At 37.8% G+C, this 72089-nt stretch overlaps 1 protein-coding gene across 4 annotated transcripts; it reads left to right on the forward strand.

The window, feature by feature from the left end:
• Window positions 1–7229: 7229 nt before the first annotated feature.
• Window positions 7230–54921, forward strand: LOC112631549 (cytochrome P450 2C9-like). 4 transcript variants are annotated; one of them, XM_025396864.1, is made up of 9 exons: window positions 7230–7489; window positions 9597–9759; window positions 9933–10082; window positions 14504–14664; window positions 15829–16005; window positions 35985–36126; window positions 46413–46621; window positions 51301–51442; window positions 54116–54921. In XM_025396864.1, exons 1-9 carry the CDS (start codon window positions 7322–7324, stop codon window positions 54295–54297), a joined length of 1494 nt encoding a protein of 497 aa, XP_025252649.1. In that variant the 5' UTR covers window positions 7230–7321; the 3' UTR covers window positions 54298–54921. The 4 variants fall into 4 exon arrangements, with proteins under 4 accessions (XP_025252649.1, XP_025252650.1, XP_025252651.1 ...); XM_025396865.1 differs by having other exon boundaries at window positions 46434–46621; window positions 54116–54663; XM_025396866.1 differs by lacking the exon at window positions 15829–16005 and having other exon boundaries at window positions 46434–46621.
• The last annotated feature ends 17168 nt before the right edge of the window (window positions 54922–72089 follow it).

Here is a 72089-nt window from a genome sequence, read left to right on the forward strand (position 1 = left end):
AGAGTGGAAGAATTGATAACTAGAATAATTAATGCAGAGAAGACCATGAACGAACTGACAGAGATGAAAACCATGACACGAGAAATACGAGACAGATGCACAAGCCTCAGTAACCAACTTGATCAACTGGAAGAAAGAGTATCAGCAATTGAGGATCAAATGAATGAAATGAAGCAAGAAGAGAAATCTAAAGAAAAAAGAAGAAAAAGAAATGAACAAAGCCTGCAAGAAGTATGGGATTATGTAAAAAGACCAAATCTATGTCTGATTGGCGTGCCTGAAAATGAGGGGGTAAATGGAACCAAGTTGGAAAACACTCTTCAGGATATCATCCAGGAGAACTTCCCCAACCTAGTAGGGCAGGCCAACATTCAAATCCAGGAAATACAGAGAACACCACAAAGATACTCCTTCAGAAGAGCAACTCCAAGATACATAATTGCCAGATTCACCAAAGTTGAAATGAAGGAAAAAATCTTAAGGGCAGCCAGAGAGAAAGGTCGGGTTACCCACAAAGGGAAGCCCATCAGACTAACAGCAGATCTCTCGGCAGAAACTCTACAAGACAGAAGAGAGTGGGGGCCAATATTCGACATTCTTAAAGAAAAGAATTTTAAACCCAGAATTTCATATCCAGCCAAACTAAGTTTCATAAGTGAAGGAGAAATAAAATCCTTTATAGATAAACAAATGCTTAGAGATTTTGTCACCACTAGGCCTGCCTTACAAGCAACCCTGAAGGAAGCACTAAACATGGAAAGGAACAACCGGTACCAGCCATTGCAAAAACATGCCAAGATGTAAAGATCATCGAGGCTAGGAAGAAACCGCATCAACTAATGAGCAAAATAACCAGTTAATATCATAATGGCAGGATCAAGTTCACACATAACAATATTAACCTTAAATGTAAATGGACTAAATGCTCCAATTAAAAGACACAGACTGGTAAACTGGATAAAGAGTCAAGACCCATCAGTCTGCTGTATTCAGGAGACCCATCTCACATGAAGAGACATACATAGGCTCAAAATAAAGGGATGGAGGAAGATTTACCAAGCAAATGGAGAACAAAAAAAAGCAGGGGTTGCAATACTAGTCTCTGATAAAACAGACTTTAAACCATCAAAGATCAAAAGAGACAAAGAAGGCCATTACATAATGGCAAAGGGATCAATTCAACAGGAAGAGCTAACTATCCTAAATATATATGCACCCAATACAGGAGCACCCAGATTCATAAAGCAAGTCCTTAGAGACTTACAAAGAGACTTAGACTCCCATACAATAATAATGGGAGACTTCAACACTCCACTGTCAACATTAGACAGATCAGTGAGACAGAAAGTTAACAAGGATATCCAGGAATTCAACTCATCTCTGCAGCAGCAGACCTAATAGACATCTATAGAACTCTCCACCCGAAATCAACAGAATATACATTCTTCTCAGCACCACATCACACTTATTCCAAAATTGACCACATAATTGGAAGTAAAGCACTCCTCAGCAAATGTACAAGAACAGAAATTATAACAAACTGTCTCTCAGACCACAGTGCAATCAAACTAGAACTCAGGACTAAGAAACTCAATCAAAACCGCTCAACTACATGGAAACTGAATAACCTGCTCCTGAATAACTACTGGGTACATAATGAAATGAAGGCAGAAATAAAGATGTTCTTTGAAACCAATGAGAACAAAGATACAGCATACCAGAATCTCTGGGACACATTTAAAGCAGTGTGTAGAGGGAAATTTATAGCACTAAATGCCCACGAGAGAAAGCAGGAGTGATCTAAATTTGAATCCCTAACATCACAATTAAAAGAACTACAGAAGCAACATCAAACAAATTCAAAAGCTAGCAGAAGGCAAAATAACTAAGATGAGAGGAGAACTGAAGGAGATAGAGACACAAAAATCCCTTCAAAAAATCAATGAATCCAGGAACTGATTTTTTGAAAAGATCAACAAAATTGATAGACTGCTATCAAGAGTAATATAGAAGAAAAGATAGAAGAAGCAAATAGATGCAATAAAAAATGATAAAGGGATATCACCACTGACCCCAAAGAAATACAAACTACCAAAGGAGAATACTATAAACACCTCTATGCAAATAAACTAGAAAACCTAGAAGAAATGGATAAATTCCTGGACACATACACTCTCCCAAGACTAAACCAGGAAGAATGTGAATCCCTGAATAGACCAATAACAGGCTCTGAAACTGAGGCAATAATTAATAGCCTACCAACCAAAAAATGTCTAGGACCAGATGGATTCACAGTCAAATGCTACCAGAGGTACAAGGAGGAGCTGGTACCACTCCTTCCAAAGTTATTCCAATCAATAGAAAAAGAAGGAATCCTCCCTAACTCATTTTATGAGGCCAACATCATCCTGATACCAAAGCCTGGCAGAGACACAACAAGAAAAGATAATTTTAGACCAACATCCCTGATGAAAATCGATGAAAAAAATCCTCAACAAAATACTGGCAAACCAAATTCAGCAGCACGTCAAAAAGCTTATCCACCATGATCAAGTGGGCTTCATCCCTGGGATGCAAGGCTGGTTCAACATACACAAATCAATAAACGTAATCCAGCATATAAACAGAACCAAAGACAAAAACCACATGATTATCTCAATAGATGCAGAAAAGGCCTTCAAAAAATTCAACAGCCTTTCATGCTAAAAACTCTCAATAATTTCGGTATTGATGGAACGTATCTCAAAATCATAAGAGCTGTTTATGTCAAACCCACAACCAATATCATACTGAGTGGGCAAAAACTGGAAGCATTCCCCTTGAAAACTGGTACAAGACAGGGATACCCTCTCTCACAATTCCTATACAACATAGTGTTGGAAATTCTAGCCAAGGCAATGGGGCAAGAGAAAGAAATAAAGGGTATTCAATTAGGAAAAGAGGAAGTCAAATTGTCCCTGTTTTCAGATGACCTGATTGCATATTTAGTAAATCCCATCATCTCAGCCCAAAATCTCCTTAAGCTGCTAAGCAGTTTCAGCAAAGTTTCAGGATACAAAATCAATGTGCAAAAATCACAAGCATTCCTATACACCAATAACACACAAACAGAGAGCCAAATCATGAGTGAACTCCCATTCACAATTGCTTCAAATAGGATAAAATACCTAGGAATCCAACTTACAAAGGATGTGAAGGACCTCCTCAAGGAGAACTACAAACCACTGCTCAATGAAATAAAAGAGGACACAAACAAATGGAAGAACATTCCATGCTCATGGATAGGAAGAATCAATATCGTGAAAATGGCCATACTGCCCAAGGTAATTTATAAATTCAATGCCATCCCCATTAAGCTGCCAATGACTTTCTTCACAGAATTGGAAAAAAACTACTTTAAAGTTCATATGGAACCAAAAAAGAGCCTGCATTGCCAAGACAATCCTAAGCCAAAAGAACAAAGCTGGAGGCATCACGTTACCTGACTTCAAACTATACTACAAGGCTACAGTAACCAAAATACCATGCTACTGGTACCAAAACAGAGATATAGACCAATTGAACAGAACAGAGCCCTCAGAAATAACACCACACATTTACAACTAGCTGATTTTTGACAAACCTGACAAAAAGAAGAAACGGGGAAAGGATTCCCTATTTAATAAATGCTGCTGGGAAACCTGGCTAGCCATAAGCAGAAAGCTGAAACTGGATCGCTTCCTTACACTTTATACAAAAATTAATTCAAGATGGATTAGAGACTTAAATGTTAGACCTAAAACCATAAAAACCCTCAAAGAAAACCTAGGCAACACCATTCAGGACATAGGCATGGGCAAGGACTTCATGTCTAAAACACCAAAAGCAACGGCAACAAAAGCCAAAATTGACAAATGGGATCTAATTAAACTAAAGAGCTTCTGCACAGCAAAAGAAACCACCATCGGAGTGAACAGGCAGCCTACAGAATGGGAGAAAATTTTTGCAATCTATTCATCTGACAAAGGGCTAATATCCAGAACTTACGAAGAACTCAAACAAAATTACAACAAAAAAACAAAAAACCCCATCAAAATGTGTGCAAAGAATATGAACAGACACTTCTCAAAAGAAGACATTTATGCAGCCCACAGACACCTGAAAAAATACTCATCATCACTAGCCATCAGAGAAATGCAAATCAAAACCACAATGAGATACCATCTCACACCAGTTAGAATGGCGATCATTAAAAAGTCAGGAAACAACAGGTGCTGGAGAGGTGTGGAGAAATAGGAACACTTTTACACTGTTGCTGGGACTGTAAACTAGTTCAACCATTGTGGAAGACAGTGTGGCGATTCCTCAAGGATCTAGAACTAGAAATACCTTTTGACCCAGCCATCCCATTACTGGGTATATACCCAAAGCACTATAAATCATGCTGCTATAAAGACACATGCGCACGTATGTTTATTGCGGCACTATTCACAATAGCAAAGACTTGGAACCAACCCAAATGTCCATCAATGACAGACTGGATTAAGAAAATGTGGCACCTATACGCCATGGAATACTATGCAGCCATAAAAAAGGATGAGTTTGTGTCCTTTGTAGGGACATGGATTCAGCTGGAAATCATCATTCTCAGGAAACTATGGCAAGAACAGAAAACCAAACACTGTATGTTCTCACTCAAAGGTGGGAACTGAACAATTAGAACACTTGGACACAGGAAGCAGAACATCACACACTGGGGCCTGTTGTGGGGTGGAGGGAGGGGTGAGGGATAGCATTAGGAGATATACCTAATGTAAGATGCATTAATGGGCGCCGCACACCAACATGGCACATGTATACATATGTAACCAACCTGCACATTGTACACATGTACTCTAGAATATGAAGTATAATAATAATAAAAAAAATTAGACCAGCGTCGTGGTGGGCGCCTGTAGTCCCTGCTACTCGGGAGGCTGAGGCAGGAGAATGGTTAGAACCCGGGAGGCAGAGTTTGCAGTGCGCCGAGATTGTGCCACTGCACGCCAGCCTGGGCGACAGAGCGAGACTCCGCCTTAAAATAAATAAATAAATAAAAAGTCTTATACTGAGGCATTGTGATACTTTGTCTCACTGAGTCAACAATTGCTCGTTTCTAAAATAAAAAAAGCAACAAAGCAAAGTTTAGTTGATCTCAGAGATCCCTTCTGTCTACAAATTATCTATAATTCTTTCTTTCTATAAACTGAAAGTTCTAGGCAGCAGCTTCAACTCAGTAGGAGAGAGAAGGAGCCGAGCTGGGACACCTAGCTCTGAAGGAATGAAACGATTATTCTAAAGAGGGCAACTGAGCTTATTTTACCCAAAATAAAGTGGTATATTTCTGTTAGAGTTTAGGGTTACATGAGTCAGGGACAAAATTATTGCTTTTCCTTTCCCTGTATAAAGGGATCTCCAAGGCCTTTGACTTACCCAAGAACTAAAGGTTATAAAACCAAACTCTTCTGACCTCTCAACCTAGTCAACTGGGGCTGCAATTGTTGATGAAATTAATGTTTATTTTGAAAATCATTTACTAGACTGAATCACAAAATACTGAATCATTGTACACAATCAGTAAATATTGGTGGACTCAATTGAACTCAATGTTTTGCTTGAAATGAAACCTTCAAGATGCAGGGCTTATGGGTTCTAGTCCCATAAGACATGGAACATGGTGCTGGCTAAGGTAGACACCATGTTCCTGGCTAAGGTACTGAATCTTCAAGGCTCAGCTTCCTCATTCCTGAAATGGGTCAATTTTATTGTAAGCAAAGGTAATTGAGAGATTCCAAAGGGACATGAGGCATAACAATTCTCTGTAAATTGTTAGAATCCATGTTAAAAATGACCAGTAAAGCATGGTGCAACTGTGTCTTAACGTAACTTTATTTTTCTTAATAAAAGAAATGGAAATAACCCCACTAGGGAATTTAGCGCAAATATGATGATATAGTTAAAGAAAATGGCTTTGCACAAGTATTGTCATTAGTGATCTAGTAAAGTGTATCTTTCTAGTTGTATTTAGACCCTCAACTCAATATGTCAGCTCCTGTTAAGGTCTATACATTGTGGTGATTCTGTACTGTGGATCCATTCAGTGATTTTCCTACCTCTCATCCTCTGTTGCATCCACAGCTGTGGTTCTGTCCATAATTTCCTTTGCTTGCTGTGCATTATTACATTATTTCTGAAAATGAGAGACCAAAAACAATAGACAGCAGCCAGGTCTGGAGGTGACTGGGGGATAGAAAAGCCCAAGTTTCTCAAACCCTTAGCACCAATTTCTTTCCTCAGTTACACTGAGCTTTTCACCTCTGCAGTGATGGAGAAGGGAGAACTCTTATTTCTTTTCATGAGCATCTCTGGTGCTGTGTTCCTTAGAGACAAATAAGGAGTTCTATTTAATGTGAAGCCTGTTTTATGAGCAGAATCAATGTGGTGTATATTCAGAATAACTAATGTTTAGAAGTTTGTTTTGCTGTAATTGTTCTCAAGGCAGCTCTGGTGTAAGAGATAATACACTATGATGGGCATCAGAAGACCTCAGCTCAGATCCCAGTTCTGCCAGCTATGAGCTGTGTGGCACTGACAGATGTCCTGTTCTCCCAGGGTCTCCCTTTTCCCATTTGAAAAATAAAAAGTAACAATTCCTCCCTTCACATATTTTTTTTAGAAGGTTTAATTGTAAAGGTGTTTATATCTGCTAAACTAATTTATTTGATATATGTTTGGTTATTTAAGATATACAAGTTATGCTAGCTATTTCATGTTTAAGCTGCTGTATTTTTAGTAGGCTATATTAAATATTTGAAAGGATTTCATTTTAAAGAAAAAAGTCTCCTAATCTTTGTATAGCATTGACATACTTTTTAAATATACAAGGCATGGAATACATTACTTTCCCTCAAAATCATAAGTTCCCAACTGGTTATTAATCTAAGAATGCAGAATTTTGAGTAATTGTTTTTGCATCAGATTATTTACTTTAGTGCTCTCAATCGTGATGGTGCATTGGAACCATCTGGGTTAACATTTGTTTTTTATTACCAATACCTAGGCTCCAACCTAGTACAATGAAACAGGAATGTACAGAGTGGGCACTGAAATGAAGGAGAACAAGATCAAAGGACATTTTATTTTTATCTCTATCAGTGGGTCAAAGTCCTTTCAGAAGGAGCCTGTAGTGGACCTAGGTGATTGGTCACTTTATTCGTCAAAGAGGCACACACTGAATTAGCATGGAGTGTTATAAAAGGCTTGGAGTGCAAGCTCATGGTTGTCTTAAGAAGAGAAGGCTTCAATGGATTCTCTTGTGGTCCTGGTGCTCTGTCTCTCCTGTTTGCTTCTCCTTTCACTCTGGAGACAGAGATCTGGGAGAGGAAAACTCCCTCCTGGCCCCACTCCTCTCCCAGTGATTGGAAATATCCTAAAGATAGGTATTAAGGACGTCAGCAAATCCTTAACCAATGTAAGTATGCTCCTTCAGTGGCTTGCAAAAGGTAAGTAAATTCACCTGTAGTTTTTGAATAAAGTATATCCCTTGAGGTACATTGTTACAAGAGATCATTGCAAAGTAAATTACTTTGAAAGGCTTTTGTTGCCTTTTCCAGTCTGTCAGTGTCAGAAATAGTGGAATGAGATCATGTATTTTGTGAGTAGAGAAAGATTTAGGTCTTTGCATGTTAGATTCAAAATAACAAGTCAATAGTTTGAAATGCTGTGTTTCTTCTTCATGTCATAGCCATTTGCTATAAATTTTGGCTGAAGGTAAATGGTAAGGGATGTGTTTGTTGTTAGAGATTTTATTAAGTCCTCTACTATACTAGCCATGTGTTTTATTCAGAATAGCCATGAAAACTGAACTTCTCTGAAGAATTAATTTATGCCTGTTGTAAAGGAAATAGCTGTGGATTCAGGACCAGCAAAAGCAGATAAATGGTAGATAAGAAGTTACAGGCTTCCATTATTAGATCCACAAACTAATGTTTTAATTAAACTGTAGCTACAATATATAAACCCCGAAATGACCTTAGGGTTTAGTAATGGTAGGAAGAGAGTCAGAAGATGTATAAGTATTAGGGTTTTTTCTCGAGTGAAAGATGGTTTAACAGTGTTAATATGATATGTGAATACCCCTTGTTGTGTAATAATTAGCATATACAGGGAGTAAAGGACTGTGATTAGTGTATTAAACCTTATGAGCATGATGGTATGATTAGACCAAGAGAATGAGGCTATAGTTATGAAGACTACTCCTACTAGATTGATGGTAGGAGACAGGGCATGGTTGGCAACACTAGTTAGGAGTCATCACATGGCTATCAGGCAGAGAAGTGTTTGAAGGTCCGGTGTTAGTGTATGGTTTGGCTGTGAACTCATTTGTAGTTTGAGTTTGAAAGACAGAATAATAGGGATGAGGTTAGTCTGTGGACAATTATTAGGACAGTTGCACTGCTGAAACTTCAGGAGGTTTGAATGAGAAAAGTTATGATAACAAGTTCCATGTGGCTTATGGAAGAGTAAGTAAAGAGTGATTTTAGATCAGTTTGGCACAGACAAATGGAGCTTGTTATGATTATAACTTATAAGGATAGCATGAGGGAGGAATAAGCTATAAGCTCTGTTGGGGGTGAGGGATTAAAATGATTCGTATAAACCTATAGCCACCTAATTTTAGGAGTACTGCTGTGAGGACTATTGACCTGGCAATGGGTGACTCTATGTGGGCTTTTGGGAGTCCTAAGTGGAGTCCATAGAGAGATATTTTTAGTATAAATGCTATGATGCACGCTATTCATAAAAAACTATTAAACCAGGAAACTGCTAGTTCTTGAAGCTGGGTATTGGTCTTAAGGTGGTCTCAAGAGTGCTGATAAATATATCAAGCATTAGCGTTTGAATAAATGGAGTTTCAAATTTGGGTCTTCTGTATATTAGCTTTAGGACACTGAAAATGAATTTGTCATTCTCTGAGCTAAGTTTTTATTTATTTATTTATTTATTTATTTATTTTTGAGACAGAGTCTTGCTCTGTAGCTCTGGCTGGAGTGCAGTGGTGTGATCTCAGCTCGCTGCAACCTCCATCTCCCGGGTTCCCGTTCAAGCAATTCTCCTGCCTCAGGCCCCCAAGTAGCTGGCATTACAGGCATGTGCCACCATACCCAGCTAATTTTTGTATTTTCAGTAGAGAAGAGGTTTCACCACATTGGCCAGGCTGGTCTTGAACTCCTGACCTTGTGATCCACCTGCCTCAGCCTCCCAAAGTGTTGAAATTACAGGTGTGAGCCACCACACATGGCTGTTTGTTAATAGAGTAAATAGACCTGCTGAATATGTTGATGTGAGGATTAATTGTAATCTGTGCAGCAATTGTCTGACTATTGCCTTGAACATCACAGATCATCTGAGTGGCGAATATAATCATCATCATGTTTATATGTAAAATTCAGACATATCTGAAGCCTGTGTGGCTGAATAAAAGCAGACAAATACAATGAAAATATCATTCTAAGTGAGGCTTAGTAAATGGACGAAATAGTTGCTGCATTTGCTATTATCTATATCTACTTTCCTAGCTCTCAAAAGTCTATGGCCCTGTGTTCACTCTGTATTTTGGCCTGGAACGCATGGTGGTGCTGCATGGATATGAAGCAGTGAAGGAAGCCCTGATTGATCTTGGAGAGGAGTTTTCTGGAAGAGGCCATTTCCCACTGTTTGAAAGAGCTAACAGAAGATTTGGTAGGTGTGCATGTGTCTGTTTCAGTGTCCATCTTGGGGATGGGGAGGATAAGAAAACAGAGACTTGCAGAGCTTCTCAGGCAGAGCTTGGCCCATCCACGTGGCTGCCCAGTGTTAGCTTCCTCTTTCTTGCCTGGGATCTCCCTCCTAGTTTCTGTTTCTCTTCTTGTTAGGAATTGTTTTCAGCAATGGAAAGAGATGGAAGGAGATCCGGCGTTTCTCCCTCATGACGCTGCGGAATTTTGGCATGGGGAAGAGGAGCATTGAGGATCGTGTTCAAGAGGAAGCTTGCTGCCTTGTGGAGGAGTTGAGAAAAACCAAGGGTGGGTGAACCTACTCTGTATCACTGACCTTACTGGACTACTATTTTCTCTACTGACACTCTTGGAAACATTTCAGGGGTGGCCAGATCTTTCATTATGAGTCCTAGTTGTTAGCTCATGTGAAGTGGGGGTTTGAGGCTGAGAGCCAAGGGAATTTGCACATATTTGTGCTGTGTGTGTACAGGCATGATTGTGCATACACTGTGGGTATAAAAGGCTCATTTAATCCTGTGTTCTCCTGAATTTTGCTTCTTTGCTTTCAAATAAGAAATCATGAATATAAATTTTGAGTTCATTTTTTGAAAGAGTTAAAGAGCAGTTTTCCCCATTACCTATTCCGGAACAAGTCACCAGAGAATGGACATGGTGGGAATGGCCCTATCACATGCCTAGGGAGCATGAACCAAATGGCATGTGCTTTTATTTAATTGGACTGTATTTGTATGGTCAGCCTCACTGACTTGTCTGGGGTTTCTTTTAGGCCCATGCTTGCTTAGGCATATCTTACAGCAGTTCTCATCAATTATTATTTCTCTGTAAACATGGTATTATTTAAAAAATAGTATTAATTATTTCTTGTTACTCTTGATTTATATATTTTCAGTAAATATGTGCTGTAGCATAATTCTGTGAAATATACAAATGTCAATTTACAAAACGATTTATTTAACTAGATTTTAATTATTAGTAGTAACTCTGTAATCTGTTTTCCCTAAGTATAATTTGGCTCTGTTTCAGTTATGCTTATCTTTTTCCCACCATATTTATGAAATTTTGGCTTAGAAATTTATGGTAATTATTTTTTCCACTGCCATCTCTACTCATCTATGAAGTTTTACAATGTATCTGTTTGTCAGCCTCAATACCAAATTACTTTGTTTTTAAATTCTGTTTTCCAAATGAAGTGAAAGACTGAAAATCAGATTTATCTGTGAATGACACAACAAACTAAGAGATTTCCAGCTGTTCGATGCCCAACCATTCAGAGTACTATTGAATAAAGTCACTATTTAGGGCCCATAGATGTGAATTTGGGAGCTCTTTAAATATAAAGTTTAATATCTCAAAATAAGAGCTATTTATGACAAACCCACAGCCAATATCATTTTGAATGGGCAAAAGTGGAAGCATTCCCTTTGAAAACTAGCACAAGACAAGGATGCCCTCTCTTATCACGCCTATTCAACATAGTATTGGAAGTTCTGAACAGAGCAATCAGGCAAGAGGGTGTTCAAATGGGAAGAGAAGAAGTCAAATTGTCTCTGTTTGCAGGTGACATGATTGTATATTTAGAAACCCCATCATATCAGCCCCAAAACTCTTTAAGCTGATAAGCAACTTCAGCAAAGTCTCAGGATACAAAATCAATGTGCAAAAATCACAAGCATTTCTACACACCAATAATAGACAAGCAGAGAGCCAAATCATGAGTGAACTCCCATTCACAATTGCTACAAAGAGAATGAAATGCCTAGGAATACAATTTACAAGGGATGTGAAGGACCTCTTCAAGGAGAACTACAAACCACGGCTCAAGGAAATAAAGAGATGATGCAAATGGAAAAAAAATTCTGTGCTCATGAATAGGAAGAATTAATATTGTGAAAATGGCCATACTGCCCAAAGTAATTCATAGATTCAATGATATACCTATCAAGTTATCATTGACTTTCTTCACAGAACTAGAAAAGACTTTTAATTTAATATGAAGCCAAAAAAGAGCCCGTATAGCTAAGACAATTGTAAGCAAAAAGAACAAAGCTGGAGGCATCATTCTACCTGACTTCAAACAATACTACAAGGCTACAGGAACCAAAACAGCATAGTACTGATACCAAAACAGATATGTAGTCCAATGGAACAGAACAGAGGCCTCATAAATACTACCACGCATCCACAATCATCTGATCTTTGACAAACCTGACAAAAACAAGCAATGGGGAAAAGATTCCCTATTTAATAAATGGTGTTGGGAAAACTGGCTAGCCATATGCAGAAAACAGAAGCTGGACCCCTTCCTTACACCTTATACAAAAACTAACTCAAGATGGATTAAAAACTTAAACATAAAACCTAAAACCATAAAAACCCCAGAAGAAAACCTAGGCAATACCTTTCAGGACATAAGCAGGGGCAAAGAGTTTGTGACTAAAATACCGAAAGCAATGGCAGCAAAAGCCAAAATTGACAAATGGGATCTAATTAAGTAAAGAGCTTCTGCACAGCAAAAGAAACTATCATCAGAGTGAACAGGCAACCTACAGAATGGGAGAAATTATTTGCAATCTATCCATCTGACAAAGGGCTAATATCCAGCATCCACAAGGAACTTAAACAAACTTACAAGAAAAAAAGAAATATCCCCATCAAAAAGTGGACAATGGATATGAACAGATAGTTATCAAAAGAAGACATTTATGGAGCCAACAAATGTACGAAAAAAAGCTTATCATCACTGGTCGTTACAGAATGCAAATCAAAACTACAATGAGATACCATCTTATGCAGGTTAGAATGGTGATCCTTAGTAAGTCAGGAAACAACAGATGTTGGTGATAATGTTGAGAAACAAACCCTTTTACACTGTTGGTAGGAATGTAAATTAGTTCAATCATTGTGGAAGACAGTGTGGTGATTCCTCAAGGATCTAGAACTAGAAATTCCATTTGACTCAGAATTCCCATTACTGGGTATATGCCCAAGGGGTTATAAACCTTTCTACTCTAATGACACATGCCCATGTATGTTTATTGTGGCACCGTTCACAATAGTAAAGACTTGGAACTAATCCAAATGCCCATCAATGATGGACTGGATAAAGAAAACGTGGCACATATACACCATGGAATACTATGTGGCCATAAGAAAGGATGAGTTCATGTCTTTTGCAGGGACATGGATGAAGCTGGAAATCATCATCCTCAGCAAACTAACACAGGAACAGAAAACCAAACACCACAAGTTCACACTCATAAATGGGAGCTGAACAATGAGAACACATGGACACAGGGAGGGGTACATCACACACTGGGGCCTGTCAGGGGATGGGAGGCCAGGAAGGGAGAGCATTAGGACAAATACCTAATGCATGAGATGCTTAAAACCTCGATGACAGGTTCATAGGTGCAGCAAACCACCATGGCACATGTATACCTCTGTAACAAACCTGCACGTTCTGCACATGTATCCTAGAACTTAAAGCAAAACAAAAGAAAATTTAAAAAATATAAACTTTATCAATCACTTGATTATAACAACTTTATTTCAGAGATCCTCCACCAAACAAGAAAATCTTACCTATAATTTAATTTATTTAGCTATTAAATGATAGGCTGGGCCTAATCAATATCAAATTAAATAAGTTAAATTTGCAGGATGACTACAGATGGTGGGCATTTAGTTCCTACATAAGAAAATTCATTTTTAAAAAGCTACAGAAGAAAAAAATCTCCATTTATCAATTTACACTTTCTTATTTACCTTACCTGGGATTTATATTTAAAATAAAAAGTTTTTGGCCAGGCATGGTGGCTCATGGCTGTAATCCCAACACTTTGGGAGACCAAAGTGGGCAGACCACCTGAGGTTGGCATTTCGAGACCAGCCTGACCAACATGGAGGAACCCGTCTCTCCTAAAAATACAAAATTAGCCAGACATGGTGGCACATGCCCGTAATCCCAGCTACCTCTGAAGCTGAGGTGGAGAATTGCTTGAACCCAGGAGTCAGAGGTTGTGGTGAGCTAAGATCGTGCCATTCCACTGCAGCCTGGGCAATAAGAGTGAAACTCTATCTCAAAACAAACAAATAATAAACAAAAACAAACAACAAACAAAGTTTTCATTTAAATTTTTACAAACTAATCTATGTTAGGCATATTATTCATTTACATTTGTTTTCCTTCTTATAAAACACATTCTGCTTCTTATATTTATTTCCTTAAATACATGAATTCATCCACAGTCTCTGTAGTTCCTCTCTACTGGTACAATACATGACTCTTTCAGCTATTCATTATATATAAAAAGCTTTAAAATCCTCGACCATTCTCGCCCTTTCTATCTCAGTGCCTTGTTGTCTACAGACTTTGCAGACTGATGTGATTCCCTCTGAAACGTGAATTATTAGGTTTTTAGAAAATGTCTTTTTTTTTTTCCCCAAAGTAAAAGACAAATAGGCTGGCAATGTAAATTTATCATTTGAACAACCGTTATTTAACCAGCTAGGTTGTAATGGTCAACTCGGGATTAATGTAAAAGTGCTGTGTTGATTTTATGCATGCCGAAACTCTTTTTTGCTGTTAAGGGAATTCAGAGGTAAGATATTGCTTAAAATTTCTAAACTACTATTATCTGTTAACAAATACAAAGCATTTTATATCTGAAGTTTAATAGTGTTTTAAATTGTTTCTAATTCTTTAGCCTCACCCTGTGATCCCACTTTCATCCTGGGCTGTGCTCCCTGCAATGTGATCTGCTCCATTATTTTCCATAAACGTTTTGATTATAAAGATCAGCAATTTCTTAACTTGATGGAAAAGTTGAACGAAAACGCCAAGATTTTAAGCAGCCCCTGGATCCAGGTAAGGCCAAGATTTTTACTTCCTGATAAACCACTGATGCTCTTTTTTTCTGACAAATCCAAAATTCTATATAGATCAAGCTCTGAAGTGCATTTTTGAATACTACAGTGTTGCCCAGACAACCATGGGGTGAATATCTGGGAAAGATGGCCAACCCCTTTATTTTATGCATGGGAAATAAATGTCCCAATATAGGCCTGACTTCTAAGCCCATTAGCTCCCTTATCAATGTTTCTTCCACTAAACTCTAAAGCCCTGTTTCTATAAAGCACTTTGGTGACAGCCCCAAAGCGTGCTCATATCACTCCATGGACATCCAGGCACTTTGGAGGCTTCCATTACTCACAAGACTTGTCCTTCAGTTCACACTTTGTCACATTGTGTGGCAGAAATATCCTAATTTGAAAGACACCTCCTTCAAGAAGGGAGAATATTTGGGACCATAGAAGCTACCGAGTAACATGAATAGGGCAGGGATGTTTGATATCTCAGTTTGGGATTCTAGCTGATGAGATAGCTGGGTTAGGAATGATGAAATTATTGGTTTTATGGTGTATGAACCATAAACAGACATCACACTTATACTCTGTGTTGAATTGGCATGTTTTATACTCTGCCTAAATAATAATTGTGTGATTTTACAGAAGTCATTTAACTGCTGTGGTACGCAGTTGGAATTTGAAGTATCTTTGAGCCCCTCCTACTTGTAAAATACTAATTCCATTTCAGAGGCTGCTTGATAGAAATCAATATAGTAGGGACTAGCTTTGTACTATCAATCAGGTTGTCCAAACTCTCTTAACCTATGCTGTCGTCTACAAAACGTGAATGTGGTAATTCATGCCATCTTATGTTTCAAGATTGTAGAGAAGAATTGTAAAAGGTAACAGAATTAATATAAAGATGCTTTTATACAATAAAAAGGAGGTATGAGTCTAGAAAATGTTTATCATCTGGTTAGAATTGATTCTCTGGTCAGAATTTTCTTCCTCAAATCTTTTATAATCAGATAATTACTACATATATACAATAAAAATTTTCCCATCAAGATATATGATATATTTTATTTATATTTATAGCTATAATTTACAACCAGAGCTTGGTATGTGGTATATATGCCTTTATTAAAATCTTTTAATTTAATAAACTATTGTTTTCTCTTAGATCTGCAACAATTTTTCTCCTATCATTGATTATTTCCCGGGAACTCATAACAAATTACTTAAAAACGTTGCTTTTGTGAAAAGTTATATTTTGGAGAAAGTAAAAGAACACCAAGAATCGATGGACATGAACAACCCTCGGGACTTTATTGATTGCTTCCTGATCAAAATGGAGAAGGTAAAATGTTAACAAAAGCTTAGTTATGTGACTGCTTGTGAATCTGTGATTCATTGACTTGCTCTGTGTTTACTAGGGATGTTTAACTGGTCAAACAGTAATGCTTGAGAAGCACTTTAAGTTGTTATTGTATGAATGAATATCCAGTAAGCATAATGGAAAATATAAAATTAGATTGTTAAATAATTAGAATATGTAGACTAAATTATTTAAATAAAAATAATCTGCCCAAACAATAAAGATGGCCGAATAGGAACAGCTCTGGTCTGCAGCACCGAGCGAGATCAATGCAGAAGGTGGGTGATTTCTGCATTTCCAACTGAAGTACGTGGCTCATCTCATTGGGACTGGTTAGACAGTTAGTGCAGCCCATGGAGGGTGAGACAAAGCAGGGTGGGGCCTCGCCTCACCCAGGAAGGGCAAAGGGTCAGGGAACTCCCTCCCCTAGCCAAGGGAAGCTGTGAGGGACCCTGCCATGAGGAATGGTGCATTCTAGCCCAGATACTATGCTTTTCCCATGGTCTTCACAGCCTGCAGAGCAGGAGAGTCCCTCAGGTGCCTACACCACAAGGGCCCAGCACAAAACTGGGGGGCTGTTTGGGCAGACAGAGCTAGCTGTAGAAATTTTTTTTTTTCATACCTCAGGGGCACCGGGAACACCAGCGAGACAAAACTGTTCACTGCCTTGGAAAGAGAGCTGAAGCTAGGGAGCCAAGTGGTCTGGCTCAGTGGATCTCACCCCTACAGAGCCCAGCAAGCTCCACTGGCTTGATTCTTACTGCCAGCACAGCAGTCTGAAATTGACCTGGGACATTTGGGCTTAGTAGGGAGAGGGGCGTGCGACGTTACTGAGGCTTGAGTAGGCAGTTTTCCCCTCACAATGTAAACAAAGCCACTAGGAAGTCTGAACTGGGTGGAGCCTACTGCAGCTCCAAAAAGCTGCTGTAACCAGACTGTCTGTCCAGATTCTTCCTCTCTGGGTGGGCATCTCTGAAAGAAAGGCAGCAGCCCGTCAGACGCTTATAGATAAAACTCCCATCTCCCTGGGAAAGAGCACCTGGGGGAAGGGGCGGCTGTGCATGCAGCTTCAGCAGGCTTCAATGTTCCTGCCTGCTGGCACTGAAGAGAGTAGATCTCCCTTCAAAAGCACTTGAGTACTGCTAAAGGACAGACTGCCTCCTCAAATGGGCCCCTCACCCCCATGCCTCATGACGGGGAGACAACTCCCAGCAGAATTTGACAGACCTCATATAGGAGAGCTCCATCTGGCTGGCATCTGGCAGGTGCCCATCTGGGATAAGGCTTCCAGAAGAAGGAACAGGAAACAATCTTTGCAGGGCTGCAGCCGCTTCTGGCAATACCCAGACAAATAGGGTCTGGAGGAGACCTCCAGCAAACTCCAGCAGACCTGCAGCAGAGGGGCCTGACTGTTAGAAGGAAAGCTAACAAACAGAAAGGAATAGCATTAATATCAACCAAAGGGACATCCATACGAAAACCCCATCCAAAGGTCACCAGCATCAAAGACTAAAGGTAGATAAATCCATGAAGATGAGGAAAAAAAAAACAGTGCAAAAAGGCTGAAAATTACAAAAACCAGAGTGCTTCTTCTCCTCTAAAGGATCACAACTCCTCTCCAGCAGGGAACAAATTGGATGGAGAATGAGTTTAATGAATTGACAGAAATAGCCTTCAGAAGGTGGGTAATAACAACCTCACCGAGCTAAAGGACCATGTTCTAACCTAATGCAAGGGAGCTAAGAACCTTAAAAAAGGTTACACGAGTTGCTAATTAGAATAACTAGTTTAGAGAAGAGCATAAATGACTTGAAGGAACCGAAGAAAACAGCACAAGAACTTTGTAAAGCATACACAAGTATCAATAGCCAAATTGATCAAGCAGAAGAAAGGATATCAGAGATTGAAGATCAACCTAATGAAATAAAATGCAAGGACAAGATTAGAGAAAAAAGAATGAAAAGGAACAAACAAAGCCTCCAAGAAATATGAGATTATGTAAAAAGACCAAACCTATGTTTGATTGGTGTACCTAAATGTGATGGGGAGAATGGAACCAAGTTAGAAAACACTCTTCAGGATACTATCCAGAATAACTTCTTCAACCTAGCAAGACAGGCCAACGTTCAAATTTAGGAAATAAAGAGAAGACCACAAAGATACTCCTTGAGAAGAGCAACCCTAAGACAAAGGAAGTACATCAAACTAACAGCAGATCTTTTTGCAGAAACAGTATAAGCCAGAAGAGAGTGGGAGCCAATATTCAACATTCTTAAAGAATTTTCAATCCGGAATTTCATATTCAGCCATACTATAGCAAAGGACTATAAATCATCCTACTATAAAGACACAGGTGCACATATGTTTATTGCAGCACTATTCACAATAGCAAAGACTTGGGACCAACCCAAATGCTGATGAATGACAGACTGGATAAAGAAAATGTGGCACATATGCACTGTGGAATACTGTGCTGCCATAAAAAAGGATGAGTTCATGTCCTCTGCAGGGATATGGTTGAAGCTGGAAACCATCATCCTCAGCAGACTAACACAGGAACAGAAAACCAAACGTTGTATGCTCCCACTCATGAGTGGGAGTTGAACAATGAGAACACATGGACACATGGAGGGGAGCATCAATGCCGGGGTCAAGATGGGTGCAGCAAACCACCATGGCACGTGTATACCTATGTAACACACTTGCACCTTCTGCACATGTATCCCAGAACTTAAAATATATATATGTATAAATCTACCCAAGGAGAAACAGAATGCATATTTCAGGTGAAATGGAATCAATTACTGACAAATATGAAAATATAAAATATGCCATACGATGAAGATGAGCATCATTATTGCACACAGTTTATTTGAGAATGGGAAAGAATGGCTTAACCTAGGTGGGTTTCCTGAATTCCTGCAAATTGAAATAGCCCATAAAATATTTGCAGTGAGAGTCAGAGGAGGGTTTCAGATGGATCGGAATGCTCTACATGGAGGTGCAGAGGTGGGTGATGGAAAAGAGTAGGTGGATGGAAGAGGGAAGGGAAGCCTTCATTGAGTGTAAACTAAAATGATTTGTACAGATAACAGTTGGAATTTGGTGTCTATCAGATGATGTGTAAACATCAATCCTGTTGTCATTGCACCATTGTTGAAAAGGCTATTTTTTTCCCCTATTGAATTGTCTTGGCAACCCTGTCAAAATCCAATTGACTATAAATGTGTGAAGGTTTTTTTTGTGTGTGTGTGTGCTCTCAATTGTACTCCATTGATCTATACGTCTCTCCTAATCCCTATAGTACACCATCTTAATTACTGTAGTATTGCATTAATACCAAGTTATTAAATCAAATCAAGGTATGTGAGTCTTTTGTTATTCTTTTTCAGTACCATTTTCACTATTCTGGGTCCCTTGAATCTTCATATGAAATTTAGAATAAACTTATCAGTTTTCTCAAAGGAGCCAATGGGGATTTTGACAGGATTGCATTAAGTCTGTAGATCAGGGAATTATGTCATTTCTTAAATTGAAGTGAAATTCACACAATATATAATTAACCATTTTAAAGTGTACACTTGAGTGGTATTTAATGTATTCACAATGTTGTGCAACCACCAGCTTTCTCTGGTTTCAAAATGTTTTTATCACTCTACAAAAACATATCGTATTCATTAAATTATCACTCCATTCCTCCACCCCATCATGTAATGACCTCTAATCTTCTTTCTGTTTCCATGGATTTGCCTGTTATGGATATATAAAGGACTCATAGCATATGTAGCCTGTTATTTCTGGGTCCTTTCACATATAAAGTTTTGGAGGCTCATCTAAGTTGCAACGTGTATCAGTACTTCATTCTTTTTTGTCGCTGAAATATATTTTATTTTCCACGCACATATATCACAATTTGTTATTCATCTGTTTATGGACATCTGCATTGTTTCCAACTTTCGGCTCTTATAGATAATCTTGCTTTGACCATTTGTGTGTCTTTCTTTATGAGCATGTTTTCATCGTTCATGGGTATATTCTCAGGAGTTGAATTGCTGGGTCAAATGGTGATTTTATGTTTATCTTCTTGTATAAGAGCCAAACTTTTCTACAGTGAATGTGGCATTTTATATTCCTTCCAGCAATGTAGAAGGATTTCTATTTTTCCACATAGTTGCTAATACTTGTAATTTTCTGTATTTATTGAAGCCATCCTAGTGAATGTAAAGTGGTAGCTCATTGTGGTTTTATTTATTTATTTATTTAGAGACGGAGTCTTACTCTGTCACCCAGGCTGGAGTGCAGTGGCATGATCTCAGCTCCCTGCAACTTCTGCCTCCTGGGTTTACACAATCCTTCTGCCTCAGTCCCCAGAGTAGCTGGAATTACAGGGATGTGCCACCACACCTGGTTAATTTTTATGTTTTTGGTAGAGATGGGTTTTCACCAATTTGGCCAGGCTGGTCTCGAACTCTTGACCTCAGGTGATCTGCCCATCTTGGCCTCCCTAAGTGCTGGAATTACAGGTGGGAGCCATTGCGCCCAGCTCTCATTGTGGTTTTAACTTGTATTTAATGGCCAATGATTTTGAACTTGAATAATAATATATTATTATTATTCTATATATATAATATTATATATAGTAAAATAATATAATATATTATTACCCATTTGTATATCTTCTTTGGATACATGCCATTCAAGTACATTTTCTATTTAAATTAAGTTGCTTTTTCTTTTTAAGCTGTTGGAATGGTTTGTGTATTCAAAACATTAAACTCTTACATATACATAATATGAAAATAATTCCTCTCATTCATTCGGTTGTCATTTCACATTCTTAATTATATTCTTGCTGCACCAAGTTTAATTTTGATGAAGTTTCATTTATCTATTTTTCCTCTTGCTGCTCTGGTATCAAATTTATAAATCTATTGCCAAATATGAAGTCATGAAGATTTACCCCTACGTTTTATTCTAAGAGTTTTATAGTTTTAGCTCTTATATTTAAGTTTTTCCATCCATTTTCAGTTATATTTTTCATTTGGAGTGAAGTAAGGAAGGTTTCAGCTTCATTCTTCTGCATTTCACTGTCCTCTTGTCTCATCACCATTTGTTGAAGAGATTCTTTCCTCGGATTGAATGGTCTAGGCACCCTTGATGAAAGTAAATTTGCCATAGATATTTAGGTTTATTTCGTGATTTCAGTTTCATTCCATTTGTCTTGATGATATCTTTATGCTAGTACCACACTGTTCTGATTATTATACTTTGTAGTAAGTTTTGAAGTTGGAAACTGAGTACTCACAGATACAGAAATTAAGTAGAAATTACTTAGGCAGATAGTATGCCTTTGGGAGTCCTCAGTAAGGTTTTTCTTTTTAATGGAAAACAGCCCCAAATCATTTTCTAACAAAGAGCAGCTTGTAAAATTGAGCTGCAGACACAGATGAGGAAGCTGGAAGCTTCTTGGGTGAATGCTGGTAGTACAGAACTACCTGTAACCAGGCATGTTCAAAATGGCGGCTTCATCTTCCCTCCCCTTTGCCAGCAACGTGTACAGTAAGGAGCAGATAAGATGGCACCGGTCAAGTGGAAAGTCCATATGCCTAATAAGATTACAGTGGGGAGGCCAGCCTTGCCCACCTGCTATGTAAATGTCACACCTGATTAAACCAATCTCTATGGGCTCTGTGTAAATCAGACACTGCTTCCTCCAGCCTGCCTATATGATCTGCTGTCATCCACCTCCTTCCCCTTTGTCCAATGTCCCTCTCTCGCACAAGAAGGTGCTCTTTTCTCTCCTTTCTTCTATTACATTTTCTGCTACTTAACCCACTCATATGTGTCCGTGTCCTAAATTGTCCTGGGGCGTGATGACAAACCCGAGGGTGTACATCCCAGACAACGTGGCTGTTCATCTTTCTCTGTGTCTAATGAGATGAACATGTTTTTCTCTTTTATTCTAATATGGTGTAGTACACTGATTGACTTTCTTGTTAAACCACTTTTGCATTTCTGGGATAAATCTCACTTGTTTATTGTGTATTTATATATTTTTTAATTTTGTAAAAAAATTGTGGCAAAATACACATAACATAAAAGTGTCTGTATTAATCATTTTAAGTGTATAGTGTATTGGTATTAATTACCTCAAACCATAAGAATCCTATAGAAAAAAATCTATAAAATTCCATTCTGGATACAGGCTTTAGAAAAGAATTTATGAGTAATTCCTCAAAAGCAATTGGAACCAAAATGAATATTGACAGGTGGGACCTAATTAAAGAGCTTTTGCACACGAAGAGAAACTACCAACAGAATAAACAGACAACCTACAGAATGGGACAAAATACTTGCAAACTGTGAATCCAACAATGGTTCAATAGCAAGAATCTATAAGGAAGTTAAACAATTCAACAAGTTAAAAAATAAGTAACCCCATTAAAAAGTGGGCAAAGGACATATGTCCTTCCAAAGAAGACATACACATGGCCAACAAGCACATGACAAAATACTCAACATCACTAATAATCAGAGAATTGCAAATCAAAACCACAGTGAGATATCATCTCATACCAGTCAAAATGGATATGATTAAAAAGTCAAAAAAGTAACAGACGTTGGTGAGACTGCAGAGAAAAGAGAACAGTTATATACTACTGGTGGGAATGTAAGTTAGTTCAGCCATATGGAAAGTAGTTTGGAGATTTCTCAAAGAACGAAATGCAGAACTATCATTCGATTTCACTACTGGGTATGTACCCAATGGAAAACAAATTGTTTTACCAAAAAGACACATGTGCTCATATGTCCATTCCTGCACTTTTCTCAATAGTAAAGACATAGAACCAACCAATGATGTGTCACATAAAGAAAATTTCTATTATTATACATAAATTTATATTATATATTTAATATAAATTTATATTATTATATAATATATAATATTATATATAATCATATATAAATTTATATTATTATAAATTTATAATTTATAATTTAATGGGCATATATAAATTTATATTATTATATATAATAATATATATAAATTTATATTATTATATATAATAATATATATAAATTTATATTATTATATATAAGTTTATATTAACATATATTATATATAAATTTATCATATATAAATTTATATTATTATAAATTTATAATTTATAATTTAATGGGCACAATAATAGTACATATTTATGGGGTGTACTGTAGTATTTCAGTACATGTATACAATGTGTAATGATCAAGCAGGATGGTTAACATATCTATAACCTCAAATATTTTTCATTTCCTTGTGCTGGAAACATTAAAAATCTGCTCTTCTAGCTATTTTAAAATATACAATAAGATGTTGTTAATTATGGTCACTCTATACCGCTATAGAACACTATTACTTATTCCTTTTATATAGCTGAACTTTTGTATCTGTTAACCAACTTCTGGCTATCTCCCTTACTTCTCTACCTCTACTAACTATCCTGCTATTTCTTTCTTTTTTTAAATTGCATTTTAAGTTCTGGGATGCATGTGCAGAACATGCAGGTTTGTTACATAGGTATACATGTGCCGTGGTGGTTTGCTGCACCCAACAATCCAGCATCTACATTAGGTATTTCTCCTAATGCTATCCCTCCCCTACTCCCCCAACCTCTCGACACACCCTGGTGTGTGATTTTCCCCTCCCTATGTCTGTGTGTTCTCATTGTTCAACTCCCACTTATAGGTGAGAATATGTGGTGTTTTGTTTTCTGTTCCTGGTTTAATCTTGGAAGGGTGTATATGGGAAGGAATTTATCCATTTATTCTAGATTTCACAGTTTATTTGCATAGAGGTGTTTTCAGTATTCTCTGATGGTAGTTTGTATTCCTGTGGGGTCAGTGGTAATAACCCCTTTATCATTTTTTATTGTGTCTATTTGATTCTTCTCTCTTTTCTTTTTTATTAATCTGGCTAGTAACCTATCTATTTTGTTAATCTTAGCAAAAAAACAGTTCCTGGATTCATTAATTTTTTGAAGAGTTTTTCACATCTCTATCTTCTTCAATACTGCTCTGATTTTAGTTATTTCTTGTCTTCTGTGAGCTTTTGAATATGTTTGCTGTTGCTTCTCTAGTTCTTTTAATTGTGATGTTAGGGTGTTCATTTCAGATCTTTCCTGCTTTCTCCTGTGGGCATTTAGTGCTCTAAATTTGCCTCTAAACACTGTTTTAGCTGTGTCCCAGGGATTCTGGTACATTGTGTGTTTGTTCTCATTGGTTTCAAAGAACATCTTTTTTTCTGCCTTCATTTTGTTATTTACCCAGTAGTCATTCAGGAGCAGGTTGTTCAGTTTCCACATAGTTGTGCAGTTTTGAGTGAGTTTCTTAATCCTGAGTTCTAATTTGATTGCACTGTGATCTGAGAGACTGTTTGTTATGATTTCTGTTCTTTTACATTTGCTGATGAGTGTTTTACTTTCAATTATGTGGCTGATTTTAGAATAAGTGCAGTGTGACGCTGAGAAGAATGTATATTCTGTTGATTTGGGGTGGAGAGTTGTGTAGATGTCTATTAGGTCCTCTTGGTCCAGAGCTGAGTTCAAGTCCTGAATATCCTTGTTAATTTTCTGTCTCATTGATCTGTCTAATTTTGACAATGGGGTGTTAAATTCTCACATTATTATTGTGTGGGAGTCTCAGTTTCTTTGTAAGTCTCTAAGAACTTGTTTTATGAATATTGGCGCTCCTGCATTGGGTGCATATACATTTAGGATAGTTAGCTCTTCTTGTTGCATTGATCCCTTTACCATTATGTAATGCCCTTCTTTGTTTCTTTAGTCTTTGTTGGTTTAAAGTCTGTTTTATGAGAGACTAGGATTGCAAGCCCTGCCTTTTTTTTTTTTTTTTTTTTTTTTGCTTGGTAAAAATTGCTTGGTAAATCTTCTTCCATCCCTTTTATTTGAGCCTTGGTGTGTCTTTGCACATGAGATGTGTCTCCTGAATGCAGAACACTGATGGATCTTGACTCTTTGTCCAATTTTCCAGTCTGTGTCTTTTAACTGGGGCATTTCGTCCATTTACATTTAAGGTTAATGTTGTTATGTGTAAATTTGATCCTGTCATTATTACGCCTGCTGGTTATTTTGCCCATTAGTTGATGCAGTTTCTTTATAGTGTTGATAGCCTTTACAATTTGGTATGTTTTTGCAGTAGCTGGTTCTGGTTTTTCGTTTCCATATTTAGTGTTTTCATCAGGAGCTCTCGTAAGGCAGGCCTGGTGGTGACAAAAATCTCTCAGCATTTGCTTTTCTATAAAGGATTTTATTTTATTTCTTCGCTTTGAAGCTTAGTTTCACTGGATATAAAATTCTGGGTTGAAAATTCTTTTCTTTTTTTTTTTTTAAATTAATTAAGTAATTAATTAATTAATTTATTTTTAAATTTATTTATTATTATTATACTTTAAGTTGTAGGGTACATGTGCATAACGTGCAGGTTTGTTACATATGTATACTTGTGCCATGTTGGTCTGCTGCACCCATCAACTCGTCATTTACATCAGGTATAACTCCCAATGCAATCCCTCCCCCCTGCCCCCTCCCCATGATAGGCCCCGGTGTGTGATGTTCCCCTTCCTGAGTCCAAGTGATCTCATTGTTCAGTTCCCACCTATGAGTGAGAACATGCGGTGTTTGGTTTTCTGTTCTTGTGATAGTTTGCTAAGAATGATGGTTTCCAGCTGCATCCATGTCCCTACAAAGGACGCAAACTCATCCTTTTTTATGGCTGCATAGTATTCCATGGTGTATATGTGCCACATTTTCTTAATCCAATCTGTCACTGATGGACATTTGGGTTGATTCCAAGTCTTTGCTATTGTGAATAGTGCTGCAATAAACATACGTGTGCATGTGTCTTTCTAGCAGCATAATTTATAATCCTTTGGGTATATCCCCAGTAATGGGATGGCTGGGTCATATGGTACATCTAGTTCTAGATCCTTGAGGAATCGCCATACTGTTTTCCATAATGGTTGAACTAGTTTACAATCCCACCAACAGTGTAAAAGTGTTCCTATTTCTCCACATCCTCTCCAGCACCTGTTGTTTCCTGACTTTTTAATGATCGCCATTCTAACTGGTGTGAGATGGTATCTCATTGTGGTTTTGATTTGCATTTCTCTGATGGCCAGTGATGATGAGCATTTTTTCATATGTCTGTTGGCTGTATGAATGTCTTCTTTTGAGAAATGTCTGTTCATATCCTTTGCCCACTTTTTGATGGGGTTGTTTGTTTTTTTCTTGTAAATTTGTTTGAGTTCTTTGTAGGTTCTGGATATTAGCCCTTTGTCAGATGAGTAGATTGCAAAAATTTTCTCCCATTCTGTAGGTTGCCTGTTCACTCTGATGGTAGTTTCTTTTGCTGTGCAGAAGCTCTTTAGTTTAATTAGATCCCATTTGTCAATTTTAGCTTTTGCTGCCGTTGCTTTTGGTGTTTTAGACATGAAGTCTTTGCCCATGCCTATGTCCTGAATGGTACTACCTAGGTTTTCCTCTAGGATTTTTATGGTATTAGGTGTAACGTTTAAGTCTCTAATCCATCTTGAATTAATTTTCGTATAAGGAGTAAGGAAAGGATCCAGTTTCAGCTTTCTACTTATGGCTAGCCAATTTTCCCAGCACCATTTATTAAATAGGGAATCCTTTCCCCATTTCTTGTTTTTCTCAGGTTTGTCAAAGATCAGATGGCTGTAGATGTGTGGTATTATTTCTGAGGACTCTGTTCTGTTCCATTGGTCTATATCTCTGTTTTGGTACCAGTACCATGCTGTTTTGGTTACTGTAGCCTTGTAGTATAGTTTGAAGTCAGGTAGCGTGATGCCTCCAGCTTTGTTCTTTTGACTTAGGATTGTCTTGGAGATGCGGGCTCTTTTTTGGTTCCATATGAACTTTAAAGCAGTTTTTTCCAATTCTGTGAAGAAACTCATTGGTAGCTTGATGGGGATGGCATTGAATCTATAAATTACCTTGGGCAGTATGGCCATTTTCACGATATTGATTCTTCCTATCCATGAGCATGGTATGTTCTTCCATTTGTTTGTGTCCTCTTTTATTTCACTGAGCAGTGGTTTGTAGTTCTCCTTGAAGAGGTCCTTTACATCCCTTGTAAGTTGGATTCCTAGGTATTTTATTCTCTTTGAAGCAATTGTGAATGGAAGTTCATTCATGATTTGGCTCTGTGTTTGTCTGTTATTGGTGTATAAGAATGCTTGTGATTTTTGCACATTAATTTTGTATCCTGAGACTTTGCTGAAGTTGCTTATCAGCTTAAGGAGATTTTGGGCTGAGACAATGGGGTTTTCTAAATATACAATCATGTCATCTGCAAACAGGGACAATTTGACTTCTTCTTTTCCTAACTGAATACCCCTGATTTCTTTCTCTTGCCTAATTGCCCTAGCCAGAACTTCCAACACTATGTTGAATAGGAGTGGTGAGAGAGGGCATCCCTGTCTTGTGCCAGTTTTCAAAGGGAATTTTTCCAGTTTTTGCCCATTCAGTATGATATTGGCTGTGGGTTTGTCATAAATAGCTCTTATTATTTTGAGGTACGTTCCATCAATACCGAATTTATTGAGAGTTTTTAGCATGAAGGGCTGTTGAATTTTGTCAAAAGCCTTTTCTGCATCTATTGAGATAATCATGTGGTTCTTGTCTTTGGTTCTGTTTATATGCTGGATTATGTTTATTGATTTGCGAATGTTGAACCAGCCTTGCATCCCAGGGATGAAGCCCACTTGATCATGGTGGATAAGCTTTTTGATGTGTTGTTGAATCCGGTTTGCCAGTATTTTATTGAGGATTTTTGCATCGATGTTCATCAGGGATATTGGTCTAAAATTCTCTTTTTTTGTTGTGTCTCTGCCAGGCTTTGGTATCAGGATGATGTTGGCCTCATAAAATGAGTTAGGGAGGATTCCCTCTTTTTCTATTGATTGGAATAGTTTCAGAAGGAATGGTACCAACTCCTCCTTATACCTCTGGTAGAATTCAGCTGTGAATCCATCTGGTCCTGGACTTTTTTTGGTTGGTAGGCTATTAATTATTGCCTCAATTTCAGAGCCTACTATTGGTCTATTCAGGGATTCAACTTCTTCCTGGTTTAGTCTTGGAAGAGTGTAAGTGTCCAGGAAATTATCCATTTCTTCTAGGTTTTCCAGTTTATTTGCGTAGAGGTGTTTATAGTATTCTCTGATGGTAGTTTGTATTTCTGTGGGGTCGGTGGTGATATCCCCTTTATCATTTTTAATTGCGTCGATTTGATTCTTCTCTCTTTTCTTCTTTATTAGTCTTGCTAGTGGTCTGTCAATTTTGTTGATCTTTTCAAAAAACCAACTCCTGGATTCATTGATTTTTTGGAGGGTTTTTTGTGTCTCTATCTCCTTCAGTTCTGCTCTGATCTTAGTTATTTCTTGCCTTCTGCTAGCTTTCGAATGTGTTTGCTCTTGCTTCTCTAGTTCTTTTAATTGCGATGTTAGAGTGTCAATTTTTGATCTTTCCTGCTTTCTCTTGTGGGCATTTAGTGCTATGAATTTCCCTCTACACACTGCTTTAAATGTGTCCCAGAGATTCTGGTATGTTGTATCTTTGTTCTCATTGGTTTCAAAGAACATCTTTATTTCTGCCTTCATTTCGTTATGTACCCAGTAGTCATTCAGGAGCAGGTTGTTGAGTTTCCATGTAGTTGAGCGGTTTTGATTGAGTTTCTTAGTCCTGAGTTCTAGTTTGATTGCACTGTGGTCTGAGAGACAGTTTGTTATAATTTCTGTTCTTGTACATTTGCTGAGGAGTGCTTTACTTCCAATTATATGGTCAATTTTGGAGTAAGTACGATGTGGTGCTGAGAAGAATGTATATTCTGTTGATTTGGGGTGGAGAGTTCTATAGATGTCTATTAGGTCTGCTTGCTGCAGAGATGAGTTCAATTCCTGGATATCCTTGTTAACTTTCTGTCTCGTTGATCTGTCTAATGTTGACAGTGGAGTGTTGAAGTCTCCCATTATTATTGTATGGGAGTCTAAGTCTTTTTGTAAGTCTCTAAGGACTTGCTTTATGAATCTGGGTGCTCCTGTATTGGGTGCATATATGTTTAGGATAGTTAGCTCTTCCTGTTGAATTGATCCCTTTACCATTATGTAATGGCCTTCTTTGTCTCTTTTGATCTTTGATGGTTTAAAGTCTGTTTTATCAGAGACTAGGATTGCAACCCCCGCTTTTTTTTGTTCTCCATTTGCTTGGTAAATCTTCCTCCATCCCTTTATTTTGAGCCTATGTATGTCTCTGCGTGTGAGATGGGTCTCCTGAATACAGCAGACTGATGGGTCTTGACTCTTTATCCAGTTTGCCAGTCTGTGTCTTTTAATTGGAGCATTTAGTCCATTTACATTTAAGGTTAAGATTGTTATGTGTGAACTTGATCCTGCCATTATGATATTAACTGGTTATTTTGCTCGTTAGTTGATGCAGTTTCTTCCTAGCCTTGATGGTCTTTACATTTTGGCATGTTTTTGCAATGGCTGGTACCGGTTGTTCCTTTCCATGTTGAGTGCTTCCTTCAGGGTCTCTTGTAAGGCAGGCCTAGTGGTGACAAAATCTCTAAGCATTTGCTTATCTGTAAAGGATTTTATTTCTCCTTCATTTATGAAACTTAGTTTGGCTGGATATGAAATTCTGGGTTTAAAATTCTTTTCTTTAAGAATGTTGAATATTGGCCCCCACTCTCTTCTGGCTTGGAGAGTTTCTGCCGAGAGATCTGCTGTGAGTCTGATGGGCTTCCCTTTGTGGGTAACCCGACCTTTCTCTCTGGCTGCCCTTAAGATTTTTTCCTTCATTTCAACTTTGGTGAATCTGGCAATTATGTGTCTTGGAGTTGCTCTTCTCGAGGAGTATCTTTGTGGCGTTCTCTGTATTTCCTGGATTTGAATGTTGGCCTGCCCTACTAGGTTGGGGAAGTTCTCCTGGATGATATCCTGAAGAGTGTTTTCCAACTTGGTTCCATTTTCCCCCTCACTTTCAGGCACCCCAATCAGACGTAGATTTGGTCTTTTTACATAATCCCATACTTCTTGCAGGCTTTGTTCATTTCTTTTTCTTCTTTTTTCTTTTGGTTTCTCTTCTCGCTTCATTTCATTCATTTGATCCTCAATCGCTGATACTCTTTCTTCCAGTTGATCGAGTCGGTTACTGAAGCTTGTGCATTTGTCACGTATTTCTCGTGTCATGGTTTTCATCTCTTTCATTTCGTTTATGACTTTCTCTGCATTAATTACTCTAGCCGTCAATTCTTCCACTTTTTTTTCAAGATTTTTAGTTTCTTTGCGCTGGGTACGTAATTCCTCCTTTAGCTCTGAGAAATTTGATGGACTGAAGCCTTCTTCTCTCATCTCGTCAAAGTCATTCTCCATCCAGCTTTGATCCGTTGCTGGCGATGAGCTGTGCTCCTTTGCCGGGGGAGATGTGCTCTTATTTTTTGAATTTCCAGCTTTTCTGCCCTGCTTTTTCCCCATCTTTGTGGTTTTATCTGCCTCTGGTCTTTGATGATGGTGATGTACTGATGGGGTTTTGGTGTAGGTGTCCTCCTGTTTGATAGTTTTCCTTCTAACAGTCAGGACCCTCAGCTGTAGGTCTGTTGGAGATTGCTTGAGGTCCACTCCAGACCCTGTTTGCCTGGGTATCAGCAGCAGAGGTTGCAGAAGATAGAATATTTCTGAACAGCGAGTGTACCTGTCTGATTCTTGCTTTGGAAGCTTCCTCTCAGGGGTGTACTCCACCCTGTGAGGTGTGGGGTGTCAGACTGCCCCTAGTGGGGGATGTCTCCCAGTTAGGCTACTCAGGGGTCAGGGACCCACTTGAGCAGGCAGTCTGTCCCTTCTCAGATCTCAACCTCCATGTTGGGAGATCCACTGCTCTCTTCAAAGCTGTCAGACAGAGTCGTTTGAGTCTGCAGAGGTTTCTGCTGCTTTGTTGTTGTTGTTGTTGTTGTGTAGCTGTGCCCTGTCCCCAGAGGTGGAGTCTACAGAGACAGGCAGGTTTCCTTGAGCTGCTGTGAGCTCCACCCAGTTGGAGCTTCCCAGCAGCTTTGTTTACCTACTTAAGCCTCAGCAATGGCGGGCGCCCCTCCCCCAGCCTCGCTGCTGCCTTGCCGGTAGATCACAGACTGCTGTGCTAGCAATGAGGGAGGCTCCGTGGGCGTGGGACCCTCCCACCCAGGTGTGGGATATGATCTCCTGGTGTGCCTGGTTGCTTAAAGCGCAATATTGGGGTGGGAGTTACCCGATTTTCCAGGTGTTGTGTGTCTCAGTTCCCCTGGCTAGGAAAAGGGATTCCCTTCCCCCTTGCGCTTCCCAGGTGAGGCGATGCCTCGCCCTGCTTCAGCTCTCGCTGGTCGGGCTGCAGCAGCTGACCAGCACCGATCGTCCAGCACTCCCCAGTGAGATGCACCCAGTACCTTAGTTGAAATTGCAGAAATCACCGGTCTTCTGTGTCGCTCGCGCTGGGAGTTGGAGACTGGAGCTGTTCCTATTCGGCCATCTTGCTCCGCCCCTCGAAAATTCTTTTCTTTAAGAAGGTTGAATATTGGCCCCCACTCTCTTCTGGCTTGTAGGGTTTCTGCAGAGAGATCCACTGTTAGTCTAGTGAGATTCCCTCGGTGGGTAACCCGACCCTTCTCTCTGGCTGCCCTTAGCGTTTTTCCTTCATTTCAACCTTGGTGAATCTGACAGTTATGTGTCTTGGGGTTACTCCTCTCAAGAAGTATCTTTGTGGTATTCTTTGTTTTTTCTGAATTTGAATGTTGGACTGTCTTGCTAGGTTGGGGAAGTTCTCCTGGATAATATCCTGAAGAGTGTATCCCAACTTGGTTCCCCTTTCCCCATCAATTTCAGGTACACCAATCAAACGTAGGCTTGGTTTTTTCACATAGTCTCATATTTCTTGGAGGCTTTGTGTATTTCTTTTCATTTTTTTTCCTCCAATCTTGTGTTCAGGCTTTATTTCATTAAGTTGATCTTTAATCTCTGATATCCTTTCTTCTACTTGATCAATTCAGCTATTCATACTTATGTATGTTTCATGAAGTTCTTGTGCTTTGTTTTTCAGCTCCATCAGGTCATTTATGTTCTTCTGTAACCTGGTTATTCAAGCTAGCCATTTGTCTAACCTTTTTTCAAGGTTCTTAGCTCCCTTGCATTGGGTTAGAATATACTCCTTTCTCTCAGAGAAGTTTGTTATTACCCGCCTTCTGAACCCTACTTCTGTCAATTCATCAAACTCATTCTCTGTCCAGTTTTGTTCCCTGCTGGTGAGGAGTTGTGATTCTTTGGAGGAGAAGAGGTGTTCTGTTTTTTTTTTTTTTTTTAATTTTCAGTCTTTTTGTACTGGTTTTTCCTCATCTTCATTGATTTATCTACCTTTGGTCTTTGATGTTGGTGACCTTCAGATGGGGTTTTTGTGTGGACATCCTTTTAGTTGGTGTTGATGCTGTTGGTTTCTGTTTGTTAGCTTTCCTTCTAACAGTCAAGCCCTTCTGCTGCAAGTCTGCTGGGGTTTGCTGGAGGTCAACTGCAGACCCTGTTTGCCTGGGTATCACCAGTGGAAGCTGCAGAGCAACAAAGATTGCTGTCTCTTCTGTCTTCTGGAAGTTTGTCTCATTGGGGCACCCACTAGATGCCAGCAAGAGCTCACCTTTCTGAGGTGTCTGTGAACCCCTGCTTGGAGGTGTCTCCCATCAGGAGCCACGGGGTCAGGGACCCACTTGAGGAGGCAGTGTTTCCTTTAGTAGAGCTCAGGCACTGTGCTGGTAGATCTGCTGCTCTCTTCAGAGTCAGCACGCCAGAATGTTTAAGTCTGCTGAAGCTGCGCCCACAGTTGCCCCTTCCCCCAGGTGCTCTGCCCCAATGAGACAGTAGTTTTACTTATAAGCCCCTGATTGGGGCTGCTGCTTTTTTTTTCAGAGATGCCCTGCCCAGAGAGGAGGAACCTAGAGGGGCAGTCTGGCTACAGCTGCTTTGCTGAAGTGCAATGGGCTCTGGCCAGTCCAACTTCCCAGCCATTTTGTTTACACTGTGAGGGAAAAATTACCTACTCAAGCCTCAGTAATGGCGGATGCCCCTTCCCCCACCAAACTCATGCATCCCAGGTAAACTTCAGACTGCTGTGCTGGCAGGGAGAATTTCAAGCCAGTGGATCTTAGCTTGCTGGGCTCCATGGGGATGGGATCTCCTGAGCAAGACCACTTGGCTCTTTGGCTTCAACCCCCTTTGCAGATGAGTGAAAAGTTCTGTCTCTCTGGCGTTCCAGGTGCCATTGGGGTATGAAAAAAATCTCCTGCAGCTAGCTCGGAGTCTGTCCACATGGCTCCCCAGTTTTGTACTTGAAACCCAGTGCCCTTGTGGTGTTGTCATCTGAGGGAATCTCCTGGTCTGCAGGTTGCGAAGACCACGGGAAAACTTAAAGTGCACTATTCTTCATGACACAATTCCTCGCTGCTTCTCTAGGCTGGGTGGGGGGAGTTCCCTGACCCTTTGGGGTTCCCGGATGAGGTGATGCTCCACCCTGCTTTGACTTGCCCTCTGTGGGCTGCACCATCTAAACAGTCCCAATGAGAAGAGCTGGGTAATTCAGTTGGAAATGCAGGAATAACCTGCCTTCTTTGTTGATCTTGCTGGGAGCTGCAGATTGAAACTCTTCCGATTTGACCATCTTGCCAGCCACCCCCATTATTAAGTTTCTTCAAGGTAATTATTTTTAATTCCTTTTTTGAATATTTGTTGATTTGATTTTCATCAAGTTCTATTATTTGAAAGTTATTATGTCTTTTTGGTGGTGTCATATTTCTTGATTTTTCATGTTGTGTCCCTGCATTGATGTCTATGCATGTGGTGGGACAATGGCTATTCCAGTTTCTAGAGTGGATTTCATAGAGAAAGACTTTTATCTGAAGTTGAGTGTTTGTGTGCAGGTAATGAAGAGTGGGTAAGTCAGTTTTTGAATAGATGCCATGTGATAGTATCTGTGTAATTTCTCTAGCTGTGGTCAACATCAGCAATAATTTTGGGTGCCTCAGTGGCCTAGGCTATGGAAGTTTGCAGCAGCATCAGAAGTAGTGTAGGTTGTTAATGTCCTTGGTGTCAAAGTATTTGGGCATCCTCCTATTTTTATTTTCCTAAAATTGGAGTGACTTAGCCTAAGGGATTCCTTTTGGTGTTAGCTCTGACATGGCATATGCGCAGCTGCATTGGTGCTGGGTTACAAATACAGGTCCGTGAAATTGTCATAGAGTCATCATTCTAGACTCAGGGTCTTTTAAACATGTATTGTGACACCTGGGTCTTGGGGTGCAGATTCACTCTCAGGCAGAGTTGAATGTAGATTGCCCACAGAGCCAAGATCTATGACTCTGTAGCACACTCTAGCAGCTGAAGCCCACAGACTGAGTTGTAGCTGTGAGTCTGTTTCTGTGGGTGAGGTGCAGGACAATGCCCTGGCCTGCCTCTGACATAGAAGGGGTGCTCTTTAGATTTGAGCACAGCAAGTAGAATATGGCTACTATCATTAATATGATAGGATAGGCACACAACTGCTAAATAACCAAGCTCAAATCAACAGATGGAAATGTTAATACTGGTTTTGTGAGTGCACTGTTCTTACTTAAGAATAATTTTTAACATGACAAGCTTAGAAAACTGTATGAAGCTGATGTTACCAAGGGAGAGGATTGTCTTCCTCTAATTAGTAGACATGTTGAGTGGATCTAGTCTATTTCAGTGGTGTTGATTACACAATATTCAATATGACACACATCACTTGGAGACTCTAAAAGCATCATTAATTTATTAGTGGCCTAGGGACTGGTTAAAAAGTAATATGTTTTGTATATTGATGATCTCTTTCAACTAAGTATTCCTTATCCATTGCTTTCTTTCTTCTAACTTCCAATTTATGAGAACTCCAGCCTCTGAGCCTTGGCATATGCATTACCCTTAATCTCTCCTTTATCCCCTGTGACAATTAATTGCTTTATTCTCCATCTTCATGATTGTCCTTTCTCTTCACTTTGTATATTTTTTACTTATTCCTGCACTACTGCATCCTAGAACAAGTTTTCTGTTGCCTCCCATCTAGATTATAATAGTGTGGGCCCATCTTGTCATTGCAAACCCATTCTCTTTCTCTACGATTTATCCTACGTTTTGCTGTCATATTGCTTTTTTCATATTGGTTTTTGCAAAATTTCAACTTTGTAATGAATCTGGAGGCAATATTGAGTCCATGTACCTTTCTGACAGAAGAAGGTAATTGCAGACTCTTGATTCAGGCTCACAGTATCTAATGATATGGCCCTAATTTACTTTTTTTATTAATTTAGATTGCAGTTGTCTACAGGTAATAATGACTTTAACACATAATGTCTTTACTTATCTCAAATACAGGGAATCTCACAGTGGGGCAATCTAGGGATAATATAGCATCCCCAAAGCAGTAGAGAGTCAAGGGCCTTCCTTTTTCCCACTAAATTTAGTATACAGACCTTCATTTTCATGATTAAATCCCAGGATGGAGTCTATTCTACCTCCTACTTCACATTTGTGTTTTGGGTATGAAAGAGGAAATAGAAGAAGTGGACCTAGAGACCTTCTGCTTATATCTTTTGGGAAAAAACTATGCTGTGTGACTCAGCTAACTGCAAAGAGCCTGATGAATGGAATTTTTAAGGCAAGCATGGAACAAGGGGGTAGGAAATAAAACTTGGGCAAGTTGGTCTACAGCTTCTGCTACACCATACAGTATTTTTTTCTAGTAGTATGCTTTCTAGTTTCTATGTTGGTAACTATATAACAATGTGAGTAATTTTGAACTCACTGTAATCAAATATGCTGGTAAATAATTTGTCAGATAATTGCATTAAATCATTCCTAGGAAAAGCACAACCAACAGTCTGAATTTACTATTGAAAACTTGGAAAACGCTGCAGTTGACTTGTTTGGAGCTGGGACAGAGACGACAAGCACAACCCTGAGATATGCTCTCCTTCTCCTGCTGAAGCACCCAGAGGTCACAGGTATGATCAAAGATAATGAGTAAATTGGTTTTCAGAAAAGATGTTGGGAAGGTGTTGCTAGTGTCCTCCTTCATTATTTAAATTTCATTATTTAAATTTCTGTGCTTCCAGCTGTAATATGTTCCAAACTAATGGTAATTAAAATGGGATATATTGTCCTGGTATGGTGGCTCACACTTGTAATCCCAGTAGTTTGGGAGGCTGAGGTGGGTGGATCACTTGAAGCCAGGAGTTCAAGACCATCCTGGCTAACATGGCCAAACCCCATCTCTAATAAAAATATAACATTTAGCCAGGCATCGTGGCACACGGGTGTAATCCCAGCTGCTCAGGAGGCTGAGGCACCGTAATCGCTTGAACCCAGGTGACGGAGGCTGTAGTAAGTCAAGATTTTGCCACTGCACTACAGCCTGGGCAGCAGAGTGAGACTCTGTCTCAGAAAGAAAAAAACAGAAGAAGAAAATATAAAAGGTTATCTTTGCACGGTAGAGGAAGATAACTGAGAGAAATGAAGACAGCATGGCAGTGGCAAAAGCAATAGAGCTCTGGTCCAGCATGTCTGAATTTCATAGACAACGATTTCTGGCAGGAAGAGACAAGATAAATTGGCCTGGGATTGCATGTTGGTTTTATTATGAGAAGGCCATTTTAAATAGCAAGTACATTATTGAAGATAACTCTTCTCATTCTCAAAATTTCAGGTTTGAATGCTGGAGTAGGGAAACTGAAAACTCTACTTATTGAAGGATAAATGGTAATCCTAGAAATGTAGCGAGTCTGCCTGAGAAAATTCCTAGTCCGATAAGTACTCTAAAAAGTTAGATTCATAAGAAAGGTAATTCTGTTTACTAGAAGAGTTACCTGAAGAATGTTCCATTTAGGCAGAATATGTACCTGAGACAATTTTCATGTAATTGGTGTTGGACAAAATAAGATTTTTTTTAAAGGAGGCAATAATTTTACCTTTTATGAACAACTTTACTTTAGAAATTTACTTTTAGGGACTTTCGGTTATGCTGCACATAAGAAATATTCTTTTTTTCTCCTATGTCAGTATCCCCCATTGAAATGACAATAAGCCAATAACGAATAAGAATTAGGCCTTTTTTTGGAACAGTTACTAGCCTATTGAGTTCTAGATGATTTTTTTTCACCTTTTATTATAAATTAAAGGGTACAAATACAGGTTTGTTCCATAGGTAAGTTGTGTAACACTGAGGCTTGGGGTCCCAGCTATTCCATCACACTGACAGTAAACATATTACCCAGTAGATGGTTCTTCAGCCCACATCTCTTCCTTCCCTCCCCCATCTAGTGATCCTCAGTGTCTATTGTTCCCATCTTTAAGTTCTTGTGTATTCAGTGTTTACCTCCCACTTATAAGTGAGAACATGTGGTATTTGGTTTTCTGTTCTTGTGTTAGATTGCTTAGGATAATGGCCTCCCACTTCATCTATTGTCCTGCAAAAAACATAATTTTTGTTCTTTCTTATGATGGCATAACATTTCATTGTGTATGTATTAGTCTGTTCTCATGCTGCTAATAAAGACATACCTGAGACGGGGTAAAGGAAAGAGATTTAATGGACTCTCAATTCTACACAGCTGGAAAGGCCTCACAATAAGTCTCTGATAGAGACTTATTCACTATCATGAAAATAGCATGGGAAAGTCCGGCCTCCGTGATTAAATTACCTCCCAATGAGTCCCTCCCATGACATGTGGGAATTATGGGAGCTAGAATTCAAGATGAGATTTGGGTGGGGACCCAGCCTAACCATATCAGTGTCTATTTACCACATTTTCCTTGTACAATCCAATGTTGATGAGCACAGAAGTGGATTCCATTTCTTTGCTATTGTGAAAAGCACTACAGTGAACATAGTGAGGTGTGTGTCTTTTTGAGAGAATAAATATTTCTGGGGCATATACTCCCTAGTGGGATTGCTGGGTCAACTGGTAGGTCTATTTTAAGTTCTTTCAGAAATATCCAAACTGGTTTCCACAGTGACTGAACTAGTTTGCATACCCACCAACAGTGTAAAAGTATTTCCATTTCTCTGCAACTTCACCAGCATCTGTTGTTTTTGGACTTTTTAATATTAATAATTATTATTCTGATTGGTGTGAGATGGTACCTCATTGTGATTTTGATTTGCATTTATCTGATGATTAGTGATGTTGAGCATTTTTAAATATATTTGTTGGCTTCTTGTATGTCACATTTTGAGAGGTGCCTGTTCATGTCCTTTGCCCATTTTTAATTGATTTTTTTGTTTAATGCTTGTTGATTTGTTTACGTTTTTTATAGATTTTGGATATTAGACATTTAGGTCCTTTAATGTAGGAAGAGTACAGGAGATAGTCAAGAAGACTTTAACAAATTTCTAAAACATAGAGAGCATATAGAGGAATGATAAATCTGTACACAGAGGATAAACCTGTAACCAAAAAGTCAGAAGAGAAAAATTTATCAAGGACGAAAAGTTAATCAGTGTCCCTTAAATCCCCCCAACTGGTATTTGGAAGTACCAAGAGTCAAAGATGGTGGAGAATGAGACTGAAAAAGGAGGCTCTCCCTGCCTACATTTCCTCCACAACTCTTTTCATCAGGTAACTAATTTTCTCCCACACGGAAAAGGAGGCTTATTCTCTAGAGAAACTGAGTTTAAGAAGCCCTGTACTCAGGGACACAGGGAAGTGCCAGAAAAGGCATGAGGTGTAGGCTTGAAAGGCAGATTTGGTACGGATCTGCTCCTTGAATTCAAAGACTCTTAGCTCTTTTATTCATCTTGCTTCCTAAAATTCAGAAGCTAGCTTTATCCCACAGAAAGGGAACTGATCTAGAGAAATCACATTTTTCTTTTGCCATCTTAACAGAAAATTATCTTCGTATCTAACAGAGTGAATGAAATGAAAACATACACTGCTAGACCCAGGGTTATGGAATTTCAGGACATGAGAATTAAATGGAGAATCACAAAAACTTTCAGAGCTATACCAGGTTATAGTGAAAGAATTAGGATTCAGAATTCTCAAGAACTATTAATATTATCTTGTATATTAATAGAAATAGGGTGTTTTCAGACTTGCATGTTTGCCAAAAATTTTACCTTCTATTTTCCCTTTCTCAGAAAAATGTTGGAGAATGCACTTCATTCAAATGCCTGAAACCTAGTTAGAGAATGTCCTGAGCTCCAGCAATCAGGAAACCTCACATAGGAGAACGAGAGTGTCAGGGAGGCTGCGTAGCACCAGACCTAGAAAAGAACTACTTCAGAATGGACCTGGTGGATAATTCAGAAGTGAGAGGAGACAGCAAGAACAAGAGCTGTGACAGATTTTATAGGAGTTTCCAATAACTAAAAAAGAGGTTCAAACATCTGCCTGAACATTTGTAAATAATTCTAACTTGGGAAACAGAAAATTACAAATTGAAATAGAGACATGGTTAGGTCCAGGAAAGTACTAAAAATATAATTTAATCATAGCCGTCTTACCAGAGAACCATATTTGTGTAGTCAGAATGATGTAAGCAATGAATAGTAATATCATAAAAATTGTCATCTAAATATATTCTGGAAAAAAGCATGTGAAAAAGTGAGTATGTCTATCTGTGGGTATGTTCAAATATGAGGTGAAGATGGAGATTAAAATTCTCATCTCTCATAATAAAAATTATTAAATATAATCTACAAAAGGATAAGTAAGAAATAGAAACAGAGTCTTTATTTAAAAATGTGAATGTATGTTCAGAAGAAGCTGCTAGAATGTTCAAAATGGTGGATTTGGAAAGTGTGCAAATTGCAAACCATCGCAATTTGCGACCCTTGCCACACACAGATACACAAATACAGTCATATATATGCATAAATCTGAGAGTATAATTTAATGTTTAAGCAACATATGTTATTTTGATATGAAATTAATCCCTGTTTTTCTCAAGACACCAATTTCATGACTAAATTATATGCTTACTTTGTTTTCAAACATTTTATTATTTTTATTTGTATTATTATATATACTAATGTATAATTTATACACAGATTCATCTTTTATCTTCTTTAATTTTGGGGGGTACATAGTAGGTATAAATATGTTTGGGGGTACATGAGATGTTTTGATACAGGTATGCAAAGTGAAATAAGCATGTCATGGAAAATGCGGTATCTATCCCCTTAAGCATTTATTTTTTGAGTTACAAACAATTCAGTTACACTCTTTAAGTTATTTTAAAGTGTACAATTTAATTATCATTGACTATAGTCACCCTGTTGTGCTATCATAGAGTAGGTCTTATTCATCCCCACCTCCCCTTCCACCCCCCACTACACTTTTGAGTCTCTGGTAACCATCCTTCTACACTTTATGTCCATTCGTTCAATTATTTTATTTTTAGATCCCACAAATAAGTGAGAATATGCTATATTTGTCTTTCTGTGCCTGGCTTATTTCACTTAAAGTAATGATCTCCAGTTCCCTTCATGTTGTTGCAAACCACTGAATCTCATTCTTTTTGTGGCTGAATAGAACTACATTGTGTATATGTACTATGTTTTCTTTATCCATTTGTCTGCTGATGGATATTTAGGTTGTTTTGAAGTCTTAGCTATTGTAAACAGTGCTGCAACAAACATAAGAATGCAGATGTCTCTTCAATATACTTATTTCCTTTTATGGGGGGTATATACCCAGCAGTAGGGTTGTTGGATCATATGGTTGCTTTATTTTTAGTTTTTTGAGGAACATTCAAACAGCTCTCCATAGTGGTCATACTAATTTACATTCCCACCAACATTGTATGAGGGTCCACTTATCTCCACATCCTCACTAGCATTTCTTATTGCCTGTCTTTGGATATCAGCCATTTTAACTGGAGTGAGACGACATCTCATTGTAATTTTGATTTATATTTCTCTGATGATCGGTGGTGTTGATCACCTTTTTGTATGCCTGTTACCCATTTAAATGTCTTCTTTTGAGAAACATCTATTCAAATCTTTTGCCTACTTTTAGATTGGATTATTAGATTATTTTCTATAGAGTTGAAGATTAAAACTCTCATCTCTCATAATAAAAAATTATTAATACAATCCACAAAAAGATAAGTAAGAAATAGAAACAGAGTCTTTATTTAAAAATGTGAATGTATGTTCAGAAGAAGCTGCTAGAATGTTGAAAATGGTGAATTTGGAAAGTGTGAGAATGAAGAGTATACCATTGCAATTTACAACCCCTCCCACACATAGATGCACAAATAGTCACATATATGCATAAATCTGATAGTATAATTAAATGTTTAAGCAACATGTTATTTTGATATGAAATTAATCCCTGTTTTTTTCAAGACAGTAATTTCATGACTAAATTATTTGCTTACTTTATGTTTGCAAACATTTTATTATTTTTATTTGTATTAATTATCATATATACTAATGTATATGTATATACAGATTGTTCATCTTTTATCTTTTTTAATTTTTATGGGTACATAGTAGTATATATTAATATGTTTGGGAGTACATGAGATGTTTTGATACAGGCGTGCAATGTGAAATAAGCATGCCATGAAGAATGGTGTATCCCCTCAAGCATTTATTCTTTGAGTTACAAACAATTCAATTACATTCTTTAGGTTATTTTAAAATGTACAATTCAGTTATTATTGACTATAGTCACCCTGTTGTGCTACCATATAGTAGGTCTTATTCATCTCCACCTCCCCTCCCAGCCCCCACTACCCTTTCAAGTCTCTGGTAACCATGCTTCTATACTTTATGTCCATTAGTTCAATTCTTTTGTTTTTAGATCCCACAGATAAGTGAGAACATGCTATGTTTATCTTTCTGTGCCTGGCTTATTTCACTTAACATAATGATCTCCAGTTCCCTTCATGTTGTTGCAAATGAGTGAATCTCATTCTTTTTATGACTGAATAGAACTGCATTATGTATAGGTACTACATTTTCTTTATACATTTGTCTGTTGATGCATATTAAAGTTGTTTCAAAGTCTTAGCTATTGTGTACAGTGCTGCAACAAACATAAGAGTGCAGATACTTCTTCGATGTACTTATGTCCTTTCTTTTGGGTATATACTCAGCAGTAGGGTTGTTGGATCATATGGTTGCTTTATTTTTAGTTATTTGAGGAATATTCAAACAGCTCTCCGTACTGGTCATACTAATTTACATTCCCACCAACACTATACAGGGGTCCACTTATCTCCACATCCTCACTAGCATTTCTTATTGCCTGTCTTTGGATATCAGCCATTTTAACTGGAATGAGATGACATCTCATTGTAGTTTTGATTTATATTTCTCTGATGATCAGTGGTGTTGACCACCTTTTTGTATGCCTCTTACCCATTTATATGTCTTTTATTTATTTATTTATTTATTTATTTATTTATTTATTTATATGTCTTCTTTTGAGAAACATCTATTCAAATCTTTTGCCCACTTTTGGATTGGATTAGTATTTTTTTTTCTATAGAGTTGCTTGAGTTTCTTATATATTCTGGTTATTAATCTCTTGTCAGATGAATAGTTTGCAAACATTTTTCTCCATTCTGTGATTGTCTCTTCCCTTTGTTGATTGTATCTTTGGCTGTGCAGAAGCTTTTTAACTTGATGTGATCCCATTTGTTCATGTTTGCTTTGAATGCCTGTGTTTGTAGGGTATTGCTCAAGAAATTTTTGTCTAGACCAATGTCCTGGAGATTTTTTCTAGTGTTTTCCTATATTAATTTCAGAGTTTGAGGTCTAAGATTTAAGTCTTTAATTGATTTTGAGTTGATTTTTGTATATGGCAAGAGATATGAGTTCGGTTTCATTCTTCTGTGTAGGATATTAAATTTTCCCAGCACGTTTATTCAAGAGACTGTCTTTCCCTCAGTGTACGTTCTTGGCACCTGTGTTAGTCTGTTCTCATGCTTCTAATAAAGCCAACACAAGACTGGGTAATTTATAAAGGAAAGAAGTTTAATGGACTCACAGTTCCACATGGCTGGGGAGGCCTCACAATCATGGCGGAAGGTGAATGAGGAGAAAAGTCACATCTTACATGGCAGCAGGCAGAGAGCTTTGCAGGGGAGCTTCCATTTATAAAACCATGAGATGTTGTGAGATTTATTGACTACCATGAGAAAAGTATGGAAGAAACCACGCCCATGATTCAATTATCCCCACCTGGCCTCACCCTTGACTTGTGGGGATTATTACAATTCAAGATGAGATTTGGGCTGGGAACACAGCCAAACCATATCAGCACCTTTGTCAAAAATGAGTTCATTCTAGGTATGTGAAATTGTTTGTGGATTCTCTATTCTGTTCCATTGATCCATGTGTTTATTTTTATGTCTGTACCATGCTGTTTTAGTTAGCATAACTCTGTAGTATAATTTGAAGTGAGATAATGTGATTCTTCCAATTTTGTTCTCTTTGCTTAGGACAGTTCTGACTATTCTGGGTCTTTTGTGGGTCCATATAAATTTTAGGATTTATTTTTGCTATTTCTTTGAAGAATGCCATTGATATTTTGATAGGGATTTTATTGAAACTGTAGATTGTTTTGATAGTATGGGCACTTTAACAATGTTGATTTTTCCAATCCATAAACATGAAATATTTTTCTGTTTGTGTCCTCTTAAATTTCTTTCCTCAGTGTTTTATAGTTTTCATTATAGAGATCTTTCAGTTCTTTGGTTAAATTAATTCCTAGGTATTTAATTTTATGTATGGCTAGTGTAAATGGGATTACTTTTTAAATTTTTTTTTCTTTTTGTTCATTGTTGGCATATAACAACACTACTGATTTTTATATTGATTTTGTATCCTTCAACTTTACTGAATTTGTTCATCAGTTCTAATAATTATCTTGCAGAAGCTTTAAGTTTTTTCCTAGTATAAGGTTATATAATCTGCACACAAGGATATTTTGACTTCTTCCTTTCCATTTTGGATAGCCTTTATATCTTTCTCTTGTCTGATTGCTCTTGCTAGGTCATCCAGTATTATGATGAATAACAATGGTGACAGTGGGCATCCTTGTCTTGTTTCTGATCTGAGAGGAAAGACTTTCAATTTTCCCCATTCAGTATAGTACTAGTTGTGTGTCTCTCATATAGCTTTTTTATGTTGAGGTATGTTTCTTCTATCTCAAGTTATTTTTCATGAATTTGTATGAGGAAAGGATATTAAATTTTATCAAATCCTTTTAAAGCATCAACTGAAATGACCATATGGTTTTCATCCTTCATTCTTTTGAAATGATGTATCACACTGCTTGATTTGCACATGTTGAACCATCCTTGCATCCCAGGGATAAATCCCACTTGGTCATTGTGAATGACCTTTTTATTGTATTGCTGAATTTGGTTTGCTCGCATTTTGTTGAAGATTTTTGCATTAGTGTTCATCAGGTGTATTGGCCTGTAGTTTTGTTTTCTTGATGTGTCTTAGTCTGATTTTGGTATCAGGGTAATACTGGCCTCATGGAATGAGTTTGGAAGTGTTCTATTTGCCTTTATTTTTTGGAATAGTTTGAGTACGATGGGTATTAGTTCTTTAAATGTTTGGTAAAAATCAGCAGTAAAGCTAGCCAGTCTTGGGATTTTCTTTACTGGGATACTTTTTATTTTTTGTTTGATCTTGGTACTGGTCATTGCATGTTTAGGTTTTGGATTTCTTCCTGGTTTAATCTCGATGGGTCATATTTGTCTAGGGATTTGTCCATTTCTTGTAGATTTTCCAATTTATTGGCATATAGTTGCTGATAGTAACCACTAATAATTCTTTGAATTTCTGCAGAATCAGTTGTAATGCCTACTTTTTAATTTGTTTCTATTTATTTGAATCTGTTTTTTTTTTCCTTATTCTGGCTAAAGGCTTGTCAATTTTGTTTAACTTATCAAAAAAGCAACTTTTTGTTTCATTGATCTTTTGTTTTGTTTTCTTCATTTAAATTTTATTTGCTTCTGCTCTGATCTTTATTATTCCTTTTCTTCTACTAACTTTGGGTTTAATTTACTTTTGCTTTTCTAGTTCTTTAGGATGCATCATTAGATTGTTTACTTGTCAATTTTTCTCCATTTTTGATATAAGCTCTTGTAGCTATAAACTTCCCTCTTACTAGTGGTCTTGCTGTAGCCCCTAGGTGTTGGTATGTTGTGTTTCCATTATCATTTTTTTCAAGAAAATTTTCAATTTCCTTTTTAATATCTTCATGGCCCCACTGTTCTTTTATGAGCATATTTTAAAATTTCCATTTATTTGTGTAGTTTCCAAATTTCCTCTTGTTATTGCTTGCTGGTTTTATTACATTGTGGTCAGAGAAGATGCTTGATATTATTTCAGTTTCTTTGAATATTTTAAGACGTGTTTTGTGACCTAACATATGGTCAATTCTTGATAACAATCCATGTGCTGTGGAAAAGAATGTGTATTCTGTAGCAGTTGGATAAAATATTCTGCAAATATCTATTAGATCCATTTGGTCTATAGTGCAGATGAAGTTCAATGTTTTCTTGTTGATTTTCTCTCTGGATGCCCTGTCCAATGCTGAAAGTGGGGTGTTGAAGTCTCCAGCTATTATTGTATTGTGGTCTATCTCTCTCTAGTTCTAATTATAGTTCTTTTATATATCTGGGTGCTCCATTGTTGGTTGCATATATATATAAAATTGTTCCATCTTCTTGCCGAGGTGACCACTTTATTACCAATAGTGATCTTTTTCTCTTCTTGTTTTGAAATCTGTTTTGTCTGTTTTAAATAGAGTAACTCCTGCTCTTTTGTTCATTTCCATTGGCAGGTACTGTCTCATTCTATTCCTTTATTTTCAGCCTATGTGTGTCTTTATAAGTGAAGTATGTTTCTTTTAGGTGACAAGTTAATAGGTCTTGTTTTTCCATCCAGTCAGTATGTCTTTTGATTGGAGATTTTAGTCCATTTACATTCAGTGTTATTATTGACAAGTAAGGACTTACCCCAGCCCTTTTGTTATTTGTTTTCTGGTTGTTTTGTGGACATCTCTTCCTTCTTTCATTTCTTCCTGCCTTCCTTTATTGAAGATAATTTTCTCTGCTTACTTGTGTACCGATTTTTCTTAATGCCTACTTTATAGCAGTTACACATTTGTGCATCTTTAACAGTCCTCTCTTTAAGGTTGCATATACTTCCATCACTATAATTTAAATTTATAATGAGGTTTGGATACCTTCATCATGATTCATGTACCCCTGAATTGCTGTAACAAATGTGCCATTTTTTCTCCTTTTCCATCAGTTTTTACTTGTGTCTTGTCAGCTAAAGTCCAGGAGGAGATTGAACGTGTGATTGGCAGAAACCGGAGCCCCTGCATGCAGGACAGGAGCCACATGCCTTACACAGATGCTGTGGTGCATGAAGTCCAGAGATACATTGACCTCCTCCCCACCAGCCTGCCCCATGCAGTGACCTGTGACGTTAAATTCAGAAACTATCTCATTCCCAAGGTAAGTTTGTTTCTCCTACACTGCAACTTCATGTTTTTGAAGTCCCCAAATTCATAGCATCATTCTTATCCTCTACCATCACTGGGTGAGAGAAGTGCATAACTCATATGTATGGCAGTTTAATGGGACTTTGTGTTGTTTCTAGTTTGGGGCTACAGAGTTTTGTAACAGGTCCTTGTGTCTGGCAGTGTGTGTTTTCCAGATTTATTATCTTTCTTCAAGATTGGTTTGGCTACTCTTAGGTGCTTATATTTCCAAATACATTTTAAAGGTATTAGTTTGTCAATTTCCCAAAACATTGGGCTGGAATTTCTGTCAGGGTGACATTAAATTTGTAAGTCAGTGTGGAAAGAACTGAATCTTGACACGTTGAGTCTTTCTATTCCTCAATATAATTATGCTTCCAGTTTATTTGGGGTTTCTTTTATTTTCCCAGGAATGTTGTGATTTTGTTGTCATGGCTTTCAAGTCTTTGGTTTTCCCTAGATAATTAATATTCTTGTTGTGAAACATAATTAGTTTTTATCATTCTGATGATGTTAATCTGTCAACTTTGCTAATTTTACTAATCACTGTTCATAATTTATTTCTGGATTCATTGTAATTTCTGTGTACAATATATGTATCTGGATTAATATTGTTTTATTTCTTATTTTCCATTTCTCATGGGCTTAATGCCTCTTTATTGCATTCATTATTGCATTGGCTAGAATTTCTAGGAGAGCACTGAATAGAATTGGTGTCAGTGTGGATCCTTGTTTCTCATTTCTAATCTGCAGGAAGCAGTGGAAGTTTTCCATTTCAATATTGAGAATGATGCTTGAAGTAGATTTTGGTAGTTTTTTTTTAAATAAGATTAGAGAAGTTTGCTGTCATATATATATGTCACCATTGTGTATAAAATCTTATCAATCAATTCTGGGCATCTATTTATACAATTGTGTGTTAGTCCATTTCCATTGCTATTAAGGAATATCTTTGGCTGGGTAATTTATTTAAAAAGAGTTTATTTTGGCTCATGGTTCTGCAGGCTGTACAAGAGGCATAATGGGAGCAGGCATCTCCTCCTAGTGAGAACTTCAGGTAGCTTTCAATCATAGAAGAAGATGAAGGGGAAGCAAGCGTGTCAAATGGCAAGAGAGGGTGTAAGGGAAAAAGGGATAGAAGTGACTTTGAAGAACCAGCTTGTGTGTGAACTAACAGAATATGGATTCACTTATTATCATGGGAAGTGCTTTAAGCCACTTATGAAGAATTCATCCCCATGTCCTAAATACCTCCCACCAGACCCCACCTACAACATTGGGAATCACAATGAAATTTGAAGGGGACAAATATCCATTCAACATCAGATTATATATATTTGGCTTACATTCCTCACTAAATAAAAGTAAGTATGCACATAAAGATGAACTGACTTTATTCATAGTGTTTAGGACTTCAGTGTTTACATTCACAAGAGATTTAGTTTATAATTTTCTTTCCCAGAATTTTCAAGATTTTTGATATTAAGATTATACCAGCCTTATAAAACTAGGCGAGAAAAGTTTCCTAATGCGAGTCTGTTTTTATTGCCGTTCCCTCTCCCCACTTTTCTTCTTGTGATAACTTAGTTGTATCTTTGAAATGCCTGATAAATTTTGGTTAAATACCAGATGTTATATATAAGAAATTGCAGAATTGCAAAGGAAGTTTATATTCTTTAAAGAAATATTCATTCCTCTCCCATAGGCAGTCATAATGACATAACACCTGTTGTCATGATTCAGAATTGGACGTAATGCAAAGACAGCCAAAAATTGAGTGTCAGTGTTAGCTTAGCTCTCTGAGTTTCTCCTACCTCTGGAACTTTGAGACCAATTTTTGTCTCAGTGGTTTTACAATACGTTCTATCACATAGTTTCTGTATTTATCCAGACACTCCAGTTGCCATCTCAAACCTACTTTTTCCAGTTAAAACCAATACATATTATTAGTGAAATAAAAAGTAATATAACTGAAACTTGTATTTTCAAGAGGAAAAAGCAATGAGATTGGTAAGGTTGCAATTACTAGTGTCATCTTTTGAAGAAGACAGAATTGATAATTTACTGCGAGATTATGCAGCTTACCTTAATGGTCACTGATTTAGTACAAGAAAAAAGACTTCAATGCACTCTGTTTTCACAAACACAGGAGGTAACCAGAGAAGATTTTTGTTTCTCAAAATTAGGGTCTGAGGGTAATAGTAATGAAACTTACTTCTTCTCCTATAACTAATTAAATGAGAAATATACTGAAGAATCAGGCAGGAGTTGCCAGTCTCCCCAGTTCACTGCATCAGCTTTGGTGACCTGCTGGAGGGGAAATGCTGCATTTGATGAGCTTCTTCATTCACCCCCATGCAGGGCAACTTATGCTGTGTCTGGTGTCTTTTGAGCCCTGAGAAGCCAGAGCCCAAGGGAATTACCCATTGAATCCCTTCTTCATGGAATAGCCCAGTACAGAAAAATGCAGCACTGTGTGACCAATTCTACCCTCTTTACAAATCAGATATATGTGTTTTTCTGTCACAGGCTGGATCCATTTATCTAGCTGGAGATAATAGTCTGAGACAGGAGTTGGCAAACTTTCTGTAATGGGCCAGATAGTAAATATTTTAGACTTTTCTGGCCATGTGGTTTCTGTTGCAATTTTTGACATCTGCTATTGTAGCATGAAAGCAGTCATAAACAATCTGCAAATGAATGAGGATTGATATGTTCCAATTTTTATAGAAACAAATGTAGATTTCCCATAAAATGTTTGTTTCAAAAATATTATTTCTTATTTGCATTTGTTCAATGTAAATACTTTTAGCTCACATACTATACAAAAACAGGTGGCAGGATGGACTTGTGCAGGGAGTATTTTTTATTGATGCCTAATATAAGACATTCCTGTCCAGCAGAATTTTCTGCAAAGATGTGCGATTGATTTGTGCTTTTGTGTCCTATTTTAAAAATATTTGTCAGCACAAGACTCCAAAGATTGGCTTTTAACTTTCCCAGAATTTTTTTGTTTTAGCTCTTATATTTAGATCAATGACATATTTCAAATTAATTTTTATTCATAATATGAAGTAATAGTGGTCATGCTTCAATGTCTATAAATTTCTACTTATTCGAGTAACATTTGTAGAAATAAATCTGCTTTGGCATCTTAATAACATTTTAATATAGTACTTGTTTAGAAACATTCAAGGGAATATTTTTAAAAAACAAAATTATAGACTATTTATATAGAAATTTAGGGGGTAGAATTTTTCCTCACCTTTGCATTATAAAATTGTTTTAAATAAATAACATTACACACACATATGTGTATGTACATATGGCAGTGTGTATATATATCTGCTTTGATATCTGTCCATCCATCTATTTATGCCTCAATACTTGAGTATGTATAGCACAATAACAATGGTTTTCTCCTACATAATAATAATAGCATTCATACTATGGAGTTATTAATACAATAATATTATTTACTATACAACTTATATTTAAAATTTCCCAAGTTTTAAAGAATATTTTAATCACTTTTTTCTTTCAATTCACTCTCCAGTCAAGAAGTAGGCACATAATTTCGGTATCCTGATATTTTCATCTCCTGTAATCAAGAAGAGTCCATTTCCTCTGTTTCCTTTCAGTGTGTTGATCTCTGTGAAGAGCTGAAGTCATTAGTCATTTAAATTTTTCTGGGGCTTGTTTTGTATGATTGTTTTCTAGATATTATATTCCGGTTATGACTTTGGCAAGAAAGCTACATAGTACTTTGAATATTCCACTGAATCACAGTGGTGAGGCAGAGGCACATAATGTCACATATGCCATTATTGGGTTATGCTAAGATTCTCACCTAGTAAGTTGGAATCTGCCAGATCTCTCCATTGAAGGGGTTCTGCTTTTTATGTGTAAATGATGAAAATTTATGGCATGGTACTGTAAGACTGAACACCCTGCTTCCCAAATTACACATCCAATGGTTTTATCTTTCATTAATGATCCTCACCTGACCTGATGATCTTGACCTGAATGGTTACAAATAGGTGATTTTTCTAATTTCATCATTCCTTCTGTATTTTTAAGCTAGGATAAATCTGTAATGAATATCTCTCCCATACCTTTAAATGAAGACAAACAAACTGCATGACAATGACAAGAGCTCAATAGTTTTATCCTTGCCACTACACTTGTTACCATCCCAGAAGATGTCATTTGAAACTTAAGCATGTGTTTATTCACAAATGCCCTGTGAACAGATACTATGGCCATTTCCCATGTCAACAGAGACTTCAACTTTAAGTCATAATCTACACATAAGGTTGGTGAAAACTGAAATGATGGAATAGGGCAGCAAGTGTGGACAGCCACTAGTGTTCAAGCTTGATGAAAAGGAGGACAGATTCAGAAGGTTGCACCCAAATATCCAAGTACTCTGGATTCGAATATGATTGCAGGACACTTTAGCAAGATTATTGTCACTGGCCTTAAGCTCATGCCTCTTATTACTTGGTCTATCCATCTGGAAATGGTACTGCTCTTCTTTGGAATGGGATTTCCTCATCTGCACATCAAAAGATTTAACTACATGATTACCACTCTGTCTTCAACCTTCATGACTTCCTTACATCTCAGTTCATCTATGTCTCTTGTTTCTAGGGTACAACCATATTAATTTCCCTGACTTCTGTGCTACGTGACAACAAAGAATTTCCCAACCCAGAGATGTTTGACCCTCGTCACTTTCTGGATGAAGGTGGCAATTTTAAGAAAAGTAACTACTTCATGCCTTTCTCAGCAGGTAATATGAATGTATTTCCAGTGTGTTTCAGGGTATAAGACAACTTTTTTGATCAGCTGGAACTTACATGTACCTCCTCTGCAGTGGTACAATTACTCTTTGTACATGATCAAGAGCACTGTTCTGAATGTCTGTGTGCTCCCTGCTCATGATACATCCTAATTATTGGGCCAGATTAGTGGGCTTTGGGGAGTTAATCCAATTCTTCCAAATTGAGAAAGCTGAAGTATAGGTTGGTTGAATTCTGCCTCTAGATACACCACTGAGGTACCCAAGAACTCCTCCAAGAAGATAAAACTAATTACATTTTCCTCCCTAGCCATGAGGAATTTCACTCCAGAACTTCACTGAGTGTTTTCCACATGGTGTCCCTCACCCCCTAGGCTGGGCTTGTAGGATAAAATTATCCTCAAACACTGCAGAGGGTTTTAAAAGGCTCACTTCTGAGTTTGGAAAGCACAGCAAACAGATCGTTTTAGTTCAATAGGACTGAGGCTGTGATACAGGAAAGGATAAGCGGTTGGGAGTTGGGAGGTAGATGGAGAAGCTGTCTGCTTCTTGTTCTCTTATACCCCAAAGTGAGGCATAAGTAACATTTTAATAGCAGTAAAGACATTTGAGTTACCTCAAAGGAGGCAGAGAGGATGAAAAGAAGAGAAGGCAGGGCTATTAAAGGAGATAATGAGCCACAGGAGCAGGACATTGGCTCTAAATAAAGGATATTAGAACCTTTGCCAAATAACCATGGATGGGATGAGGGAGACATTGGGAATGTAGCAGGATACTCTGCAGTGATGCAGAGCACCATGCTCTTCCCCTAGTCATGGCCATGTATCTTGGATGTTGGATCTCCACACCTGAAATGTGTGTGCTGAGCGTCTAGTGATAGAATCTCCTTCCTTCATTCTGTGACCTTTGATGTCTGCTTTATATCTGGCACTGTGGATACCAAGACAACAATAAAAGAAACCTTCCTTCAAGCATTCACCTTTAGCACATGTATTAGTCCATTCTTACATTGCTATAAAGAACTACCTGAGACTGGATAATTTATGAAGAAAAGAGGTTTAATTCACTCACAGTGCCACAGGCTGTACAGGAAGCATGGCTGGGAGACCTCAGGAAACTTGCAATCATGGTGGGAGGCAGAGCGGAAGCAAGCACATCTTTCCATGGCAGAGCAGGAGAGAGAGAGCAAAGAGGAAAGGCTACATGCCTTTAAAAAACCAGATCTCATGAGAACTCACTCATTATCATGAGAACAGCAAGGGGGAAATTATCCCCCATGATTCTATCACCTCTCACCAGGTATCTCCCCCAACATTGGGAATTACAATTTGACATGAGATTTGGGTAAGGACACAGAGTTTAACCATATCACAAATAAATAAATAAATAAATAAGTGATTATTATTCTAGATAACCCATGCTGTCTGTTTCTTCTGCCATAACAAAATATCCAAGACTAGGTAATTGATAAATAATGGAAATTTATTTCTCACAGCTCTGAAGGCTGGGAGTTCCAAAATCGAGGTGTCAGCAAGTTCAGTGCCTGGTGAGGGCCTGTTCCTTATAGATAATGCTCCCTCTGTATCCTTATATGGCAGAAGGGCAAAAAAGGGAAAAGGGGAGAAATGGCTCCCTTGTATCTCTTGATGTTATTATTTTAGCAAGGACAGAGCCCTCCAGACTTATTCACTTCCTACAAGGCCTCATCTCTTTAGTAATATTGCATTGGGGATTATGTTTCAACATACAAAATTGGGAGAAGCCATATTCAGATCATAGCACATTTTTCAATGGAAGCATAAATATAATGTTGAGGAAATCCAGAGAAAGCAACATTTTCTTGCTCAAGGAGATGAGAAAGCGGGTATAAAAGGAGATAAAATTTGACCTATGTCCTGACTGTAGTAATAGAAAAGTTCATCTTGGCCAAAAGGAGCAGCGTGATATAAAACTTGAAACCTCATAGTGTGCTAGAGGCTGATGACGAGTGGCTATGCCTAGAGTTGAGAGTAGGGAATGTGAAAAGTGTAAGGAGTGATATGAATCATCAGACTGGAAACAGAATGTGAGGGTCCAGGTCAATCCATTGGGACTTTATTCTATAGGACAGACAGGGAAGTCATTGAAAGTTTTAAAGTGAGAAGGTGACATGTTTAGACATGTGCTCCTGAAAGTACCTAGGGGAAAAAAAATCTTTGACTGCATATTGAGCCAGAAATACAAAGGGAAATACAGTATGTTAGCCTCCTCCTCTAAGTCCTTCTCAGTTCAACCCACTTGACAAGGAACGTATGTTACTAAAGAAAGACTGATGAAGACATTTAAAGTCTTTAGAAAGATTTTAATAAAGTGCTTGGCATGTAGCTGGTACTCAATAAATATTTGTTGAATACAGGGTGCCTGTTAAGATTTGATATTAGGGGAAGAGTAAGTATGTCCATTCATTTTTTCAGTTCCCTATCCATCCATCCATTCATCCATTTATCCATCCACCCATCCATCCATTCATTCATGCATGCACCCATCCACCCATCTATCTCCTCATCCTTCCTGTGATTCACTGAACAGTTATTGCATATTCTGTTTGTGCCAGTTATAAAGACAGTGTTTGTCACTGTCACAGTTACATGAGGAGTAACAGATCTCTGTGTTTTCTATTTTCAGGAAAACGGATTTGTGTGGGAGAAGGCCTGGCCCGCATGGAGCTGTTTTTATTCCTGACCTCCATTTTACAGAACTTTAATCTGAAATCTCTGGTTGACCTAAAGGACCTTGACACCACTCCAGTTTTCAATGGATTTGTCTCTGTGCCGCCCGTCTACCAGCTGTGCTTCATCCCTGTCTAAAGAAGAGCAGATGGTCTGGCTGCTGCTGTGCTGTCCCTGCAGCTCTCTTTCCTCTGGGGCCTTATCCACCTTTCACTATCTGCGATACTTTTTCTGGCCTGTCATCTCACATTTTCCTTTCCCTCAAGATCTAGTGAACATTCAGCTTCCATTAAGGAGACTTTCCTATGTTTCACTGTGCAAATATATCTACTATTCTCCATGCTCTGTAACAGTTGCATTGACTGTCACATAATGCTGATACTTATCTAATGTTGAGGTATTAATATGTTATCAGTGTTAAATAGAGAAAGATGATTTGTGTATTATAATTCAAAGGCATTTCTTCTTTGCATGTTGTAAATAAAAAACATTATTATTTGCTGAGTCAGTTTATTAGACCTTCCTTCTTTTATGCATACTGTAGGTGAGTAATTAAACAACATAGAGTTCCAGGAGGCCATGCTGGTTCTCAAAATGATGAGGACAGAAAGGACAAAGGGGAAGAGGGTCCGGAAGCTATTTTGGCTGAGTGTTAGAGTTACTTGAGGATTGGATTTGAAAGTGAGAAACTGTGTCCAGGAGCAGTTCCAACCTGTAGGAAAATATTCAGAGGATTAGCCAAAGGGAGAAATGGATATTAAATGTTAGACTTCTTATATCCACATTGGTGTTCTTTTTTTTTTTTTTTTTTTTTTTTTGAGACAAAGTCTTGCTCTGTCATTCAGGCTGGAGTGCAGTGGTACAATATCGGCTCTCTGCAACCTCCGCCTCCCATGTTCAAGTGATTCTCCTGCCTCAGCCTTCTGAGTAGCTGGGATTATAGGTGCATGCCTCCGCGCCTGGCTAAATTTTGTATTTTTAGTACAGACAGGTTTTCACCGTGTTAGCCAGGATGACCTCGTGATCTGCCCGCCTCGGCCTCCCAAAGTGCTGAGATTACAGGTGTGAGCTACTGTGCCTGGTCTGGTGTTAAAGTGTCATTACTTTATCTCTAAATAAAGAATCAGAGTACTTTTATTACTTCATGTTTCCAACTTAGAACAATGTAAAGAAGCATAAATATATGCTTTCATATTGCTGCTCATGTGCTCTGTCATGCTTCTCTCTTCAAACATGAACAAATTTCTTTTTTTTTTTGAGATGGTGTCTCACTTTTGTTGCCCAGGCTAGAGTACAATGGTGTGATCTTGGCTCACTGCAATCTCCACCTTCAGGGTTCAAGTGATTTTCCTGCTTCAGCCTCCCAAGTAGCTGGGATTACAGGTGCCCACCACCACACCAGGCTAATTTTTGTATTTTTAGTAGAGACAGGGTTTCACCATGTTGGCCAGACTGTTCTTGAACTCCTGACCTCAAGTGATCCACTCACCTCGGCCTCGCAAAGTGCTGGGATTATAGGCATGAGCCACTACATTTGGCTGTACAAAATTTCTAAGAAGAATTATCAGGATTTTATCTTTCTCAATTTCTCCTATATTATTTTACTTTTAACATAAGTGGGATGATAATTTTATGCTATGGTCCTAATATAAATTAGCCTCACGTCATCTCCAAAGCATAGACAACTAAGTATCTTATGTTAAATTATATTCACCACTCTTCCTGTCTTCTACTTGAAATGTAAGAAATAAGAAGTAGCATAACTCATTATGCTTCTTACAGCTCATCTCCCAGAAGAAGTTACTTATACTTTGGAACATGTTTTAAAGACAATATGTGGGTGCAGGTGTACATGTACATCTATATATGTATGTGTACTTTATGTGTATTCACCCATTTTATATATTATATATAACTTATGCACATACACATATAGGGTTAAATGTTTATTTACAATATTGGGCTCATATCACACATCTTGTATTAAAACTTACTGTTTTCCTATCAAGTAACATGCCAGCAAATCCTCTAAGGTGATAGAAACATAGGCAAATGATTCAGAGAGATAATAGAAGAGAAAGTGGATATGAGTATTACATTAATGGGAAGAACCAAATGGAAATTACACATTATACCTTTTAAACCTTCTTCAGTGGGAAATGAAAATGTATTAACGTAGTGTTAATAGAGATGTTGGCAAACACCCCTAGGTGAGATACATCAAGGAGTTGTTAAGTCTGTTTTCTTCTGGAGACTGTAGTGAATAATCTGTTTTCCTGCCTATTTTAGCTGCTAATGGCTGCCTGCATTCCTTGGCTCATGAACTCTTCCTTCTTTCACTCCAAACACTTGCTTCTGTTGTCACAACTCCTATTCCTACTACTGACTCTTATTCTCACATCTCCCTTACGTTAGAAATGCAAAATGTTTTTTCCCTGGTACCGCAGATAAATAGCACTCAAACATAAATTTAATTTTCTCAGCAAGGCAGTTTTCACTTTCTGCAGAAAGTGTGCTCCTTGCAGATGGAACAAGGGTGAGAGCACACGTGGACAGAGGAGGGGAAGAGGTTCTTATTCCTGATGGAGATAGCCTCTACTGCTGTGTCATTCCCCTGTTTTCTAGAGTTGGACTGCATAGTCTAAACTAATTTCGACTGGCTATTTTAGAAAAGAGCAGGACTATGAGCCAGAGTGGTGAGGCATGGAGTTTGGCAGGAAGCGCAGTTACAGAACTAGTGGCTCAGGGTGAGTCAGGATGGAGCAGGTGACCGGGGTGACTCATGTGAAAGCAGGTGACCAGGGGAACAGATGTGACTACTGATTAGAACTGGAGGGAAAGTTGTTTACTGAAATTAGAAGCAATGGGGTGAAGGGAACCAGGAAGTTAAACTTTAAAATGGAGAGTCAATAAGAGAGCTGAACATACTGACATACTGATTCTTTGAAGAGAAACTTGGGGTTCACTATATTTAACAATTCTTCATCTTGAATTTTTCCAATTCTTTCTCTTCAAACTTCCTTAACATGTCTTGGCTTAGCTGTTTGGCATGATTCTCTAACAGAAAAAGCTTCTCTGAATAAGGTGGAGGAGAATTAAGGGACGTTTTAGTAAGTGCTGCCTGTATGAGTCTGTGCATCAGCCCACAGATGCGTGGTATGACACAACACCCAACAAGAATGAATACGCCTACTACGACCATGAGACAAGTAAGAACAGAGGCTATGATTTTTTTTCCGTTTACTGAATGATTTTTCTAGCCACCTTTTAAAGGGGTCATTTACCCCTGAGTTTTTGGCTAACTCACTGGACAGAGCAGTTAGACCTTGCAATGCATTTGTTATACTTCCATCAGGGGCAGTATTATTTGGGATGAAGGTACAACATTGAGTTTTAATCACGAGGCAAACTCTTCCTCTTTCTACTGATGTAATGTCTAAGGCTATTCTATTTTCCCAAGCCATCTGGCTAGTAGCCCCTAATTTCTCTGCTATTTCTTTAACAGCATCTCTAGTGTAGTTAATAAACCACTGTTGACCATAATAGATGAAATTTATCCAGTCTACATTTTTATTAATCTTCACCCACCAGAATATTGACTGAAATCCTGAAGTTATTTGATCGTGGGTTTTAAATTCATCTGGCACTCCTCGTTGAGCTCTAATAGCATTTATATAAACAAGGGGGTCAAAGGACCCATATAGGGTACTTCTTCCTTTACAATTTTCTCTTGTTTTTGTAATTGTGTTGACGGAATGCTAGAGTCAAAGGGATGGCAAATTGGACTAGCGCACAAGAGCTGCTCTAATTACTTGGCAGAGTACCCAGCAATAGTCCCCCATAATACCACCACACTTATGCTCAGGGGTGAACAAGGACAGACTGATTGGTAAGCTCTTGAAGAGGCTTGGTTTCACTACACCCTGTTAAATCTTCAAGGAATGCTAACTTTTCCCCCTGCTGTGAAAGGCATGAGGTGAAGTTAATATCAGGGGCTGCAGGCCAGATGGCCCTTGAAGGCTGACCCACAGGGCTCTTAACCTCAGGGAACAGCAGTAAAAGAGTCTTGCATGACCCATCACCCCAGGTTGTGGGGTTCTGGAAGAGAGCTACCATACAGCTCATGCCCGGTCCCTGAGAGGACCACCCAAGTAGAAAGGGAACATCTGGGTGTCTGGCTTGCCTATCGCACAAGCGTTTCAGTCACTTTTGTTTAGTGTGCAAACAGAATATTTTATCCATTCCAGCCAAGCATTTGCATCCTGATACCCTGTTTCTATTGCTATAGTTTGTTTTAAATAGTTAACCTCTACAACAACTACTTTGATTTTATCATCGGGTATATAGCAAGAGAAGGTTTGGTTAGGGGAGAACATAGGAGAGGGAGAAAAGGGTGCAGGAAGTGAGGAGGCAATGAAGCACATTTCAAAGGATCCTGAGACTTCTGCTCCTATACCATAGGAATGGCTTAATGAAGGGAAGAACGCCGGGGAGCAGAGACGGTAATCTGTACTGGATTACATTGGTTTAGTTGACAGTGGGGAGGGATAACTCCTTTAGTAAAATGAATATACGGTTTTAAGAAATTGCAAGTACTGGTTGGGGTGGTCCATCCTTGCTCTTTAGTATTTTATATGGCATTGAACCAACTTTGGCAGAGAAGCTCTGATCTAGGAGGATAAGATTTCCAGTTAATACTGGAATCTTCATCAAACTCTTCTCAAACTAACTTATCCCTGTTAACAGATTTTTAGTCTGAGGAGAGCTAGGAAGGATAAAGTACTTTTCTGAAGTGGAGAGTTGTCTCTAACTTGGCAAGTCTCCACAGGGTGTAACAAGGCAATCATCAAAAGTAATAGTTTGAGGCAAAATTGACTTGGTACATCAATAACTAGGTGGTCAGCAATAGAGCAAGGAAAGAAGAAGGAGTAACAGTGTAGATGAAAGGAGTTAAATTTTTCTTAGCTTTAGTTCGATAGGGTTTTCCTCTCAGACTATGGCCCATGACTCTGGAAGGGGCGGCACTTTCTTGGCTAGGGTGTGATGGGTCCATCCTTTTTCTGCTGTCCAGACTGCGGTTTCAGTAGTTAGGAGCACTAGGTAAGGTCCTTTGAAGGCCGGTTCGAACTTTTCATTTTCTCCAACTTTTGACAATGACGTGGTCCCCAGGCTGACATTGGTGTGCTGGAAACTCTAGGGGTGGCACCTGTGCTAAAAGACCTTTTGTTCAGAGGGAAGGGAAAGTGGAAGATAAACCAAGTATATAATTTCTGAGAAACTGATCTTTTGTTTCAAATGTAGGGAGATCAGTAGTTGAACGTAGATAAGGCAATCCATAAAGCATCTCATAAGGGGATAGGCCTATGTCTTTTCAGGGAGCAATTCAGACTCTCAACAGTGTAATAGGCCTTCTTACCTTACTTGATGAAGGTAGGTGTCAGAGAGTATGATATTCACATGTTACATCCAGTACCTGAGCTCATTTCTTAATGACATGTACAGTGAAATGAGTCCTATTATCTGAATCAATGTTTTCTATTAATCTAAACTTAGGTATAATATTTTCAGCTAATGCCTTGACTACACTATTAGCAATTGGACTTGAAAAGAAAATAGCTTCTACCCAATGAGTAAAGTGATCTACTATTACTAATAAATACTTTAGACAACCAATTGGAGGCATCTCTATGCAAGCAATCTGGATATTCTGGAATGGTGTTAAGCTTGGATTCCTTCCCCTGAGGAGTAATGTTTTTATAGCTTGTTTATTAGTTTTCTTATATGCTAAGCAACTATCTGTAACTTGTTTGGCCAGGGTATAAATTTCTATACCACTATAAACTCTGAGAACTACATCACACATGCCTTGGGGTCCCCAGTGGGTCCCTTGATGCAGTTGGAACAATATTTCCCCTTGTATGATGTTTGGATAACATTTTTCTCTGGTTTAGCACTCTCCTTTTTCCTTCTGAATTTTTTTAGCACCTATTTTTATTAGTTTTTAGACAAAGAAAGCCAAATGTCATTTTATATTTGACAATGCTTTCTGTATGATTTTATAGCAGATAAGCTAAATTTTACCTTTATATTAGTATACTATTAATGTTAAACTCAATTTTTGTAAAACCTTGTAGACATTATTTATCCAATTTTAATGTCTGACCATAAGGTAAGATTTTTATAGACTCTTTTTAACCCTTTATAATTTTTGTTAAAGAGCAGGTTAGTGCTTAAAAAAAAAAACTGTTATGCTTTTTATGTCCAGTTCACAGAAAAACTGGATGATACCCCTTTAACTTTAGCCAATGTTTACCACAGAATTTCCTTTATAATTAACGTTGCAAAGTTTGCTTAAACCTTCAAAACAATTTTTGAAGTCTTTTAATGTAGGTAAAATTCACATTTTTATGCCTCCTTATAATCCTTTTACCAAAAGTACATTTTACTTTCCTTACACACCTTGCACGTAAACTGTTTCTTCAATAGTTTTACATTCAAGAGGCCTAATTACTTTCAATTTATACAATAATTCTTGCATAAATTCCCTTTTATAGCATTTTTCATGACTTTCAAATACAGTCTTTGACATGGCTCAACTTTCCGACTCGTAAACATCCCTTTCTTGAAACAACCAATTAATCTATTTTAGGACAAGAATTTACCACATAACATTTCTTTTACATAAATTCTCTCCTTCCCCCCTTTTTTTTGTCAAAGATGATAACTGTTGTTTTCCAAAGTGAAGGACATGACTTCCTTCATGTCCATGGACTAGATTGCCTAAGGCCACAAGATTGAAAGTTAGGAAAATACATGTTACACTGTTAATTTTTAGCTAACTTTACTTTTGTTGAAAACCTTGTAAGTTTGGGATTTTAATTATCCTTTGCTATTAATAAGACTTCATTCAGTCTAAATTTTTTTTTCCAAATGTATAAGCCACTTCAAAGGCATACTTAGAACTGGTGTAGATGGTTCTTCCCTGGTTCTGTGAGTACTTTAAGGCTTGGCTGAGTGCAAACAGCTCGCACGTTTGAGCAGACCAATTATTATGCAATTTTCCTAACTCTATTTCTACAAGAGTTTCCCAATCAACTACTGAATATCCATTCTGTCTTTTTTCCCTCAATCATCCAGGTGGCACCACCTATAAATAGTGTTGTCCCATCCTGAAGGGAGTTCCTCTTAGGTCTGGCTGGGCCTTTATAAGGTAATTAATTAAGATTTAGATCCCCTGTTAGGAAACCTGCTGCGTTAAGTGAATTATCAGTGGCTAATGTGAAATCATACTTTTCTAACAGAATGGCATCATACTTCAAGATTCTTGAGTCAGTAAGCTACCTTTTTGCTTTTTTTGACTTAGGATAGTTCTGAATTGGTAAGGTGTGCTCACAGTGAGGTTTCCTCTAAACGTTATTTTTCTACTTTCTTCTGTTAGCAAAGCAGTTGCTACTAAGGACTGAAAGCATTTGGACCATCCGCAGGCTACTAGGTTAAGAATTGTTGATAGGAAGGCTAGGGATTGTCAGTGCTTTTGGGTATTTCTAAGGCTACGCCCTTGTTTACACTGAAAACAAGATGGAATGGCTGCTTCAGGAGAGTAAAGCTAGGACAGGGGCAGTTACTAATAGATGTTTTGACTTTTCCACCTGTTGGATTTCTGATAATTGGTAAATGAGGGTGTTTGGCCCATCTTGTGTGAAGTTTTTTTTATAAAGGTTTTGTTTTTAGGGCATAAGAGTCTATCCATAGATGACAGTTTCCAACTAATCTTAAAATTTTCTAAGTGCTTGTTTAGTCTCTGGAAGAGGCATGGATATGATGCCTTCAATGTGTTCAAGCTCAATGTGCTGTTTACCTTTGCTAATTAAATGACCTGTTCTAACATTTGACTAAATAAATTTGGAGACTCTGTAAACCCTTGGGGTAAGATTGTCTATGGGTATTGACTATCTTCAACCGGAGTGAGGGTCTTCTCACTCAAAGGCAAATAGGTCCTGGGTCTCCTCTGCCAATGGACAAGCCCAGAAGGCATTTTAAAAATCAATTATTAGGCCGGGCGCGGTGGCTCAAGCCTGTAATCCCAGCACTTTGGGAGGCCGAGACGGGCGGATCACGAGGTCAGGAGATCGAGACCATCCTGGCTAACACAGTGAAACCCCGTCTCTACTAAAAATACAAAAAAACTTAGCCGGGCGAGGTGGCAGGCGCCTGTAGTCCCAGCTACTCAGGAGGCTGAGGCAGGAGAATGGCGTGAACCCGGGAGGCGGAGCTTGCAGTGAGCTGAGATCCGGCCACTGCACTCCAGCCTGGGTGACAGAGCGAGACTCCGTCTCAAAAAAAAAAAAAAAAAAAAAAAATCAATTATCGTAACAGGGTGGGTAATTTGGACTATCTGATTAATAGCTCTAAGGTCTTGCACTGGTGTGACCCATCTGGCTTCTTTACAGGCAGTATTGGAGTGTTATAGGGTCAGGGAGAAGGCCTTCAATGATCACTTACAGGTTTTAAATTTACCCTGGCTTTTAAAGGAATAGGGCACATTGCTTTCACTTTACTACTCTCTCTCTCTCTCTATTTTTTTTTTTTTTATCCTTCTAATATTTTAACATTAGGCCTAGGGGATTATTAGGGGGAATATTATTGTTGTTAGCTTTATCCTTTACCTTACTTGGGGTATTTTCTGTTTGGGGGTTAGGCTCAATTTCCCTTACCAGAAATGTTTCACATTTTGGGGTGAGGCTCAATTCCCTTACTGGAAATGTCTCACCTCTTTTTAACCCCCAAGATATCCTAAGGAATACTTCACCACCCCCCATGGCTTTTCTTTCCTTAGTCCCAACTAAGGAATGCCTTACCACCCCTGTAGCTTTTCTTTCCTTGGTATGGCCCAACCCAAGAATGCTTCATTGCCCCTGCGTTTTTTCTTTCGTTAGTCCTGACCACCAAGGAAATACTTTATCATTTCCTCCAGTGTTTCCTTCCTTGGCTTGTGCACGAAGTTGTCTGGTCCACGGAGTATGTGAGCATCCTTTACTCCAGGTCACCAGCCGGTTTCTTTCTGCATTGCTGAGAGTTCGGGTTTATTCAACACAGCAGGGTTTCAGTTCCTCACCCTTGAGGTCACCACAATGAGGCAGCAGGGCGCCTCCTTATGAGAGAGGATTGGAGACCACCCCCAGAGGAGAATAGGTCCCCGTACAGGCCACCAAATTGTTAGAAATGCAAAATACTTGTTCCCTGGTGCTGCAAAGAAATAGCGCTTGAATATAAATTTAATTTTCTCAGCAAGACAATTTTTATCTTCTGCAGAAAGAGTGCTCCTTGCAGGTGGAACAATGGCGAGAGCACACCTGGACAGAGGAGGGGACGAGGTTCTTATGCCTCATGCAGGTAACCTCTACTGCTGTGTCATTCCCCTATTGGCTACGGTTGGACTGCACAGTCTAAGCTAATTCTGATTGGCTATTTTAAAAAAGAACAGGAATATGAGCTGGAGTGGTGGGATAAGTAGTTTGGGGGAAGGGCGGTTACAGAACTGGTGGCTCAGGATGAGTCAGGATGCAGCACGTGACCAGGGGTGACTCGGGTCAAATCAAGTGACAAGGAGAACAGATATGAACTGCTGATTAGGACTGGTAAGAAAGTTGTTTACTGAAACTGGGAGCAAGGGGGCAAAGAGAATCAGCAAGTTAAACTTTAAAACAGAAAATCAAAGAATAAGATAGCTGAACATACTGACATACTGATGCTTTGAAGAGAAACTTGGGATTCACCATATTTAACACTTATGTAAAGACCCTTGTGATTACATGAAACCCACCAGCTTAATCTCTTTATATCAAGACATTATTTAGCCTACCATACTATTATTATACCCATTTGAACAACCAAACAACTGCACTGATGATCTGTTAAGTATCTTGTTCAAGGTCACACAGCTTTTTAAGTGTCAGAGCCAACAGTTGAAAAATGGCAATCTGACGGGAAAATAGAAGGTGTTAACAACTTTGCTAAATCTCTGCGTTTATTTTTATTGTTTATATTTCATCCCTAAAATATATGTTTCATATGAGCAGAGAACTTTCTTTGGCTCACTAACGAATACCAGCCATCTGAAACACTGTTTAGAAGATATTGGCTAAATAAATACTAGATAAATTAATGACTACTTAGTGAATGAATGAATGAATGTGGCATAAAGGAGCATGTGCATCTGTTTATTCTCTTATAAAGCCAATGGGACAATATTCATAAAAATGTGTATAAACATCTCCATCTTCAAACAGTTTCACTTCTTGAGTATTAATGGATATCACTGAATGTATATATTGATTACTCTACATATGAATGCTTATTTTATGATTGTTTGTAATAGATTTGAAACAAAAATCTTCCTGGAGGTTGTAAATAAATTATGGTGGATCTTAAAAATGGAAAAGTATGCATAGTTTCAAATGATTTTCATAATTATATAATGATGAAGTATTTATTGTATGGCAGACACTATTTTAATCATATGAAAACATTAATTAATTTAGTTCTTATAACAATACAATGAATTTGGTACAATTATAATTCATCTTCATTTAACAGATAAGGCCATGGAGGAATAGAGATGTTTATTAACGTGTCCAATGTCACAAGGCAAATAAGTGACACAGCTGGAGTAAATAGAAGATCTGACTCCGGAATCTGCTCCCAAACTCTATTTCTGGGGAGACTCATCTGTACAGTCCTTCTAGGCTCTGGCTCTGAGAGACATGGGGCCTCCCTTCTTCCACCTCATGCTATCCTGATATCTATGTTCTCCTTTCCTTTGCTCTTCAATGCTATTCCAGATCTGGGTAGAAAAGCCTTAGCTTCACAGTCCCTCAATAATAATGAAATGGGTGTTTTCTTATCCCCCTCGCAGGATGTATGACAGCAGTGTGGCTCACTTCCTTGGTGCTTCGCTGCTCAAGGGAGCATGCAGATGGGCAGGTACAGAGGCTGTGGGGAGTGCTTTTTGGACTCTGGCCCCATGGCAGCATCTAGAGGTGTCTGTGACTCCTGAAGCCCAAGTGGGCTGTGTTACAGTGTGCTGTTTCAGCTTTGCTTTCTGCAGATGGCTTGTGTTAATCAGTTCAGCTAGACCCTCTGCCTTATCGCAGGGACATAGGGCTTTCTGTATCCTGGGTTCTTGCCCTAGTTACCAGAGAAATTAGATCCCATGTGGGTTTGGAGGATGAGTGCAAAGTTTCATTGTGTGGTGGAGGTAGCTCTCAGAGAGATGGATTAAGATTTAGAGAGAGATGGGGTGGGAAGGTGATCTTCCCCTGGAATAGGGCTGGCCAGTGGCTGGACTCTCCTCCAAGCACCCCCAGATGAATTTCCCTTGGCGGCATACTACCTGTAGCCCGATAACTTATGAAAAAATAAAAAAGAATAAATAAATCTGTAACATTAAAAAATAAATAAATAAAACTGATGCACCCCCTCTCCCAAAAAAAAAAAAAGAAAGGAGCACAGGGAACAACATAAGGGCTTACATAGTGCTAGTAAGAATTTCTGTAACCATCCTCCAGAGATAAATACCTCTAATTCATTGGATATCAGGTAGAGTGTTCAAAGAGTATTTCCTCAGTAAAATGGAAAAAAATAATCCATAAGCTAACAGCTGCTCTGATGTGCTCTAATAAAGTTAAGTACAAACCTCAAAAGGATAAAACTGTTTTCTAGTAACTTAGCTACATTTCAGAAGAACATACAAAAGTATTTATAAGATCATACAAATTTTCTGCAGCCTTAACATAAAATCACAATGGTTTTTATCCAAACAAGAATTATCAGACATGCAAGCAAAAGGGAAGATATGAGAAAAAAAGTAATATATAGAAGTAGGTTTAAAAATTAAACAATGATTGAATTCATGACAAGGAAAATAAGATAGTTATAACTGAATATCTAGATTCCATATGTTCAAGAAAGCAGAGGAAAGATTGGCCATACTACTCATCAAAAGGGGATATATAAAAAAACACACACACAGATTGAAAACCTAGAGAAAAAAATGCAAGGTCGGAAATGAAAAGCACACTGGATTGAATTGTGGATTAGAAACTACAAAAAAAAAAAAAATAAGTGAATTTGAAGACACAAGAGAAGAAACTATTCTAAATTAAACAAAGGGGGAAAAAAAGACTGAAATAAAATGACCGAAGAATAAAAAAGTGGTGGGTTAACTTCAACTAAATTTAAAAATGTGCAATCGTTGCTCATAAATGTGGATAAAAGAAGTATGGAAAATATAATAGCTATATTTTCCCCAAAAGACAATCTTAAAAGCAACCAAAAGGAATTTTAAATGTGGGCAAGTGAAATTAAGGTGTATGGTCTCTCTTAGTTCTCTTCTTGCTTTTTTTTTTTTTTTTTTTTTAATGCACACAGTGTTAAGTTGTTGTCAGCTTAAAATAATGGATTATAACAGAGTATTTTCAAGTACCATGGTAACCTCAACCCCCCACCCCCCCCAAAAAAAATACAATGGAGACACAAAAGTTAAAAGCATGACACTAACTTATATTGTAAGGGAAAATAACCTTCATTAAAAGGAAGACAAGAAAAAAAAGAAAGAAAGAAGAAAGAAAAGACTAAAAAACAAAAGCAAAGAACAAAATGACAGGAGTAAGTCCTTATTTATCAATAATAATATTGAAAGTAAATGGACTAAACTCTTCAATCAAACTTTGTAGTGTGGCTAAATGGATGAAAAATAACCCAATGATCTGTGGCCTAAAAGAAACATATTTCACCTATAAAGACACATAGACTGAAAATAGAAAGATGGGAAAAGATATTCCAAGCCAATGAAAACCAAAAAAGAGTAGTATTGCTATACTTATATCAGAAAAAACAGATTTCAACACAAAAACTATAAGAGACAAAGAAGGTCATTATATAATGATAATGGGGTCATTCAGCAAGGGGATGTAACAATTTTAAATATATATTCACCCAACACTAAGGCATCCAGATATACAAAGAAAATATTAGAGCTAAAGAGGGAAACAGGCCCCAATTAAATAATAGGAGGAGATTTCAACTCCTCACTTTCAATATTGGACAGAGTTCCAGACAGAAAATCCATAAAGATGCATCAAACTGAATCTGCACTATAAAACAAATGGATCTAATAGATATTTATAGAACATTTTATTCAAGAGCTACAGAATACACATTCTTTTCTTTAGCACACAGATCGTTCTCAAGGATAAACTATATGTTAGGTCACAAAATAGTTCTTAAAATATTCACATAATTTGAAAGAATATCAAGCATCTTTTTTGGCTGCAATAGAATAAAACTAGAAATCAATAACAAGGGGAATTTTGGAAACTATTCCTATGCATGGAAATTAAACAGTATGCTCCTGAATGACTAGTGAGTCCATGAAGAGATTAAAAAGGAAATTGAAAAATTTCTTGAAACAACTGATAATGGAAACACAACATATGAAAACCTGGGATCTACAGCAAACCAGTACTAAGACAGAAGTTTATAGTTACAAGTTCCTACATTAAAAAGAGGAAAAACTTCAAATAAACAATCTAATGATGCATTTTAAAGAACTAGAAAAACAAGAGCAAACCAAACCCAGAATTAGTAGGAGAAAAGAAATAATAAAGATCAGAGTAGAAAGAAATGAAATTGAAATGAAAAACAATACAAAAGGAAAACTGATGGACCCAAAGGAAAATACTAAGAGAAACAGACAATTGGAATTCTCACAGTGGAAATATAAGTTGTCAACAATGACATCGGTACAAGACATAAAATGTAAACCTTGATGCATAAATACAGATTTTGGATAAGTTATTTTTAAAATAAATATATGAAAAAAGATCAATGAAGCAAAAAGTTGTGTTTTTTTTAGGCGGGGGGAAGTTAAACAAATTGATGAACCATTAGCCAGACTAAGTAGGAAAAAAAGTAAGAAAATCCAAATGAATGAAATCAGAAATAAAAAAGGAGACATCACAACTGATACCAAAGAAACTTGAAGGATCATTAGTGGCTAATATGAGCAACTATATGACAATAAATTATGAAACCTAGAAGAAATAAACAAATTCCTAGATATATAGAACATACCAAGACCGAACCACGAAGAAATAAAAAAGCGTGAACAGACCAATAACAGGTAACAAGATGGAAGTCATAATAAAAAGTTTTCCACTAAATAAAGGCCTGGGACCTGACAGCTTCACTGCTAAATTCTACCAAATACTTAAAGAAGAATGAATACCAATCCTACTCAAAACATTCCAAGAAACAGAGGAGGTGGGAAGACTTTCAAAGTCATTCTTTGAGGCTGGTATTACTCTGATACCAAAATCAGACAAAGACACACAAAAAAGAAAACTGTAGCTCAATATCTCTGATGAATATTGATTCAAAAATCCCCTACAAAATAGTAGCAAGGTGAATTCAACAATATATTATAAAGATCATTCATCATGACCAGGTCGGATTTATCCCTGGGGTGTAAGGATGGTTCTACACACTCAAATCAATCAATGTGATACATTATATTCACAGAATGAAGCATTAAAAACAATATAATCATTTCAATTGATGCTGAAAAAGCATTTGATACAATTTAACATCCCCCCATGAAGAAAACCCTCAAAAAACTGGGGATAGAAGGAACACACCTCAACATAAAATCCATATACAACACATACACAACTAGTATCATATTGAATGGGGAAAAACTGAAAGCCTTTTCTCTAAGATCTGAAACACAGTAAAGATGCCCGCTGTCATCATTGTTACTCTAGATAGTACTGTAGGTCCTAGCTACAGCAATCAGACAAAAAATAGACATAAAGGGCATCCAAATTAGAATGGAAGATGTCAAATTATCTATATTTGTTTATTTTTCCATCAGTTATTGGGGTACAGGTGGTATTTGGTCACACGAATAAGTTCTTTAGTGGTGATTTGTGAGATTTTGGTGCATCCATCACCTGAGCAATATACACTGTACCATATTTGTAGTCTTTTATCCCTCACCCCCTTCCCACTCTTTCCCCCAAGTCCCCACAATCCATTTTATCATTCTCATGCCTTTGCATCCTCATAGCTTAGGTCCCATACATCAGTGAGAACATATGAAGTTTGGTTTTCCATTCCTGAGCGACTTCACTTAGAATAATAGTCTTCAATCTCATCAGGTTGCTGCAAATGCTCTTAATTCACTCCTTTTTATGGCTGAGTAGTATTCCATCATATATCTTTATGATGGTATATATATATATATATATATGTGGTGTGTGTGTGTGTATGTGTGTGTGTATATATATATACACACACACACATATATATACACACCACAGTTTCTTTATCCACTCTTTGATTGATGGACATTTGGGTTGGTTCCACAATCTTGCAATTGTGAATTGTGCTGATATAAACATGCATGCATGTGTAAGCATCTTTTTCATATGGTGACTTCTTTTCCTCTGGATAGATACCCAGTAGTGAGATTGCTGGATCAAATGGTAATTTTACTTTCAGTTCTTTAAGGAAGCTCCACACTGTTTTCCATAGTGGCTGTACTAGTTTACATTCCCACCAGCAGTGTAGAAATGTTTCCTGATCACCGCATCCATGCCAACATCTACTGTTTTTTTATTTTTTTGATTATGGCCATTGTTGAAGGAGTGAGTTGGTATTGCATTGTGGTTTTCATTTGCATTTCCTTGATCATTAGTAATGTTGAGCATTTTTTTCATAAGTTTGTTGGCCATTTGTATATCTTCTTTTGAGAATTGCCTATTCATATCCTTAGCCCACTTTTTGATGGGATTGTTTGTTTTTTCTTACTGATTTGTTTGAGTTTGTTGTAGCTTCTAGATATTAGTCATTCCTTAGATGTATAGATTGTGAAGATTTTCTCCCACTCTGAGAGTTGTCTGTTTACTCTGCTGACTGTTCCTTTTGCTGTGCAAAAGTGCTTTAGTTTAATTAAGTTTGAACTATTTATCTTGGTTTTTATTGCATTTGCGTTTGGGTTCTTGGTCATGAAATCCTTGCATAAGCCAATGTCTAGAAGTATTTTTTTCAGTGTTATCTTCTAGAATTTTTACAGTTTCAGGTCTTAGATTTAAGTCCTTAATTCATCTTGAGTTGGTTTTTGTATAAGGTAAGAGATGAGGATCCAGGTTCATTCTCTACATGTAGCTAGCCAATTATCTCAATACCATTTGTTGAAAAGGGGATCCTTTCTCTATTTTAGGTTTTTGTTTGCTTTGTCAAAGATTAATTGGTTGTAAGTATTTGAGTTTATTTCTGGGTTCTCTATTCTGTTCCATTTGTCTCTGTGCCTATTTTTATACTAGTATCATGCTGTTTTGGTGATTATGGCCTTATAGTATAGTTTCAAATTGGGTAGTGTGAGGCATCCAGATTTCTTCTTTTTGCCTAGTCTGCTTTGGCTATGTGGGTTCTTTTATGGTTTGGTTTGATATGAATTTTAGAATTTTTTTTTCTAATTATGTGAAGAATGATGGTAGTATTTTGATGGGACTTGCATTACATTTTTAGATTGCTTTTGGCAGTATGGTCATTTTCACCATATTCATTGTACCCATCCAAGAGCATGGGATATATTTCTATTTGTTTGTCTCATCTATATTTCTTTCAGCAGTGTTTTGTAGTTTTTTTTGCAGAGGTCTTTTGACTTCTTGGTTAGGTATATGCTTAAGTATTTTATTTTATTTTTGCAGCTATTGTAAAAGGGGTTAGGTTCTTGATTTGATTCTCTGCTTGGTCACTGTTGGTGTATAGGAGAGCTACTGATTTGTGTACATTTATCTTGTATCTGGAAACTCTACTGAAATCTTTTATCAGTTCTGGGAGCTTTCTGGGAAGTCTTTAGGGTTTTCAAGGTAAAGGATCATATTACCATCAAACAGTGACAGTTTGACTTCCTCTTCACTGATTTGGATGCCCTTGATTTTTTTTCTCTGGTCTTATTGCTCTGGCTAGAACTTCCAGTACTATGTTGAAGAGGAGTGGTGAGAGTGGGGATCCTTGTCTTGTTCCTGTTTTCAGGGGCAATGCTTTCAACTTTTTCCCATTCAGTATTATGTTGACTGTGGGCTTGTCATTGATGGCTTTTATTACATTGAGTTATGTCCCTTGTATGCCAATTTCACTGAGGCTTTTAATCATAAAGGGATGCTGGTTTTTGTCAAATGCCTTTTCAGCATCTAGTAAGATAATCGTGTGATTTTTGCTTTTAATTCTGTTTATGTGGTGTATCACATTTATTGACTTGCATATGTTAAACCATCCTTGCATCACTGGTATGATACCCACTTAATCATGGTGGATTATCTTTTTGATATACTGTTGAATTATGTTAGCTAGTATTTTGTTGAGAAGTATTCTTAAATGAAGTATATTCTTAAATGTTCTCTGGTGAAGTGTTCTGGAAGAAATAAACCACATTTATGCTATGGAGAAACCATTGTTCTTTAACTCTTTCTGAAAATGAACTCAAATCTTGTGTTCATGATTTCTGATTTGAAAACAAAGAAACAAAGTTGAAGTAAAAGGATTAAGTGACCTTGTATACCCACACTGTATGCACTGTTATGTCTATGTAAACACAGCACAGGTATAGAGCAGCAATCTTGGCTCTCTCCTCCAAATAATCCCTCCTCTACATCAGGACTGACAAAAACCATCTATAATGAAAGATCAGGTCACCACTGAAATTTTCCAGTGTTATCTGTGAAGATGGCTGACTGTTAAGGTCAGTGATGCAGAGTAGAGTCATCCACCCTTGGTTCTTCTCAACTCCTGCACAAGACAGTGGGCTTCCCTTTGAACATGCTTCCCCAGTGCTCCTCTTCACTACCCCACAATTCCGTAGGGTC

This window comes from Theropithecus gelada, chromosome 9 (genome assembly GCF_003255815.1).
Source record: "Theropithecus gelada isolate Dixy chromosome 9, Tgel_1.0, whole genome shotgun sequence".
NCBI lineage: Eukaryota > Metazoa > Chordata > Mammalia > Primates > Cercopithecidae > Theropithecus > Theropithecus gelada.

Coding starts and splice junctions, on each gene's coding strand:
- LOC112631549 (XM_025396864.1), top strand. CDS start 7,322: ATGGATTCTCTTGTGGTCCTGGTGCTCTGTCTCTCCTGTTTGCTTCTC. Junction 7,490..9,596: donor TCAGCAAATCCTTAACCAAT/GTAAGTATGCTC, acceptor CTACTTTCCTAG/CTCTCAAAAGTCTATGGCCC. Junction 36,127..46,412: donor GAAGCACCCAGAGGTCACAG/GTATGATCAAAG, acceptor CTTTTCCATCAG/TTTTTACTTGTGTCTTGTCA.